General features: G+C 41.0%; 2 protein-coding genes across 2 annotated transcripts in view; both read right to left on the bottom strand.

Moving 5' to 3' along the window:
- Window positions 1-46,808: 46,808 nt before the first annotated feature.
- Window positions 46,809-48,226, bottom strand: ASB12 (ankyrin repeat and SOCS box containing 12). The gene is made up of 2 exons (XM_037817681.1): window positions 47,386-48,226; window positions 46,809-46,942 (listed from the first exon to the last, which is right to left on the bottom strand). The coding sequence occupies exons 1-2, from the start codon at window positions 48,209-48,211 to the stop codon at window positions 46,809-46,811; spliced, it is 960 nt and encodes a 319-aa protein (XP_037673609.1). The 5' UTR covers window positions 48,212-48,226.
- A 14,234-nt stretch (window positions 48,227-62,460) lies between these two features.
- Window positions 62,461-72,089, bottom strand: part of MTMR8 (myotubularin related protein 8) — a 128,128-nt gene continuing 118,499 nt past the window's right edge. The window contains exon 13 of the mRNA XM_037817828.1: window positions 62,461-68,696. Within this exon, the coding sequence (XP_037673756.1) occupies window positions 68,205-68,696 (492 nt within the window). The 3' untranslated portion in view covers window positions 62,461-68,204. The remainder of the gene's footprint in view (window positions 68,697-72,089) is intronic.

A 72,089-nucleotide genomic window follows, 5' to 3' on the forward strand; every position in this document is an offset into this window, starting at 1 on the left:
CCCCCCTTTTGGTCAAGATGCTCTCAATCCCACAATAACTGGTCCAGATTCATCCCCAGGAGACATATCCTGTGTTGCCAGGGGAGATTTAGACCCCTGGGAGTCAGGTCCCACATAGGGGGGAGGGCAGTGAGATCACCTACCAAGATGGCTTGGTTAGAGAGAGAGGGCCACATCTGAGCAACAAAGAGGCACTCAGGGGGAGACCCTTAGGCACAATTATAAGCAGGTTTAGCTTCTCCTTTGCAGTAACAAGCTTCCTAGTGGCAAGCTCCAAGACAGAGGGCTCAGCATGTCAATCCATCAGTCCCCAGTGTTTGTGAGAACATCAGCATGTTTGTTTTAATTTTTTGATAAATAAAGTTAAAAAGTTTTTTAAAAAGTCCTGTAGCCATGTCCGTGGCAGTAAAAGTTCCCTCTGAGAGAGGAAGGGGATCAATGTAGTCCACTTGCCATCCGGGTCACCAGGATTTTTGACTGGCCAATGTGTCCCATCTGATGTGGTAGCCTATTTGGTCAATGCAGGGAACATGAAGGACACTTCAGTGATGTTCACTAGCTGCTGGTATGTGACTGACAGCTGAACTGCTGAGCCAGATGCCACAGGGATAGATACCATTGGTGTCCACTTTTCTGATGAAGCCATTCGGCTGCTTCCTGGTTTCAGCTGTGCTGCTCCAAACCCATACAAGTGCATCTGCTTCCACATTCCCAGGTGATGTGTTGGGAGTGTGGGCAGGGAAATGATAGACAGTTAACTTTAATCATTGGTATGAGTCCCAGATGTCTTTCCACAATTCTTGTCCTCAGAGGGGTTGACCTATGACTGTCCATTGTTTCTCCTTCCAGGTTGCCATCCAGGTCATAAGACCTCTGTAAACAGCCAAGCTGTTGGTACAGGCAGCACATCTCCTGGTTCATGCACTATTACCATCCATAGTGCTCTTAATTCAGCCCATTGACTGCTTTGCAAAGCACCAATCTCCCACCATATAGTGTCAGTACTGGATTGTACTGCCATGGCTGTCCATGTGGGTGGCTACCCACTAGTGTACCATCATTGTACAAAGCACACTTGGGGATGGTACCTGTGCCTTCTGTAGTGGGCTTTTCAACAGCTATTTCAGGCGCAGTGGCTTTGCTGTTGAATCTTCTATATAGGACACTGGTCCAAGAATCTCATGCATTTCATCACTCAGGGAACTAGTATTGAAAATGCTGTGCTGTAGCAGGTAGGCTTTTGTTCTGGTTTGGATATGTTATGTACCCCATAAAGGGCCATGTTCTATTAATCCAATCTTGTGAGGGAAGACCTATTGTGAGTGGGACATTTTGATGGAGGTGTGACCCACCCAATTGTGGGTGGGAATTTTGATTAGATTTTTCTATGGAGAAGTGATCCCCTCCATTCAAGGTGTGTCTTAATTACTTTACTGCAGTCATTAAGAGAGCTCAGGAAGAGAGAGAGAGCCCAGAGCTGACACAGACCCAGATATTTGGCGATGCTAAGAGATGAAGCCCAGAGTTTGCCCCAGACAAGCTAATTGAAAACCCATAGACATTTAAAGTGAAGTCACTGGAATCAGAAGCTGAAAGCAATGCAGTCCAGTAGCAAAGGACCAGCAGATGCCAGCCATGTGCCTTCCCAACTGATAGAAGTGTTCCAGATGCCTCTGGCCTTTCTTCAGTGAAGAAAAATCTTTTGTGGATGCCTTAGTTTGGATACTTTTATGTCTTTAGAACTGTACATCTGTAACATAAATACTCTTTATAAAAGCCAATCCATTTCTGATATTTTGCATTCTGGTGACTTTAGCAAACCAGAACAGATTTTGGTACCAGGAGTGGGGTGCTGCTTAGTTTTGCAAATACCAAACATGTTGGAATAGCTCTTTAAATGTATAAGGGGATGATTCTGGAAGAATTCTGAGGAGCTTGAAAGGAAAAGCCTAGATTGCTTTAAAGAGACTGTTTGTAGAAATATGGACTCTAAAGATACTTCTGATAATGATTTAGACAGAAATGATGCCTGCATTATTGCAAACTGGAAGGAAGGCAATTCTTGTTTTAAAATGGCATAGAATTTTGCAAAATTGAGTTCTGGTGTCAGGTAGAAGGTAGAATTTGAGAGTAATGAGCTGGGTTACTTAGCTGAAGAGATTTGCAAACTAAATGTGGAAAATGCAGCCTGGCTTCTCCTTGCAGCTTATAGTAAAATGCGAGAGGAGACAGGTAAGCTGAGAACTGAACTCTTAGTTACAAAGAAACCAGAATTGATGGTCTGGGAAATTCTGGGCTTCCAGAAAGTGAGACCCCAGAGGCTCATGCCCCACCTGAGGATTTAACTGAACATGGAAACTGTTCTGGTTTGCTAATGCTGCTATTATGCAAAACAGCAGAAATGGATTGGCTTTTATAAAGGGGATTTATTTGGTTACAAAGTTACAGTCTTAAGGCCATAAAGTGTCCAAGGTAAGGCATCAACAACAGGGTGCCTTCACTGGAGAAAGGCCATTGGTATCCAGAAAACCTCTGTTAGCTGGGAAGGCAAGTGGCTGGCATCTGCTTGCTCCCAGGTTGCATTTCAAAATGGCGTTCTCCAAAATGTCAGTGTCAGCTTTCAATGGCCATCTTCAAAATGTGTCCCTCAGCTGCAGCAAGTGTCTGGACATGTGTGGATCTTTTTAAAGGACTCCAGTAACCAATAAAGATCCACACTGTATTTGTGGGGCCACACCTCTATGGAAATAATCCAATCAAAGGTGTTACCGACAGGTGGGTGGGTCACATCTTCATGGAAACAACCTAATCCAAAGGTTGCAACCTAATCAACACTAATATGTCTGCTCCCACAAGTTTGCATTAAAGAACATGGCTTTTTTTGGGGGACATAGTATATCCAAATTGGCACAGAAACCAACAGCCATTTCAGTCCCAACCAAGACTGGAGATGGAGTTATCAAGAAAGGATTTGTGGAAAGTCTTATTGTCTGATGGTTTTGACCCCTATATGCTGCATGCCAAGCCAACAAATTTCTTGTGAGATATGTATAAATGAAACCACTGCCAGTCTATACTAGAAGGAACAGAAAAGGGACAGATTGAAGGAAAAATTCCTTCCAAGGCAGAACCACAGAAGCAGAGGTCTGGAGTCAAGAAACCTCAGGTCAGGAGAGCAGATACACCCATGCATGTGTAGAGGGTGAGTTTGCCCTGGAATTCAGAGGATGGAGCACATTTCTAGGGGATTGGGGAAAGCGTGGCCATCACCCCACTGTTCTAACGAGGTTCAGCATATGCCCCAGAGATGGCAGAGAGTCCAGGTGCCACCGAGATGTCTGAGGAGGATGGAGCCTAGAAAAAGGTGGTCTCCTCAATACTCAGAAATGTTGGAGCAATCACCCCAGAGTTTGGAGAGAGCAGGGCAGCTGCATAAGCCTTTGGAAAGGTTGATACTGCTACTCTCTCAAGTTCTGAGGCTAAAATATCATTCTATAAGTGACTTTGAAACTTAATGGAGTGTGCCTTGCCAGGTTTTTTTTTTATGTGAAATTAATTAAAACAAGACATTTTTATTTTTTAAATTAGAAAAGTTGTAGGTTTACAGGAAAATCATGCAAAAAATACAGCGTTCCCATCTACCCCAATGTTAGCATTTTGCATTAGAGTAGTACTTTTGTTACAATTTATGTAAGAATAATAAAATTGTACTATTAACTATAGTCCATAGTTTACCTTAGGGTGTATTTTTCCCCATATACCCCCCTATTATTAACACCTTGCTTTAATGTAGTATATTTGTTATAAATCATTAAAGAACATTTTTATAATTGTACCATCAACTATATAGTCCATAGTTCACAATAGGGTTCACTGTGTTGTACAGTCCTATGTTTTATCTTTTAATTTGTATTCTAGTAACATATACACAACCTAAAATTTCCCCTTTTAACCACATGCACATATATAATTCAGTGTTGTTAATTATACTCACAATATTGTGGTACCATCACCACCATCCATTTCTGAAACTTTACAATCAACCTAAATAGAAATTCTTTACAAATAGCCTTAACTCCCCATTCCCCAGACCCAACCCAGCCCCTGGTAACATATTCTATATTCTAACTCTATGAGTTTGCCTATTCTAATTATTTCATATCAGGGAGAGAGTACAATATTTGCCCTTTTGTGCCTAGCTTATTTCACTCAGCGTAATGTCTTCAAGTTTCTTCCTTGTTGCCACATGTGTCAGGACTTCATTCCTTTTTATGGCTGAGAGAACACATTTTGTTTATCCACTCTTTGGTTAATGGACAATTGGGCTGCTTCCATCATTCACGATTGCCAAAATATTGCCACTATGAACATCAGTGTGCAAATGTCTTTTTGAGTCCTTGCTTTCAATTCTTTGGAGTATATATCTTGAAGAGGGTTTGCTGGGTCATATGGTAGTTCCATACTTAGCGTTCTGAGGATCTGCCAAACTGTTCTCCACAGCGTCTACACCATTTTACAATCCCACCAGCAATGAATGAGTTCCTATTCTTCCACATCCTTTTCAACACTCAAACTATATATATATATATACATATGTATACTTTTATTGTCTGCTAATTTAATGGTTTTCCTGAATCAAAGTATCGAAAACAGCAGTGTCAGGAAGTTAAACCCGCTTCCATGTTCTTCAAAACCAGCAGCAAAGAGAGGCTTTACAGGAGGAAAGTCTTCACTGAAGGACACATTCAAAGGCTCTCTCAGGCATTTTCTCCCAGAATGCAATCCTGGGATCTGTCAAATTCCATACCTCTCACGGTAGAGACGCAATGATTTGAGGGGGAACTCAAGCAACTGACTTGCTTTGAGACTTGCATTATTTCTCTTCCATCTTCTTAGCATATTTTGGGAAATGGTCTATGCTTGGAAATACTCAGAATAAATCAAAATATAACACAAATATGGAAGGGTAAAAAAGCTTACTTCAACATGATCAATATTATAACTTCAATTCCTCAATTTTCAAGATTTTATCTATTTCTTCTGAACTGAAATCTAGTCATGTAATATTAGTAGAGTAATAACTAAACACAAATGTAAAGGAAACCTAATCACTAAGTTTGCAATAATTTTGTAAATCAGCTATCTTTTTAATATGAAAACATAGAATACACTAATTTTATAAGCAATAGTTTTACCCAATGTGTAAATGATTGCTGCCTCTACCTTTCTTCTCTTTCTTCAGAGAATCAAAACTGCCTTGGGTTTGGTTAAATCATCCAATGGGCAAGTGGATTTTCAATAAGATAGTGTTTTCTTCACATGTCCTTCCCTTTTTTATATATATATTCATTTTATTGAGATATATTCACATACCACGCAGTCATACAAAACAAATCGTACGTTCAGTTGTTCACTGTACCATTACATAGTTGTACATTCATCACCAAAATCAACCCCTGACACCTTCATTAGCACACACACAAAAATAACAAGAATAATAACTAAAGTGAAAAAGAGCAATTAAAGTAAAAAAGAACACTGGATGCCTTTGTTTGTTTCCTTCCCCCAGTTTTCTACTCATCCATCCATAAACTAGACAAAGGGGAGTGTGGTTCTTATGGCTTTCCCAATCCCATTGTCACCCTTCATAAGCTACATTTTTATACAATCATCTTCAAGATTCATGGGTTCTGGGTTGTAGTTTGATAGTTTCAGTTATCTACCACCAGCTACCCCAATTCATTAGAACCTAAAAAGGGTTGTCTATATTGTGCGTAAGAGTGCCCACCAGAGTGACCTCTTGGCTCCCTTTGGAATTTCTCTGCCACTGAAGCTTATTTCATTTCCTTTCATTTCCCCCCTTTTGGTCAAGAAGATGTTCTCCATCCCACGATGCCAGGGAGTCATATTCCATGTTGCCAGGGAGATTCATTCACCTGGATGTCTGATCCCATGTAGGGGGGAGGGCAGTGATTTCACCTGCCAAGTTGGCTTAGCTAGAGAGAGAGGGCCACATCTGAGCAACAAAGAGGCACTCGGGAGGAGGCTCTTAGGCACAGTTATAGGGAGGCCTAGCCTCTCCTTTGCAGCAACAGTCTTCCCAAGGGCAAATCCTGTGGTAGAGGGCTCAACCCATCAAACCACCTGTCTCCTATGTCTGTGAGCACGTCAGCAACCATCAAGGTGGGGCAGGCCAACACCCCTGCATTCTCCACCAGCTCCTCAAGGGGGCTCTGCACATTTTTTTCTTTGTTTTTTTTTAAACTTTTTTTTAAAATCAACTGTATAAAAAATTAAAAAAATTAAAAAAACATACAATAAAAGAACATTTCAAAGAGACCATAACAAGGGAGTAAGAAAAAGACAACAAACCTAAGATAACTACTTTACTTCCAACATGTTCCTACTCTACCCCAAGAAAGCAACCTAATGTAGCAACATTTCCGTGAACTTGTTCCTACTATACCCATCAGAAATTAACAGGCCATAGTCATTCCTGGGCATTCCCAGAATGTTAAATTTACCCACGATAGCTTATCTGTTCTTATTGGATTATCGTTCCCCCTTCCTTAATTGCTCTCTATTGCTAGTTCCCCTACATTCTACATTATAAACCATTTGTTTTGCATTTTTCAAAGTTCACATTAGTGGTAGCATATAATATTTCTCTTTTTGTGCCTGCCTTATTTTGCTCAGCATTATGTCTTCAAGGTTCATCCATGTTGTCATATGTTTCACCACATTGTTCCTTCTTACTGCCGCATAGTATTCCATCATGTGTATATACAACATTTATTTATCCACTCATTTGTTGAAGGACATTTGGGTTGTTTCCATCTCTTGGCAATTGTGAATATTGCTGCTATGAACATTGGTGTGCAGATATCTGTTCGTGTCACTGCTTTCCTATCTTCCAGGTATATACCGAGACGTGCAATCACTGGATCAAAGGGTAACTCTATACCTAGTTTTCTAAGGAACTGCCAGACTGACTTCCAGAGTGGCTGAACCATTAAAAAGTCCCACCAACTATGAATAAGAATTCCAATTTCTCCAAATCCCCTCCAGCATTTGTAGTTTCCTGTTTATTTAATGGCAGCCATTCTAATTGGTGTGAGATGGTATCTCATTGTGGTCTTAATTTGCATCCTCTAATACCTAGTGAAGCTGAACATTTTTTCATGTGTTTCTTGGCCATTTGTATTTCCTCTTCAGAGAACTGTCTCTTCATACTTTTTGCCCAGTTTATAATTGGTTCTGTCTGTACTAGCGTCATTGAGTTGTAGGATTTCTTTATATATGCAAGATATCAGTCTTTTGTCAGATACATGGTTTCCAAAAATTTTTTCCCATTGAGTTGGCTGCCTCTTTACCTTTTTGAGAAATTCCTTTGAGGTACAGAAACTTCTAAGCTTGAGGAGTTCCCATTTATCTATTTTTTCTTTTGTTGCTTGTGCTTTGGGTGTAAAGTCCAGGAAGTGGCCGCCTAATACAAGGTCTTGAAGATGTTTCCCTACATTATCTTCTAGGAGTTTTATGGTACTTTCTTTTATATTGAGATGTTTGGTCCATTTTGAGTTAATTTTTGTGTAGGGGGGTGAGGTAGGGGTCCTCTTTCATTCTTTTGGATATGGATATCCAACTCTCCTAGCCCCATTTGTTGAAAAGACCATTATGACCCAGTTCAGTGACTTTGGGGGCCTTATCAAAGATCAGTCAGCCATAGATTTGGGGGTCTGTCTCTGAATTCTCAATTCAATTTCATTGATCAATATGTCTATCTTTGTGCCAGTACCATGCTGTTTTGACAACTGTGGCTTTATAATAAGCTTCAAAGTCAGGGAGTGGAAGTCCTCCCACTTCATTTTTCTTTTTTAGAGTGTCTTTAGCAATTCGAGGCATCTTCCCTTTCCAAATAAATTTGATTACTAGCTTTTCCAAGTCTGCAAAGTAGGTTGTTGGAATTTTTATTGGGATTGCATTGAATCTGTAGATGAGTTTGGGTAGAATTGACATCTTAATGACATTTAGCCTTCCTATCCATGAACATGGAATATTTTTCCATCTTTTAAGGTCCCCTTCTATTTCTTTTAGTAGAGTTATGTAGTTTTCTTTGTATAGGTCTTTTACATCTTTGGTTAAGTTTATTCCTAGGTACTTGATTTTTTTAGTTGCTGTTGAAAATGTTATCTTTTTCTTGAGTGTCTCTTCAGTTTGTTCATTTCTAGCATATAGAAACATTACTGACTTATGTGCATTAATCTTGTGTCCCGCTACTTTGCTAAATTTGTTTATTAGCTCTAGTAGCTGTATCGTCAATTTCTCAGGGTTTTCCAGATATAAGATCATATCATCTGCAAACAATGACGGTTTTACTTCTTCCTTTCCAATTTGGATGCCTTTTATGTTTTTGTCTTGCGGGATTGCCCTGGCTAGTACTTCCAGCACAATGTTGAATAACAGTGGTGATATCAGCATCCTTGTCTTGTTCCTGATCTTAGAGGTAAGGCTTTCAGTCTCTCTCCATTGAGTACTATGCTGGCTGTGGGCTTTTCATATATGCTCTTTATCATATTGAGGAAGTTTCCTTCAATTCCTACCTTTTGAAGTGTTTTTATCAAAAAGGGATGTTGGATTTTGTCAAATGCTTTTTCAGCATCTATTGAGATGATCATTTGATTTTTAACTTTTGATTTGTTAATGTGTTGTAATACATTGATTGATTTTCTTATGTTGAACCTTCCTTGCATGCCTGGAATGAACCCCACTTGGCCATGGTGTATGATTTTTTTAATGTGTCTTTGGATTCAATTTTCAAGTATTCTGTTGAGGATTTTTGCATCTATATTCATTAGGGAGATTGGCTGGTAGTTTTCCTTTTTTTTTTGTAGCATCTTTGCCTGGTTTTGGTATTAGATTGATGTTAGCTTCATAAAATGGGTTAGGTAGTGTTCCATTTTCTTCAATGTTTTGAAAGAGTTTAAGTAAGATTGGTGTCAGTTCTTTTTGGAAAGTTTGGTAGAATTCCCCTGTGAAGTCATCTGTTCCTGGGCATTTATTTGTGGGAAGCTTTTTGATGACTGATAGGATCTCTTTGCTTGTGATTGATTGGTTGAGGTCTTCTGTTTCTTCTCTGGTCAGTCTAGGTTGTTCATATGTTTCCAGGAAATTGTCCATTTGCTCTATATTATCCAGTTTGTTGCCATACAGTTGTTCATAGTATCAGCTTATAATTTTTTTAATTTCTTTGGGATCCCCAGTAATGTCACCTTTCTCATTCATTATTTTGTTTACATGGGTCTTCTCTCTTTTTGATTTTGTCAGTCTAGCTAGGGGCTTGTTAATCTTGTTGATCTTCTCAAAGAACCAACTTTTGGTGTTATTCATCCTCTCTATTGTTTTTTTTTTTGTTCTCTGTGTCATTTATTTTGGCTTTAATCCTTGTTATTTCTTTTCTTCCACTTGGTTTAGGATTTGTTTGCTGTTCATTTTCTAGCTTCTTCAGTTGATCCATTAGTTCTTTGATTTTGGCTCTTTCTTCCTTTTTAATATATGCATTTTGTGCTATAAATTTCCCCCTCAGTACCACTTTTGCTGCATCCCATAGGTTTTGGTATGTTGTGTTCTCATGTTCATTTGTCTCTATGTATTTCACAATTTCTGTTGCTATTTCTTCTTTAACCCACTGATTATTTAGGAGTGTGTTGTTTAACCTCCAGATATTTGTGAATTTTCTAAGTCTCTGATGGTTATTGACTTCTAATTTTATTCCATTGTGGTCAGAGAATGTGCTTTGAATATTTTCAATCTTTTTAAATTTATTGAGCTTTATTTTATGTCCCAGCATATGATCTATTCTGGAGAAAGTTCCATGGGCACTAGAGAAGAGTGTGTATCCTGGTGATTTGGGATGTAATGTTCTATATATGTCTGTTAAATCCAATTCATTTATCAGATTGTTTAGGTTTTCAATTTCTTTATTGGTCTTCTGTCTGGTTGATCTATAGGAGAGAGTGATGTGTTGAAACCCCCACAATTATTATGGAAACATCAATTGCTTCCTTTAGTTTTGCCAGTGTTTCTCTCATGTATTTTGTGGCACCTTGATTGGGTGCATAAACATTTATAATTGTTATTTCTTCTTGTTGAATTGCCCCTTTTATTAGTATGTAGTGGCCTCCTTTGTCTCTCATAACATCCCTGCATTTAAAGTCTATTTTATCTGAGATTAATATTGCTACATCTGCTTTCTTTTGGCTGTAGCGTGCATGAAATATTTTATTCCATCCTTGCACTTTCAATTTCTTTGTGTCCCTGTGTCTAAGATGAGTCTCTTGTATGCAACATATTGATGGTTCATTTTTTTTCATCCATTCTGTGAATCTGTATCTTTTAATTGGGGAGTTTAATCCATTTGCATTCAACATTATAACCATGAAGGCATTTCTTGAATCAGCCATCTTCTCCTTTGGTTTATGTTTGTCATATATATTTTTTCTCTCTCTCTATTAATATCCTTTAATGTACCCATGCTGAATCTCTTTAGTAGTGAAACTTTCTCCATGTCTCTCTCTCCTTTCTTTGTTTCTCTGTCTGTAGGGCTCCCTTTAGTATCTCCAGTAGGGCAGGTCTCTTGTTAGCAAATTCTCTCAGCATTTGTTTGTGAAAAATTTAAGCTCTCCCTCAAATTTGAAGGACAGCTTTGCTGGATAAAGTAGTCTTGGTTGGAAATTTTTCTCACTCAGAATTTTAAATATGTCATGCCACTGCCTTCTCTCCTCCATGGTGGATGCTGGGTAGTCACTACTTAGTCTGATGCTGTTTCCTTTTTATGTGGTGAATTTTCTCTTGCTGCTTTCAGAACTTGCTCCTTCTCTTCCGTATTTGACAGTGTGATCAGAATATGTCTTGGAGTGGGTTTATTTGAATTTATTCTATTTGGAGTTCACTGGGCATTTATGATTTGTGTATTTATGGTGTTTAGAAGATTTGGGAAATTTTCCCCAACAATTTCTTTGAATACTCTTCCTAGACCTTTATCCTTCTCTTCCCCTTCTGGAACACCAATGAGTCTTATATTTGGACGTTTTATATTATCTATCATATCCCTGAGGTCCATTTTCATTTTTTTGATTTTTTCCCCATTCTGTCTTTTGTGCTATCATTTTCTATTCTGTCATCTTCCAGGTCACTAATTCATTGTTCAACTTCCTCTAATCTTGTACTATGAGTATACAGAATCTTTTTAAGTTGGTCAACAGTTTCTTTAATTTCCATAAGATCATCTATTTTTTTATTTAGCCTTGCAATGTCTTCTTTATGCTCTTCTAGGGTCTTCTTGATGTCCTTTATGTCCTGTGCCATGGTCTCATCATTCATCTTTAGTTCTTTGATTAATTGCTCCAGGTACTGTGTCTCCTCTGATCTTTTGATTTGGGTGCTTGGGCTTGGGTTATCCATATTGTCTGGTTTTTTCATATGCTTTAAAATTTTCTGTTGTTTTTGGCCTCTTGGCATTTGCTTAACTTGATAGGGTTCTTTTAGGATTTGTAGACTGATTGAAATCCTTATCTCTAATTTGTCAGATCTACAGCTTCGTGGAGTACACTTTGTCTAACTAACCGGCAGGTGATGTCCATGAGCCACCTATTCCCCTCAAGCCAGTTCTCTCCCACTTTGTCTTTGTGGCGAGTAGGGGAGTGAGTCTTGTGGGGTCCAATTGGTGTACCGAGCTTGCGTGTGTAGTTGGTGTTGCCCGCCCTGTATATGGGGCATGTGTCTGGGTGGTCAGGGAGGGGGGCAGCTCTAACAATCAAATCTCCCTGGTGTTCCTGGAGTTTTAAAGCTGCTGCAGTAGTCTAATCCTTCAGTTCAGTCCTGCCTCAGTTTGTCTCTGCCACTGACCCACAAGTCCTTGGTATTGGCATATGGTCCCTGAGGCTTGCAAGTGGGTCACTCTTCCAGGCCGTTCACCTCCAGGTCCTCTGTTGGCAGATGACTGTGCTATGTCACAGGTGAATACCATCCCCCCAGGGCAGTTCTGGGCTGCAGGGCTGTGTAGGGAGGCTCCCAGTCTGCTGAAATGATGGCTGAATGGGGCGTGTTAATTCACACTGCTCTGCCTTCCCAACTCTTGGACAGCCAACTGAGGGTGCAGGGAAGGCTAATATCCACACCTGATTTTGTGGTGTGTGTGTGTTATTGGAAGCAGTTCTGTCACACTGGGTTGTCTGGGGCAGCTCTGGGCTATGGGGCCAGTGACAGGCAGGAGTGTTCCCTGTCCACCAGGATGATGGCTGTGAGAGGATGCCCCCCTTTTCTTGGGAAGTTGTGGTGTTTAGTGAATTTTCTCAGCCACTGGATTATTGCCTTTTGTCTCAGAGCTCTCTTAGTTCTGCTCTTGTCTTGACCTGCCGAAATTGCAAGTCTTTGAGGCTTTCTGTATTGGGCTTCTTAGAGTAATTGTTTTAGGAAAAGCAAAAAAGTTAAAAAAAAAAAAAAGGGTCCTCCTTGCAGGTCTAATGGGTTATTGAAATGCTAAGAGACAAAGCAATTAGGGCCTTTAAGGAATGGTCCAGGGGGCAGAGAGATCGGTTTTCCTTCAAGATTTGCATATGAGCCTCAGGGCCTGAGCTCTGGCCTTTCCCTTTCTTTTCTTTTTTTTTTTTTTTTTTAATCTTCATTTTATTGAGATATATTCATATACCATGCAGTCGTACAAAACAAATCGTACTTTCGATTGTTCACAGTAACATTACATAGCTGTACATTCATCACCCAAATCAATCCCTGACACCTTCATTAGCACACACACAAGAATAACAAGAATAATAATTAGAGTGAAAAAGAGCAATTGAAGTAAAAAGAACACTGGGTACCTTTGTCTGTTTGTTTCCTTCCCTTATTTTTCTACTCATCCATCCATAAACTAGACAAAGTGGAGTGTGGTCCTTATGGCTTTCCCAATCCCATTGTCACCCCTCATAAGCTACATTTTTATACAACTGTCTTCGAGATTCATGGGTTCTGGGTTGTAGTTTGATAGTTTCAGGTATCCACCACCAGCTACCCCAATTCTTTAGAACCTAAAAAGGGTTGTCTAAAGTGTGCGTAAGAGTGTCCACCAGAGTGACCTCTCGGCTCCTTTTGGATTCTCTCTGCCACTGAAGCTTATTTCATTTCCTTTCACATGCCCCTTTTGGTCAAGAAGATGTTCTCCGTCCCACGATGCCAGGTCTACATTCCTCCCCGGGAGTCATATTCCACATTGCCAGGGAGATTCACTCCCCTGGGTGTCTGATCCCACGTAGGGGGGAGGGCAGTGATTTCACCTTTCAAGTTGGCTTAGCTAGAGAGACAGGGCCACATCTGAGCAATAAAGAGGCATTCGGGAGGAGGCTCTTAGGCACAACCATAGGGAGGCCTAGCCTCTCCTTTGCAGCAACCGTCTTCCCAAGGGTAAAACCTGTGGTAGAGGTCTCAACCCATCAAACCACCAGTCCCCTATGTCTGTGGTCATGTTAGCAACCATGGAGGTGGGGTACGCGAATACCCCTGCATTCTCCACAGGCTCCTCAAGGGGGCACTACATCTTTTTTTTTTCCTTGTTTTTTTTTTTTTTTTTAACTTTCCCTTCTTTTTTAAATCAACTGTATGAAAAAAAAGTTAAAAAGAAAACAAAGATACAAAAAAAGAACATTTTAAAGAGACCATAACAAGGGAGTAAGAAAAAGACAACTAACCTAAGATAACTGCTTAACTTCCAACATGTTCCTACTTTACCCCAAGAAAGTTACCTAACATAGCAACATTTCTGTGAACTTCCTCCTACTATATCCATAAGAAATTAACAGACCATAGTCATTCCTGGGCATCCCCAGAACGTTAAATAGCTTATCTGTTCTTCTTGGATTATTGTTCCCCCTTCCTTAATTGCTCTCTATTGCTAGTTCCCCTACATTCTACATTATAAGCCATTTGTTTTATATTTTTCAAAGTTCACATTAGTGGTAGCATATAATATTTCTCTTTTTGTGCCTGGCTTATTTCGCTTAGCATTATGTCTTCAAGGTTCATCCATGTTGTCATATGTTTGACGAGATCGTTCCTTCTTACTGCCGCGTAGTATTCCATCGTGTGTATATACCACATTTTATTTATCCACTCATCTGTTGAAGGACATTTGGGTTGTTTCCATCTTTTGGCAATTGTGAATAATGCTGCTATGAACATTGGCGTGCAGATATCTGTTCGTGTCACTGCTTTCCGATCTTCCGGGTATATACCGAGAAGTGCAATCACTGGGTCGAATGGTAACTCTATATCTAGTTTTCTAAGGAACTGCCAGACTGACTTCAAGAGTGGCTGAACCATTATACAGTCCCACCAACAGTGAATAAGAGTTCCAATTTCTCCACATCCCCTCCAGCATTTGTAGTTTCCTGTTTGTTTAATGGCAGCCATTCTAACCGGTGTTAGATGGTATCCCATTGTGGTCTTAATTTGCATCGTTCTAATAGCTAGTGAAGCTGAACATTTTTTCATGTGTTTCTTGGCCTTTTGTATTTCCTCTTCAGAGAACTGTCTTTTCATATCTTTTGTCCATTTTATAATTGGGCCGACTGTACTATTGTCATTGAGTTGTAGGATTTCTTTATATATGCAAGATATCAGTCTTTTGTCAGATACATGGTTTCCAAAATTTTTTTCCCATTGAGTTGGCTGCCTCTTTACCTTTTTGAGAAATTCCTTTGAGGTGCAGAAACTTCTAAGCTTGAGGAGTTCCCATTTATGTATTTTCTCTTTTGTTGCTTGTGCTTTGGGTGTAAAGTCTAGGAAGTGGCCGCCTAATACAAGGTCTTCAAGAAGTTTTCCTACATTATCTTCTAGGAGTTTTATGGTACTTTCTTTTATATTGAGATCTTTGGTCCATTGTGAGTTAATTTTTGTGTAGGGGGTGAGGTAGGGGTCCTCTTTCATTCTTTTGGATATGGATATCCAACTCTCCCAGCCCCATTTGTTGAAAAGAACATTATGACTCAGTTCAGTGACTTTGGGGGGCCTTATCAAAGATCAGTCGGCCATAGATCTGAGGGTCTATCTCCGAATTCTCAATTCGATTCCATTGATCTATATGTCTATCTTTGTGCCAGTACCATGCTGTTTTGGCAACTGTGGCTTTATAATAAGCTTCAAAGTCAGGGAGTGTAAGTCCTCCCACTTCGTTTTTCTTTTTTAGAGTGTCTTTAGCAATTCGAGGCATCTTCCCTTTCCAAATAAATTTGATAACTAGCTTTTCCAAGTCTGCAAAGTATGTTGTTGGAATTTTGATTGGGATTGCATTGAATCTGTAGATGAGTTTGGGTAGAATTGACATCTTAATGACATTTAGTCTTCCTATCCATGAACATGGAATATTTTTCCATCTTTTAAGGTCCCCTTCTATTTCTTTTAGTAGAGTTATGTAGTTTTCTTTGTATAGGTCTTTTACATCTTTGGTTAAGTTTATTCCTAGGTACTTGATTTTTTTAGTTGCTATTGAAAATGGTATCTTTTAACTTGAGTGTCTCTTCAGTTTGTTCATTTCTAGCATATAGAAACATTACTGACTTATGTGCATTAACCTTGTATCCCGCTACTTTGCTAAATTTGTTTATTAGCTCTAGTAGCTGTATCGTCGATTTCTCCGGGTTTTCCAGACATAAGATCATATCATCTGCAAACAATGACAGTTTTACTTCTTCTTTTCCAATTTGTTTGCCTTTTATTTCTTTGTCTTGCCGGATTGCCCTGGCTAGCACTTCCAGTACAATGTTGAATAAAAGTGGTGATAGCGGGCATCCTTGTCTTGTTCCTGATCTTAGAGGTAAGGCTTTCAGTCTCTCTCCATTGAGTACTATGCTGGCTGTGGGTTTTTCATATATGCTCTTTATCATGTTGAGGAAGTTTCCTTCAATTCCTACCTTTTGAAGTGTTTTTATCAAAAAGGGATGTTGGATTTTGTCAAATGCTTTTTCAGCATCTATTGAGATGATCAATTGATTTTTCCCTTTTGACTTGTTAATGTGTTGTAATACATTGATTGATTTTCTTATGTTGAACCATCCTTGCATGCCTGGAATAAACCCCAGTTGGTCATGGTGTATGATTTTTTTAATGTGTCTTTGGATTCGATTTGCAAGTATTTTGTTGAGGATTTTTGCATCTATATTCATTAGGGAGATTGGCCGGTAGTTTTCCTTTTTTGTAGCATCTTTGCCTGGTTTTGGTATTAGATTGATGTTAGCTTCATAAAATGAGTTAGGTAGTGTTCCATTTTCTTCAATGTTTTGAAAGAGTTTGAGTAAGATTGGTGTCAGTTCTTTCTGGAAAGTTTGGTAGAATTCCCCTGTGAAGCCATCTGGCCCTGGGCATTTATTTGTGGGAAGATTTTTGATGACTGATTGGATCTCTTTGCTTGTGATGGGTTGGTTGAGGTCTTCTATTTCTTCTCTGGTCAGTCTAGGTTGTTCATATGTTTCCAGGAAATTGTCCATTTCTTCTACATTATCCAGTTTGTTGCCATACAGTTGTTCATAATATCCTCTTATAATTTTTTTAATTTCTTCAGGATCTGCAGTTATGTCACCTTTTTCATTCATTATTTTGTTTATATGGGTCTTCTCTCTTTTTGATTTTCTCAGTCTAGCTAGGGGCTTGTCAATCTTGTTGATCTTCTCAAAGAACCAACTTTTGGTTGTATTTATCCTCTCTATTGTTTTTTTGTTCTCTATGTCATTTATTTCTGCTTTAATCCTTGTTATTTCTTTTCTTCTACTTGGTTTAGAATTGGTTTGCTGTTCATTTTCTAGCTTCTTCAGTTGATCCATTAGTTCTTTGATTTTGGCTCTTTCTTCCTTTTCAATATATGCGTTTAGTGCTATAAATTTCCCCCTTCCACTGCTTTTGCTGCATCCCATAGGTTTTGGTATGTTGTGTTCTCATTTTCATTCGTCTCTATATATTTAGCAATTTCTCTTGCTATTTCTTCTTTAACCCACTGATTGTTTAGGAGTGTGTTGTTTAACCTCCAGGTATTTGTGAATTTTGTAAGTCTCTGATGGTTGTTGACTTCTAATTGTATTCCATTGTGGTCAGAGAATGTGCTTTGAATAATTTCAATCTTTTTAAATTTATTGAGGCTTGTTTTATGTCCCAGCATATGATCTATTCTGGAGAAAGTTCCATGAGCACTAGAAAAGTATGTGTATCCTGGTGATTTGGGATGTAATGTCCTGTATATGTCTGTTAAATCTAATTCATTTATCCGATTGTTTAGGTTTTCAATTTCCTTATTGGTCTTCTGTCTGGTTGATCTATCTATAGGAGAGAGTGATGTGTTGAAGTCTCCCACAATTATTGTGGAAACATCAATTGCTTCCTTTAGTTTTGCCAGTGTTTCTCTCATGTATTTTGTGGCACCTTGGTTGGGTGCATAGACATGTACGATTGTTATTTCTTCTTGCTGAATTGCCCCTTTTATTAGTATGTAGTGGCCTTCTTTGTCTCTCAAAACATCCCCGCATTTGAAGTCTATTTTATCTGAGATTAATATTGCTACACCTGCTTTCTTTTGGCTGTAGCTTGCATGAAATATTTTTTTCCATCCTTTCACTTTCAGTTTCTTTGTGTCCCTGTGTCTAAGATGAGTCTCTTGTATGCAACATATTGATGGTTCATTATTTTGGATCCATTCTGCGAATCTATATCTTTTAATTGGTGAGTTTAATCCATTTACATTCAATGCTATAACCGTGAAGGCATTTCTTGAATCAGCCATCTTATCCTTTGGTTTATGTTTGTCATATTTTTCCCCTCTCTCTATTAATATCCTTTATTGTACCCATACTGAATCTCTTTAGTACTGAACCTTTCTCCAAGTCTCTCTGTCCTTTCTTTGTTTCTCTGTCTGTAGGGCTCCCTTGAGTATCTCCAGTAGGGCAGGTCTCTTGTTAGCAAATTCTCTCAGCATTTGTTTGTCTGTGAAAAATTTAAGCTCTCCCTCAAATTTGAAGGAGAGCTTTGCTGGATAAAGTATTCTTGGCTGGAAATTTTTCTCACTCAGAATTTTAAATATATCGTGCAACTGCCTTCTCGCCTCCATGGTGGCTGCTGAGTAGTCACTACTTAGTCTTATGCTGTTTCCTTTGTATGTGGTGAATTGCTTTTCTCTTGCTGCTTTCAGAACTTGTTCGTTCTCTTCTGTGTTTGATAGTGTGATCAGTATATGTCTCAGAGTGGGTTTATTTGGATTTATTCTATTTGGAGTTCGCTGAGCATTTATGATTTGTGTATTTATGTTGTTTAGAAGATTTGGGAAGTTTTCCCCAACAATTTCTTTGAATACTCTTCCTAGACCTTTACCCTTTTCTTCCCCTTCTGGGACACCAATGAGTCTTATATTTGGACGTTTCATATTATCTATCATATCCCTGAGGTCCATTTCGATTTTTTCAATTTTTTCCCCATTCTTTCTTTTATGCTTTCATTTTCCATTCTGTCATCTTCGAGGTCACTGATTCGTTGTTCAACTTCCTCTAGTCTTGTACTATGAGTGTCCAGAATCTTTTTAATTTGGTCAACAGTTTCTTTAATTTCCATAAGATCATCCATTTTTTTATTTAGTCTTGCAATGTCTTCTTTATGCTCTTCTAGGGTCTTCTTGATTTCCCTTATCTCCCGTACTATGGTCTCATTGTTCATCTTTAGTTCTTTGAGTAGCTGCTCTAGGTGCTGTGTCTCTTCTGGTCTTTTGATTTGGGTGCTTGGGCTTGGGTTATCCATATCGTCTGGTTTTTTCATATGCTTGATAATTTTCTGTTGTTTTTGGCCTCGTGGCATTTGCTGAACTTGATAAGGTTCTTTTAGGATTTGTAGACCAATTGAAGTCCTTATCTCTAATTTATCAGATCTACAGCTTCATGGAGTACACTTTCTCTAACTAACCAGCAGGTGGCGTCCACGAGCCACCTGTTCTCCACAAGCCAGTTCTCCCCTGCTTAGCCTTTTTGGAGAGTGGGGGAGTGAGTCTTGTGGGGTCCAATTGGTGTACCAAGCTTGCGTGTGTAGTTGTAGTTGCCCTGTATATGGGGCGTGTTTCTGGGCAGTCAGGGAGGGGGGGGGTGGCTCTAACAATCAAATCTCCCTGGTGATCCTCGAGTTTTAAAGCTGCTGCAATAGTCTAATCCTTCAGTTCAGTCCTGCCACAGTTTGTCTCTGCCACTGACCCGCAAGTCCTTGGTATTGGCGTATGGCTCTTGAGACTTGCAAGTGGGCCCCTCTTCCAGGCCGTGCACCCCGGGTCCTCTGTTGAGGGATGACTGTGCTATGTCACAGGTGAGTGCCGTCCCCCCAGGGCAGTTCTGGGCTGCTAGGCTGTGTAGGGAGGCTCCCAGTCTGCTGAAATGATGGCTGAATGGGGCTTTGTTAATTCACACTGCTCTACCTTCCCAACTCTGGGACAATCAGCTGAGGTTGCAGGGAAGGCTAATGTCCACGCCCAATTTTGTGGTGTGTGCCTGTTATTTGAAGCACTTCCGTCACACTGGGTTGTCTGGGGCAGTTCTGGGCTATGGGGCTGGCGATGTGCAGGAGTGTTTCCTGTCCACCAGGATGATGGCTGTGAGTGGACACCCCCCTTTTCTTGGGAAGTTGTGGTGTTTAGTGAATTTTCTCAGCCACTGGATTATTGCGTTTTGTCTCAGAGCTCTCCTAGTTCTGCTCTTGACTTGACCTGCCCAAATAGCAAGTCTTTGAAGCTTTCTGTGTTGGGCTTCTTAGAGTAATTGTTTTAGAAAAAGAAAAAAGGATTAAAAAAAAAAACAAAAAAAAAAAAACAAAACAACAACAACAACAAAAAAAACGGGCCCTCCTCAGAGATCTAATGGGTTATTGAAATGCTAAGAGACAAAGCAACCAGGGCCATTAAGGAAAGGTCCACAGGGCAGAGAGATCAGCTTTTCTTCGGGATTTGCATATGTGCCTCAGGGCCCTTTCCCTTTCTATGTTCACCAGAACTCCAAAAAGCCTCTGCTTTTATTTTTGGGTTTTTCTTGCTGTTTTTTCTATGCCTATCTCCTCTCTGTGGGGCTGGGTGCTCCAAGATTCTCTGGTGTCTGGTCTCAGTCTATCTATGATTGGAGTTTGGATCAGTAGAATGAGTTTTCGATAAGAGCCGCCACTGCAGTTCTCCCTTCTCGTTCCCAGTGCTGATGGCCCCTCCTCCCACGGGACTGAGCCTGGCAAGGAGGTGCACAGGTCCCCTGGCTGCAAAATCTTACAGATTTCGCTGATCTCAGCAGTTCCACATGTTCATGAGTGTTGTATGAAGTACGTCCAAAGTCAAATTTCTCTGCGGTGTCCAGTCCATGTAGTTCCTGGCTTTCTACGTACTTCCCTGGAGGAGTAACTGAAACATACAACTCACCAATCTGCCATCTTGCCCCGCCTCCGCCTTGTCAGTTTTAGGAACTGTTTGTGTCCCATAACCCCTATTTTCCTTTCAATTTCTCTCTATGGCAGTGGGAATGTGTATCCTATGACTGTCCCTTCTTTGTATACCGGAAGCAGATAACTTGTTCTAAGTGTCACAGGTCCACAGTTACAGAGGAATTTTGCCTTAGGACAAACTATGCTTGTAATTGATTTTGATAAGACTTTGTACTAATCTATTGTTACTGAATTGATTTAAGCTTTTGTGATATTGTGATGGAATGAATGTATTTTGCATATGGAAAGAACATGTCTTTATGGGGTCCAGAGTGTGGAATGTGCTTGTTTGGATCTGTTATGCACCACATAAAAGGCCATGTTCTTTTATTCCAATCTTGGGGCAGACCTATTGTGGGTGAAACCTTTTGATTAGGTTGTTTCCATGTAGAAATGACCCATCCTATTTTGAGTGAGACTCTTTGTTTTATTTTCTTCAATGGAGATGTGACCCCTTCCATACAAGGTGGGTCTTAATTAGTTTACTGGAGTCATTAAAAGAGCTCAGGGACAGAGAGAGAGAGAGAGAGAGAGAGAGAGAGAGAGAGAGAGAGAGAGAGAGAGAACTCAGAGTTGACACAGACTCAGATGTTTGGAGATGCTAAGCTAAGAGATGAAGCCCAGAGTTTGCCCTGGAGAAGCTAATTGAAAACCCCCTTCTATAATTGTGACCAAAAGCCAAGAGTCATTCATTTAAAATGTTGCCTCTGCCATAGATCCTACCCAAAGCCAATATCCAGAGAAGCCACTAGAATCAGAAGCTGAAAGAAATGCAACCCAGGAGCAAAGGACAAGCAATCACCAGCCACGTGCCTTCCCAACTTACAGAGGTGTTCCAGACGCCATAAGCCTTTCTTCAGTAAAGACATCCTGTTGTTACTGCCTTAGTTTGAACACTTTTATGGCTTTAGAACTGTAAATTTGTAATCTAATAAATCCCCCTTATAAAAATCAATCATTTTCTGGTATTTTGCATTCTGATGGCTTTAGCAAACTGGGACAACTTTCCATTTCATCAGTGTGCTTGGTTGGGCACTGCCAGAGCATGGCTTAGAAGCTGTGTCAGTTTTCCACCCCTGAATAGAGATAGCCACTTTCAAGGTGACTGGGCATCTTTGCATCAGTCCCTCCACATGCAATAAGGCATTATATGCAGCACACAATTGATTTTCCAGGGGCTGTATATCAGTTCTTCCCCTATGCGTTTGGATATATTATGTCCACCAGAAAAGCCATGTTCTTTAAATGCAATCTTATAGGGGCAGACTTATTAGTATTTAGATTAGGGTGGAATGTTTTGATTGAGTGTTTCCATGGAGATGTGACTCACCCAACTGTGGGTGTGACCTTTGATTAAATTATTTCCATGGAAGTGTGGACCTCACCTATTCAGGGTAGGTTTTGATGCACTGGAGTACTTAAGAGGGCTCAAGTGCTGACACAGACACTGATGCTTGGAGATGCTTAGAAATGCAGAGAGAAGGACATTTGGAGATGCCAAACTAAGATATGAAGCCCAGAGTTTGCCCTGGAGAAGCTAAAAGAGGATCTCCAGATGCTTAGAGAGAAACACCCTGGGAAAAAGAAGCAATAATGCACAGTAGCTGAGAGAGAGGAGCTAAAATGAACGCCCATAGGCATTTTGGAAAAAGCCATTTTGAAAGACAACCCAGGAGCCATAGAGGCATTCCAAATGACATCAGCCATTCTTCAGTGAAGGTAGCTTCTTGTTGATGCCTTAGTTTGAACACTTATATGGCCTTAGGACTATAAATTTGTAAATAAATTTGTAATAACCAGATAGATCCCTTTTATAAAAGCCAATCCATTTCTGGTATTTTGCATAATGGCAGCTCTAGCAACTGGAACAACCCCCTTCTATAATTGTGACCAAAAGCCAAGAGTCATTCATTTAAAATGTTGCCTCTGCCATAGACCCTACCCAAAGCCAATATCAGGCTGGCTACATCCACTTCACAGGGCAAGTCTGGATCTGCACCCCCCAGTACTTGTGCCTGTGCTATTGCCGTTTCTGCCTTTTTCAAAAGCAGCCTGTTGGGAGGTATTCCATTCCCAGGGATGGCCTTTCATAATCAAAACATACAAAGCTTTTAACATTTTGGCTAAGTGAGGAACAAAAGATCTCCAATACCCCAACTCCAAGAAAACCATTAGCTGTTTTAGCATTTGCAGTGTGGGGAAACATTGTACCTTATCAATTATAGCAGAAGATACAGTTTTTGTCTTACCTGACCAATCAATACCCAAGAATTTGACAGAGCAGCCAGGGCCTTGCAGTTTGTTGTGATTGACTGCTCATCCCCAACTCTCAAGGTGAGATAGTAATGAGCCTGACACTTCTTTTAATTCTGGAAGACAGTTACTGGTTAACATGAAATCATCAGTATAGTGAAATAGAGTTACACTTGCAGACTTTTCCACATAGCCAAATCTTTTGCCACGAGACTGTGGCAGATGGTTGGGCTATGTACATAACCTTGAAAAAGTACAGTAAAAGTCCATTGTTGGCCTTCCCAAGAGAAGGCAAATGCAGGCTGGCTTGGTATTTCCACAGAGATACTAAAGAAAACATTAGCAAGATCCAATACAAAAATGATATTGCCACAACTGAATAACTGGGTACTAATCTCTTGTAATATGCCAGTGATCTTCAGTACTGCAGCATACAACAGTGGTGTTACTTTGTTTAGCTCCTGATAATCTACCATCATGTGCCATGTTCCATTAGACTTTTGTACTGGCCATGCAGGACTGTTAAAAAGGCTATGGGTGGGTATTATTATCCCCACTTGCTCCAGCTCTTTGATAGTGGCTGAGATTTCTTGGTGACCTCCCAGAAGTTTATATTGTTTTGTCACCACAACCCTCCGAGGTGGGGATACTTTTACAGGGGACCATTTTGCCTTCCCCTTTAAGACTGCCTTGATCATTCTACACCAGAGGCAGAATTCCCCTATGGTAGTCTGCAACATGGCATTCTGAAGATCAATTACTAAAATGTATTCCAGTATAGGGGAAATACATACCATATAAACTTGGGGGGGGACAATCTCTCAATTTATAAAGTTAGACTGTGACACTTTGCCTGGATTGTTTTCCCCCATAGCTGTCTATAGCCAGTAATGTCCTGTGGCATTGGGTTACATTCCCATAGATTAAGCTACATTCACTTCCCGTATCTACTAGTGCTAACACTTGCTGCTGGCTAGTAGGTGCTCCCATTTGCTAAAGCTGCAGAAATTCAACATACCAGAAATGGATTGGCTTTTATAAAAGTTATTTATTTGATTACACATTTACAGTTACAAGGCCATAAAATTGTCCTTACTAAGGCATCAACAAGAGGCATCAAGAATAAGACAGCTTTTCTGAGGAAAGGCCAATGGCATCTGGGCTTCCTTTGTCACATAGGAAGGCACATGACCAGAGTCTGGTGGGCCTCTCCTGGGGTTAGCTTCTAGTTTCCATTGCTTTTATCCAAAATATCTCTGGGTTTCTGTCTTACTTCACTCTCTCAACTCCTTTGTGTCCTTGCTTATTTCTCCCAGGGCATTTCTAAGTGTCTGGGGGTTCTCTCATAGCTTCTCTAGGGAAAACTCTTGATTTCATCTCTTAGCTTCTCTAAAAAGGTTCTGGTTTCAATGGCTCTCTCCAAAATGTCTCTGGGTGTTTTTTTCAATGCATCTCTCTGCTCTTTTCAAAATTTCTCTGCCTTCTATCCTCTCATAGAGGATGCCAGTAAACTAAGTCCCACCTTGAATGGGCTGGGTCACATCTCTATGGAAAAAATCTAATCAAATGGTCCCACCCACACTTGGGTGGGTCACATCTCCATGGAAACAACCTAGTCAAAAGATCCCACCCACAATAAGTCTGCACCCACAAGACTGGATTAGAAGAACATGGCTTTCTGGGGGTACATAGTACATTCAAATCAGCAAAGTAGGGGACCAGTAAATGGTTAATTCTACATGTGGTCTCTGATCAAAGGGGTCCCCAGCTATTGTTCACACTCAGGGATATTCCTCCCCCATACAGAAGACAGAATGGGGCTTGCCATGCCTTTTTTGGGGAGTGAAGGGTTCCCAGGCTCAGGCTGCAAACGGTGGTTTCTTTCCTGACTTCCTTTCTCCCTCAGATGATTGAGAGTTCACCTTAATAAATATATGGTACTTAGGCATTTTGCTCCATAGTTTTACCAGGACTGCATTAGTTTGCCTATTTATAGCTTCTATCTTTGTGCCTTCAGCAATGAGATCTGCCCGCATCTGCTTGAGAGATACCCCTTTGGGGCCATCATGCTCATGGGAGCCTTTCCCATTGCTCTTACTCCCACACTTTTTTCTGCAGCCTCTCTGATTGTCCAAGGTCAGCTATAGCCTGAGCAGCAAGGAAAATGGGCTTTCCTACTAGCAGACTGAGGATAGATATGAGAAACCCATAGTAATGATTGGGGGCAATATGCAATACTATGTCTTCCATTCTTCTGGTAAAAACTTCAGTGTCAGGACTTATGAAGAGCCACAGCATAAATGGTGTGTTTCATTCCTAGCCCCCTTAAAACATCTTGTGGCTCCTCCATATTCTTCCAATGGGGTGTATTGTGTGGTATATCCCCTTCATTAGGCCATGCAGCCTTACACCCATCAATCAGCCATACCAATAAGGAGGCTGTTTTTGCATTAGCTGAGGTAGCAAACAAGCATTGTCATAGTGAAGGGTGAGTTGTAAGAGATGGCAATCTACTCATGTCCACTCCAGAAATCACTACCCCCTCTGTTGCAGTGTCCTATAACCTCAGAAGCCAATTGAGTAAGGACATCCTAGTTTTTTGTCTATACTGCTGCCCTAAATCATCCAATTTATCAGTGGTATAATCTCTCATAGTAATGTATAATTTCTATTCAGGAGGTTGGAATTTATGAACCCCAGGAGGTTGATCTTATGATGCCTTCCATTTCTGTTGTATTATGGGGCACACCTGTTGGGGCTTCATCCTCCCATACCTCCTATACTTCCTCCCCTTCCTCTTCAAAGGAGGAGTCTATGGGGCCCCACACTTTGGGTTCCCATCCTGGAGTAGCTAAAATCCTCCAGACTCAAGCCTGAGGCAACCTGTGGCCTTTGACTTGGGTATTTCTGCATGCCAGAGTCTCTGACTGATTGTCCACTTGGAGCAGGTTATCTGTCAGAGAGTCCTTCATTTCCACCTGGGCAAGACGCATATCTCTTTCTAGATTTACTTTCTCCTCTAAATGGTGTGTAGTAGCTTTCATCACTTGTTCTGCCTTGGTAGCCATCCACAAGTCTCCTAACAGGGGCCATGCTATGACTGCCACTATTTGGCAATCTCTTTTCTTCTTACCCAAATTTAGTTGTCCTATTTGTTGCAAAACAGTTAGCAACCCCACCAGAGTTTTCATACTCACATGGTGGTCCGCATTCATCCAAGAGGGCAGCTACCCCTCCCCACATGGTTGATATAGGCCAATTTGGGATTTCCCCATGGATTCTCCCTTCCCAGTACTCATGCCCACTATGGCCAATGGTTTTTTGGTGTCCTGGCTGGCTCCCCAATTGTTCAATCCAGCTCTTGGAGGGCTTGAGTCATTGCAGCCCTAAGACCAAAGAACACACCAGGCCCAGAGTGAGACATGGGTTTATTAAGACTTATGAGCATGAGAAGGCCCCCAGTGGCAGCCAACCAAGGAAAATGGAATTAGCACTCCACAAGGGTGGGGATGCAGAGGGACAGCTTATAAGGATTTAGGACAAAGACATTCCCTAGGGTATAAGAACAGGGTTTTATAAGGGTCTCATGACACCAGGGTCTGGAGATTTGTTATCAACAGTGATCAGGGGAGGGGAGTTTTAATGCTTTGTTTATGACACCATCTGTCCATACTTTCTTCTCTGAGGAGGTCTGATGACCTTCAACTTCTGTCCTGTTCACACAGGTCACATTATTCATTATGGAGGGAGAGCCTGGGCACTGGGTTCCCACAGTGTTGTTTCCATTTTTTGACTATTATGAATAGTGCTGCTATGTGCATTGGTGTACAGATACCAGTTAAGTCCTGAATTTCAATTCTTTGGGGTATATACCCAGAAGTAGAATTGAATACATATTAGGGTTCTCCAGGGAAACAGAACTGACAGAATATATATGTAAATATTATGAGATTTATTATAAGAATTGTCTCACATGAGCATGGGGATTGGCAAGACCAAATTCTATAGGGCAGGTTGCAAGTTGGGAAATCCAATGAAGGTTTCAGTGAATTCTCCAGGAGAAGGTAGTCAGATGAAGTAGAGACAGAAATTCCCCTTTCTGACTGCTGAAATCATCAGTTCTCTCTTTGAGACCTTCAGTTGATTGGTTGAGGTTTCTCTCATTGCTGATGGCAATCTCCTTTGTTAATTACAGAAGTAATCAGCCATAGAAGCAATCAACTGACTAATGATATAAATCCACGAAATATCCTCACAGTAGCAATGAAGCCAGTGCTTGCTTGACCAAAAAATGGAGCATAATAACCTAGCCAGGTTGACACATGAGCATAATCATCATAGTCCACCCCTTGTCAACTTAGCACCCATCAACATCTCCTTAATCCACACTTAATCTTTAAATAAAGACAATAACACTGTCATAATTTCACCTAACATAACTCAACAATGCTGCATGCAACTAGAAACACAATAACACCCCAGAAAATGATGGAAGTCCTTGGGTAATATTCACTTTTAAACTTGATATCTTGTAACTTAAATACTGTGACATAAAGTTAATACAATTTATGGTGTATGATAAGGGGATGAGATAGGGAAGAAAAGAAATATATTTACTTTCTGTATATATATATATATAAACATATTCATAACAAAACAAGGAAGTAATGCTCATAACCATTATAGTCCTCATTTCTGCATCTGGACATGTGGATGTAGCTCATATTTATAATTACCTTCTTCCACTACCCATTCCATATTCCCTTTATCCTAAAGAAGCCCCTCAGCTGGGTTTGGTCCTTTGTCTGGTGGAGTGAATGAAACCTTCATTTCTGAATGATCTGAGCTATTAGTAGACCTGCCTTGATTGGGTTGTTACAGTTTTCCATTGACTTTAATCACAGGGCATGGTAGTACTACAAGACACCCTAAGGCATCTCCTGTGTTTGAGGCAAGACCTTCATTGTGTAGTGGTAGTAATATTTCCCCTAAATAATCAGGATGAATCACCCCAGCCAGTACAGTAATCCCCTTCTTTGCCTGTTGATTCAGACATGAGGAGCTAAAACTGGCTGGGTGGAATTATTCTTCTGTCTTCTGGTGGAAGCCTGCCTTCTTTCAGAAATAAGAACTTTGGACTAGCAGAATTTAAGGTTGCAGGGAAAGGAAGCAAACATTTTTCTAGTGGATCACTTGGGGTAAAGTTAGTGATGGCACTTCCATTTATATTCTTGATTCCTGGATTCATGAATATTGGCTATGGGAGTAATAGCACCATACAGTGGATGCTGATTTAGAGTATAGACAGCCTCCTGGAGAACATTGCCCCAGTCTTGCAAGATACTGCCACTCAGTTGGCACCATAATTGAAACTTCAAAAGGCCATTCCACTGTTCTATAAACCTAGCTGCTTCAGATGATGGGAAACACATTATGACCAGTGAATTCCATGAGCACGTGCCCATTCCTGCACTTCATTTGCCATGATCAGAAGCAATACTGTGTGAAATACCATGATGGTAAAAAAGGCTCTGTGAGTCCATAGATGTTAGTTTGGGAAGAATCATTGCATGTAGACAAGGCAAACCCATATCCAGAGTATGTATCTATTCCAGTTAGAACAAAATGCTGTCACTTCCATGATGGAAGTTATTCAATGTAATCAATCTGCCAACAGGTAGCAGGGGAATCTTTCCATATCAGGGACTGAGTTTTGGTCTGCTGCTGGCATATTGGACATTCAGTAGTGGCTGTAGCCAGGTCAACCTTGGAGAGTGGAAGTCCATGGTGCTGAGCTCATGCATGCCCTCCATCCCTGCTACCATGGACACTTTGTTCATGAACCCTTTGGGCAATGACAAGAGTGGCTGGGGAAAGAGACCAACTGATACCCACAGAATGGGTCATCCTATCCACTTGATTATTAAAATCTTCCTCTGCTGAAGGAAACTTCTGGTGAGCATTCACATGGGAAACAAATATCTTCATGTTTATTGCCCACTTATAAAAGTCTATCCACATACATCTTTCCCAGATCTCTTTGTCACCAATTTCCCAACCATGCTCCTTCCAAGTCCCTGACCATCCAGGCATACCATTGGCCACAGCCCATGAATCAGTATATAAATGCACCTCCATCCATTTCCCCTTCCAAGCAAAATGAACAAACACACTGCTCAAAGTTCTGCCCACTGGGCAGATTTCCCCACAACACTGTCCTTCAGGGACATCCCAGAAAGGGGTTGTAGTGCAACAGCTCTCCTCTTTCAGGTGATACCTGTATGTCATGCAGAATTATCTGTAAACCAAGCCTAACTTTTCTCTTCCTCAGTCAACTGAACATAGGGAACTCCCCATGATCCATAGCTGTGGGCTGGAAAAGAGAAGGTAATGTGGCAGGAGTGGGGGTCATGGACATTTGGGTCACTTTCTCATGAACTTACTTGTGCCTTCAGGACCTGTTTGTATATACCACTCTTGTATATACCACTTCCATTTGAAGATGGAACACAGCTGGTGCATGCCCAACTAAATTGCTTGTTGGGTTAGACACCCAATTCATGGTCAGCAACTCAGGTCTCATGGTATCTTGGTGGCCCATAGTTAAGCTTACAGACTCCACTAAGGCCCAGTATCAGGCCATAAGCTATTACTCAAAAGAAGAATAGTTATCTGCAGAGTATGGTAGGGCTTTGTTGTGCACTGTGATTCTCTTATAGGGGCTTTCCAAAGGAGCCAAACAGCACGTCTATTTGCCACTGAAACTTCCAGCACCATTAAATCTTCTGGATCATATGGCCCAAGTGGCAGAGCAGTTTGCAAAGCAGGCTGAACCTATTGAAGAGCCGTCTCTTGTTCTAGTCCTCATTCATAACCAGCAGTTTTTCAGGTCACTCGGTAAATGGGACAGAGTACCACACCCAAATGAGGAAATTGTTGCCACCAAAATCCAATGTGGCCAATTAGGACTGTGCCTGTATTTCAGCTGTAGGGAGGTCCAGATGCAACAGTTTATCCTTCACCTTAGAAGGGATATCTCAACATGCCTCATAACACTGGATGTCTGGAAATTTCACTGACGCAGGAGGAACATGAATTTTTGTTGGATTTATCTCCCACCCTCTGACATGCTAATGCCTCACCAATAAGTCCAGAGTAGTTGATACTTCTTGCTCACTAGATCCAATCAACATGATGTCATCAATATAATGGACAAGTGCAATGTATTGTGGATGAGAAAGGCAATCAAGGTCCCTGGGGACTACATTATGACAGAGGACTGGAGAGTTGGTATATCCCTGAGGTAGGACAATGAAGGTGTATTTTTGGCCTTGCCAGCTGAAAGCAAAGTGTTTCTGGTGGTCCGTACTAACAGCTTTTGAGAAAAAAGCATTTGCCAGATCAATAGCTGCATGCCAGGTACCAGGGGATGTGTTGATTTGCTCAAGCAATGATACCACATCTGGAACAGCAGCTGCAATTGTGGTCACCACCTGGTTTAGTTTATGAAAATCCACCACCATCCTTCAAGATCCATCTGTTTCCTGCACAGGCCAAACAGGAGAGTTGAATGGGGCTGTGGTGGGAATCACCACCCCTGCACCTTTCAAGTCCTTAAGAGTAGCACTAATCTCTGTAATCCCTCAAAGAATATAGTGTTGCTTTTGATTTACTATTTTGCTAGCTAGAGGAAGTGCTAGTGGTTTGCACTTCACCTTTCCTACCATCATAACCCTCATTCCACAAGTCAGGGAAATAATGTGGTATTCTGACAGTTGCTGAGTATGTCTATTCCTATTATGCATTCCAGAACTGGGTAAATAACCACAGAATTGGTTCAGGGACTCACCAGACCCACTGTGAGATGGACCTAGGAATTGACTCATGCAACTGTGCAGCAAGGCTGAGTTCCATAGGACAGGTCACAACCTGGAAACTCCAATGAAGATTTTTGATGAATTGCCCAGGAGATTCTGGCTGACTGAAGTACAGATGGAAATTCTTCCTTCTGACTGCATAAAGTTTTCATTTTAAGGCCTAAAACTGACTGGATAAGATTTCTCTCATTGTTGAAGGCCATCTCCTTAGTTTATTGCACATGTAATCAACCATAGATGCAATCAACTTATTGATGATTTAAATCTATGAATATCTTCACAGTAATAATCAGGAAAGTGCTTGCTTGATCAAATAACTAGACACAATAACCTAGCCAAGTTGCACATGAGTTAACCACAATAGCCAGGTCATAAGTAATTCTATACTTAACTTTTTGAGGAACAACCAAACTGTTTTCCATAGTGGCTATACCATTTTACATTCCAAACAGCAACACATGAGTGTTTCTTCAGATACTTGCCAACATTTGCTATTTTCCATTTAAAAAATATATAATGGCCATCCTAGTGAGTATGAAATGGTATCTCTTTATGGTTTTGATATGCATTTTGCTAATGGCTAATGATGTTTTGCTGGTTTGAATCTATCATGTACCCCCAGAAAAGGCATGTTCTTTTAATCCAATCTTGAGAGGGCAGACCTATTGTGAGTGGGACCTTTTGATTACATTGTTTCCATGGAGATGTGACCCCACCATTCAAGGTGGGTCTTAATCCTTTACTGGAGTCCTTTAAGAGAGCTCATGGAGAGAGAGAACTCAGAAAAGCTAAGACATATAATCTAGAGTTTACCTCAGGAGAAGCTAAGAGACAAACTAAGACAGAAGCCCAGAGACATTTTGGAGAAAGCCATGGAAACCAGAAGCTAAATCCAGGAGAGGGCCAACAGACTCTGGCCATGTGCCTTCCCATGTGACAGAGGAACCCCAGATGCCTTGGCCTTTCCTCATAGAAGCTGTCATATTCTTGATGCCTTAACTGAGACATTTTCATGGCCTTAGAACTGTAAATTTGTAAACTAATAAGCCCCCATTGTAAAAGCCAATCCATTTCTGGTATATTGCATTTTGGAAGCTTTAGCAAAACAGAACAGATTTTGGTACCAGAGAAGTGGGGTACTGCAATTTGCAAATACCAAAGATGCTGGAATGGCTTTATAAATGGGTAAGGGGAAGATTCTGGAAGAATTGTGGGGAGCTTGATAAGAAAGGCCTAGACTGCTTTGAAGAGACTGCTGTTAGAAATATGGATACTAAAAGTTACTTCTGATGAGGTCTTAGACAGAAAGGATGAATGTGTCATTGTCAACTGGAAGAAAGGTGATCCTTGTGTTAGAGTGGCAGAGAATTTGGCAAAATTGACTCCTGGTGTCGGATGAAAATGATGAGCTGGGCTACTTAGCTGAAGAGATTTCCAAATTAAATGTGGAAAGGGTGGCCTGGCTTCTCCTTGCAGCTTATAGTAAAATGCAACTATAAGCTGAGCACTGAACTCTTGGGCATAAAAAAAACAGAAATTGATGGTCTGGAAAGTTCTGGGCTTCCAGAAAGTGAGAACCCAGAGGCTAGTGCCCCACATGAGGATTTGACTGAACATGGAAGAACCAGTCAGCCATTTCAGTCCAAGCCAGGATTGGAGATGAAGTTATCCAGAAAGGATTTGTGGCAAGTCCTATTGTCTGATTATATGAAGCCAACAAGCTTTTTGTGGGATCTGTATAAATGGAACCATGGCCAGTCTGCACTGAAAGGGAGAGAAAAGGGACAGATTGAAGGAAAATTTACTTCAAAGGCAGAACCATGGAAGCCAAGGTCTGGAGCTAAGAAACACATCAGGCCAGGAGAGCAAAGTCACCCAGGCATGTGGAGAGGGTGAGTTTGCCCGGTAGTTCAAAGAAGGTGGAGTGTATTCCCCAGGGAATGGGGAGCTCCTGGCCAGCATCCACTGTTCTGAAGGTGTTAGGCATGTGCCCCACAGATTGCAGAGAGTCCAGGTGCTGCCCTGATGCTTGAGGAGGGTAGGGTCAAGAACAAGGTGGTCTCCCCAGTACTTGGATATGTTGGAGCAATCATCCCAGTGTTTGGGGGCCACTGCAAAATCCCTTGGAGAGGGCAGGACTTCCCCTGTCTCAAGCCCTGAGGATTAAACATCCTTCTATAAATGACTCTGAAACTTCAAAATTTAATGGAGTTTGCCCAGAAGATTTTAGGAACTATTTGGTTCCCATGACCCCTGTTTTCCTTAACTTCTCCTTATGGTAATGGGAATGTTTATCCTATGACTGTCCCTCCTTTGTACATTGGAAGCAGATAACTTGTTCTATGTTTTATAGGTTCACAGCCAGAGGGGAGTTTTGCCTTAGGGCAAACCACACTTGTAACTGTTTTTGATAAGACTTTTACTTAATAATGTTACTGAAATGATTTAAGGTTTTTGTGATATTTTGATAGAATAAGTGCAGTTTGCATATGGAAAGAACATGTCTTTTGGGGGTCTAGAGTGTGGAGTGTGCTGATATGAATCTATTTTGTACCCAGAAAAGCCATTTTCTTTTAATCCAATCTTGTGGGGGCAGACCTATAATGGGTGGGACCTTTTGATTACATTGTTTTCATGGAGATATGACCCTCTCCCTTCAGGTTTTGTCTTAATTCTTTACTGGAGTCTTTTAAGAGAGCTCACAGAGAGAGAGCGAGCTCAGAGAAGCTAAGCTATGTAATCCAGAGTTTGTCCCTGGGAGATGAAGGGAGGACCCACAGAAATTAAGAGAAGTTAAGATATATAATCCAGTGTTTTTCCCCAGAAGAAGCTAAGAGATAAGCTAAGACAGAATCCCATAGACCTTTTGGAGGAAGCCACAGAAACCAGAAATTAAACCCAGGAGAGTACCAGCAGACTCTGTCCATGTGCCTTCCCATGTGGCAGAGGAAACCCAGATGCCATTGGCCTTTCCTCAAGAGAAAGTATCTTACTTTCAATGCTTTAATTGGGACATGTTCCTGGCCTTGGAACTGTAAATTTGTGAACTAATAAACCCCCATTATAAAAGCCAATCCATTTCTGGTATATTGTATTTTGGCAGCTTTAGCCAAATGAAACAGATTTTGATCATTTTTTCATGTGCTTATTGACCCTTTGTATATCTTCTTTGGAAAAATGTCTACTCAGGTCTTTTGCTAATTTTAAAAATTGGATTGTTTGGCTTTTTGTTGTTGAGTTATGTATTCTGAATATTGCACCATTACCATGTACATTGTTTCCAAATATTTTCTCCCATCTGTAGGTTATCTTTTCACTTTCTTGATTATGTCCTTTGATGCACAAAAGATGTTTACTTTGATGAAGGCCCATTTATCTGTTTTGTTTTATTGCTCATGCTTTTGGTCTAAAGTCCAAGAATCCTGTGCTTAATGTTAGATCCTGAAGATGTTCCCCTATGTTTTCTTTTTTTTTTAAATTTTTTTTAAATTTTTTTAAATCTTCATTTTACTGAGGTATAGTCACATACCACGCAGTCATACAAAACAAATCGTACATTCGATTGTTCACAGTACCATTACACAGTTATACATTCATCACCAAAATCAATCCCTGACACCTTCATTAGCACACACACAAAAATAAAAAGAATAATAATTAAAGTGAAAAAAGAGCAATTAAAGTAAAAAAGAACACTGGATACCTTTGTCTGTTTGTTTGTTTGTTTCCTTCCCCTATTTTTCTACTCATCCATCCATAAACTAGACAAAGGGGAGTGTGGTCCTTATGGCTTTCCTAATCCCATTGTCACCCCTCATAAGCTACATTTTTATACAATTGTCTTTGAGATTCATGGGTTCTGGGTTGTGGTTTGATAGTTTCAGGTATCTACCACCAGCTACCCCAATTCTTTAGAACCTAAAAAGGGTTGTCTAAAGTGTGCGTAAGAGTGCCCACCAGAGTGACCTCTCGGCTCCTTTTGGAATCTCTCAGCCACTGAAGCTTATTTCATTTCCTTTCACATCCCCCTTTTGGTCAAGAAGATGTTCTCCATCCCACGATGCTGGGTCTACTTTCCTCCCCGGGAGTCATATTCCACGTTGCCAGGGAGATTCACTCCCTTGGGTGTCTGATCCCACGTAGTGGGGAGGGCAGTGATTTTACCTTTCAAGTTGGCTTAGGCAGAGAGAGAGGGCCACATCTGAGCAACAAAGAGGCATTCGGGAGGAGGCTCTTAGGCACAATTATAGGGAGGCTTAGCCTCTCCTTTGCAGCAACAGTCTTCCCAAGGGTAAATCCTGTGGTAGACGGCTCAACCCATCAAACCACCAGTCCCCTATGTCTGTGGTCATGTTAGCAACCATCGAGGTGGGGTAGGCCAATACCCCTGCATTCTCCACAGGCTCCTCAAGGGGGCTCTATATTTATTTTTCCTTATTTTTTTTTTTAACTTTTTTTTTAAATCAACTATATGAAAAATAAAAAAGTTAAAAAAAATACTTAAAAAAATACAATAAAAGAACATTTCAAAGAGACCACAACAAGGGAGTAAGAAAAGACAACTAACCTAAGATAACTACTTTACTTCCAACAAGTTCCTACTCTACCCCAATATACCTAATATAGCAACATTTCTGTGAATTTGTTCCTACTATATCCATCAGAAATTAACAGATCATAGTCATTCCTGGGCATTCCTGGAATGTTAAATTTACTCACGATAGCTTATCTGTTCTTCTTGGATTATTGTTCCCCCTTCCTTAATTGCTCTCTATTGCTAGTTCTCCTACATTCCACATCATAAACCATTTGTTTTACATTTTTCAAAGTTCACATTAGTGGTAGCATATAGCATTTCTCTTTTTGTGCCTGGCTTATTTCACTCAGCATTATGTCTTCAAGGTTCATCCATGTTGTCATATGTTTCACGACATCATTCCATCTTACTGCCGTGTAGTATTCCATCATGTGTATATACCACATTTTATTTATCCACTCATCTGTTGAAGGACATTTGGGTTGTTTCCATCTCTTGGCAATTGTGAATAATGCTGCTATTGGCATGCAGATATCTGTTTGTGACACTGCTTTCCGATCTTCCAGGTATAAACTGAGAAGTGCAATCACTGGGTCGAACGGTAGCTCTATATCTAGTTTTCTAAGGAACTGCCAGACTGACTTCCAGAGTGGCTGAACCATTAAACAGTCCCACCAACAATGAATAAGAATTCCAATTTCTCCAAATTCCCTCCAGCATTTGTAGTTTCCTGTTTGTTTAATGGCAGCCATTCTAATTGGTGTGAGATGGTATCTCATTGTGGTCTTAATTTGCATCCTCTAATAGCTAGTGAAGCTGAACATTTTTTCATGTGTTTCTTGGCCATTTGTATTTCCTCTTCAGAGAACTGTCTTTTCATATCTTTTGCCCATTTTATAATTGGGCTGTCTGTACTATTGTCATTGAGTTGTAGGATTTCTTTACATATGCAAGATATCAGTCTTTTGTCAGATACATGGTTTCCAAAATTTTTTTCCCATTGAGTTGGCTGACTCTTTACCTTTTTGAGAAATTCCTTTGAGGTACAGAAACTTCTAAGCTTGAGGAATTCCCATTTATCTATTTTTTGTTTTGTTGCTTGTGCTTTGGGTATAAAGTCTAGGAAGTGGCCACCTAACACAAGGTCTTGAAGATGTTTTCCTACATTATCTTCTAGGAGTTTTATGGTACTTTCTCTTGTATTGAGATCTTTGGTCCATTTTGAGCTAATTTTTGTGTAGGGTGTGAGGTACGGGTCCTCTTTCATTTTTTTGATATGGATATCCAACTCTCCCTGCCCCATTTGTTGAAAAGACCATTATGACCCAGTTCAGTGACTTTGGGGGCCTTATCAAAGATCAGTCAACCATAGATCTGGGGGTCTATCTCTGAATTCTCAATTTGATTCCATTGATCTATATGTCTATCTTTGTGCCAGTACCATGCTGTTTTGACAACTGTGGCTATACAATAAGCTTCAAAGTGAGGGAGTGTAAGTCCTCTGACTTTGTTTTTCTCTTTTAGAGTGTCTTTAGCAATTTGAGGCATCTTCCCTTTCCAAATAAATTTGATAACTAGGTTTTCCAAGTCTACAAAGTAATGGAATTTTGATTGGGATTGCATTGAATCTGTAGATGAGCTTGGGTAGAATTGACATCTTAATGACATTTAGCCTTCCTATCCATGAACATGGAATATTTTTCCATCTTTTAAGGTCCCCTTCTATTTCTTTTAGTAGTGTTATGTAGTTTTCTTTGTATAGGTCTTTTACATCTTTGGTTAAGTTTATTCCTAGGTACTTGATTTTTTTAGTTGCTATTGAAAATGGTATCTTTCTCTTGAGTGTCTCTTCAGTTTGTTCATTTCTAGCATATAGAAACATTACTGACTTATGTGCATTAATCTTGTATCCTGCTACTTTGCTAAATTTGTTTATTAGCTCTAGTAGCTTTATATTCAATTTCTCAGGGTTTTCCAGATATAAGATCATATCATCTGCAAACAATGACAGTTTTACTTCTTCTTTTCCAATTTGGATGCCTTTATTTCTTTGTCTTGCTAGATTGCCCTGGCTAGCACTTCCAGCACAATTTTAAATAACAGTGGTGATAGCGGGCATCCTTTTCTTGTTCCTGATCTTAGAGGGAAGGCTTTCAGTCTCTCACCATTGAGTACTATGCTGGCTGTGGGTTTTTCATATATGCTCTTTATCATATTGAGGAAGTTTCCTTTAATTCCTACCTTTTGAAGTGTTTTTATCAAAAATGGATGTTGGATTTTGTAAAATGCTTTTTCAGCATCTATTGAGAAGATCAATTGATTTTTCCCTTTTGATTTGTTAATGTGTTGTAATACACTGGTTGATTTTCTTATGTTGAACCATCCTTGCATGCCTGGAATGAACCCCACTTGGTCATGGTGTATGATTTTTTTAATGTGTCTTTGGATTAGATTTGCAAGTATTTTGTTGAGGATTTTTGCATCCATATTCATTAGGGAGATTGGCCGGTAATTTTCCTTTTTTATAGCATCTTTGCCTGGTTTTGGTATTAGATTGATGTTAGCTTCATAAAATGAGTTAGGTAGTGTTCCATTTTCTTCAATGTTCTGAAAGAGTTTAAGTAAGATTGGTGTCAGTTCTTTCTGGAAAGTATGGTCGAATTCCCCTGTGAAGCCATCTGACCCTAGGCATTTATTTGTGGGAAGCTTTTTGATGACTGATTGGATCTCTTTGCTTGTGATGGGTTGGTTGAGGTCTTCTATTTCTTCTCTTGTCAGTGTGGTTTGTTCATATGTTTCCAGGAAATTGTCCATGTCCTCTACATTATCCAGTTTGTTGCCATACAGTTGTTCATAGTATCCTCATAATTTTTTAAATTTCTTCGTGATCTGCAGTTATGTCACATTTTTCATTCATTATTTTGTTTATATGGGTCTTCTCTCTTTTTGATTTTGTCAGTCTAGCTAGGGGCTTGTCAATCTTGTTGATCTTCTCAAAGAACCAACTTTTGGTGACATTTATCCTCTCTATTGTTTTTTTTGTTCTCTGTGTCATTTATTTCTGCTTTAATCCTTGTTATTTCTTTTCTTCTACTTGGTTTAGAATTGGTTTGCTGTTCATTTTCTAACTTCTTCAGTTGATCCATTAGTTCTTTGATTTTGGCTTTTTCTTCCTTTTTAAAATATGCATTTAATGCTATAAATTTCCCCCTCAGTGATGCTTTTGCTGCATCACATAGGTTTTGGTATGTTGTGTTCTCATTTTCATTCATCTCTGCATATTTCATAATTTCTCTTGCTATTTCTTCTTTAACCCACTGATTGTTTAGGAGTGTGTTGTTTAACCTCCAGGTATCTGTGAATTTTCTAAGTCTCTTAGGGTTATGGATTCCTAATTGTATTCCATTGTGGTCGGAGAATGTGCTTTGAATAATTTCAATCTTTTTAAATTTATTGAGCCTTATTTTATGTCCCAGTGTATGATCTATTTTGGAGAAATTTCTGTGAGCACTAGAAAACAATGTGTATCCTAGTGATTTGGGATGTAATGTTCTATATATGTCTGTTAAATCCAATTCATTTATCAGATTGTTTAGGTTTTCAATTTCCTTGTTGGTCTTCTGTCTGGTCGATCTATCTATAGAATAGAGTGATGTGCTGAAATCTCCCACAATTATTGTGGAAACATCAATTGCTTCCTTTAGTTTTGCCAGTGTTCTCTCATGCATTATGTGACACCTTGATTGGGTGCATAGACATTTACAATTGTTATTTATTCTTGTTGAATTGCCCCTTTTATTTGTATGTAGTGGCCTTCTTTATCTTTCAAAACATCCCTGCATTTAAAGTCTATTTTATCTGAGATTAATATTGCTACACCTGCTTTCTTTTGGCTGTAGCGTGCATGAAATATTTTTTTCCATCCTTTCACTTTCCATTTCTTTGCATCCCTGTGTCTAAGATGAGTCTCTCGTATGCAACATGTTGATGGTTCATTTTTTAAATCCATTCTGTGAATCTATATCTTTTAATTGGGGAGTTTAATCCATTTACATTCAATGGTATAACCATGAAGGCATTTCTTGAATCAGCCATCTTATGCTTTTGTTTATGTTTGTCATATATATTTTCCCCCTCTATTAATATCCTTTAATGTAACCATACCAAATCTCTTTAGTACTGAACCTTTCTCCAAGTCTCTCTCTCCTTTCTTTGTTTTTCTGTCTGTAGGGCTCCCTTTAGTATCTCCAGTAGGGTAGGTCTCTTGTTAGCAAATTCTCTCAGCATTTGTTTGTCTGTGAAAAATTTAAGCTCTCCCTCAATTTTGAAGGAGAGCTTTGCTGGATAAAGTAGTCTTGGTTGGAAATTTTTCTCACTCAGAATTTTAAATACATCATGCCACTGCCTTCTCGCCTCCATGGTAGCTGCTGAGTATTCACTACTTAGTCTTATGCTGTTTCCTTTGTATGTGGTGAATTGCTTTTCTCTTGCTGCTTTCAGAACTTGTTCCTTCTCTTCTGTGTTTGACAGTGTGATCAGAATATGTCTCAGAATGGGTTTATTTGGATTTATTCTATTTGGAGTTCACTGGGCATTTATGATTTGTGTATTTATGATGTTTTGAAGATTTTGGAAGTTTTCCCAAACAATTTCTTTGAATACTCCTCCTATACCTTTACCCTTTTCTTCCTCTTCTGGAACACCAATGAGTCTTATATTTGGACATTTTATATTATCTATCATATCCCTGAGGACCAGTTTTATTTTTTTGATTTTTTCCCCATTCTTTCTTTTGTGCTTTCATTTTCCATTCTGTCATCTTCCAGGTCACTGATTGATTGTTCAACTTCCTCTAGTCTTGTACTATGATTATCTAGAATCTTTTTAATTTGGTCAACAGTTTCTTTAATTTCCATAAGATCATCTGTTTTTTTATTTAGTCCTGCAATGTCTTCTTTATGCTCTTCTAGGGTCGTCTTGATATCCTTTGTATCCTGTACTATGGTCTCATTGTTCATCTTTAGTTCTTTGATTAGTTGCTCTAGGTGCTGTGTCTCTTCTGATCTTTTGATTTGGGTGCTTGAGCTTAGGTTATCCATATCGTCTGGTGTTTTCATATGCTTTATAATTTTCTGTTGTTTTTGCCCTCTTTGCATTTGCTGAACTTGATAGAGTTCTTTTAGGATTTGTAGACTGATTGAAATCCTTGTCTCTAATTTCTCAGATCTACAGCTTTGTGGAGTACACTTTCTCTAACTAACCAGCAGGTGGGTGTCCACGAGTCACCTGTTCTCCACAAGCCAGTTCTCCCCTGCTTAGCCTTTTTGGTGAGTGGGGGAGTAAGTCTTGTGGGGTCCAATTGGTGTACCAAGCTTGCGTGTGTAGTTGGTGTTGCCCGCCCTGTATATGGGGCGTGTGTCTGGGCGGTCAGGGAGGGAGGGTGGCTCTAACAATCAAATCTCCCTGGTGTTCCTGGAGTTTTAAAGCTGCTGCAATAGTCTAATCCTTCAGTCCAGTCCTGCCACAGTTTGTCTCTGCCACTGACCCACAAGTCCCTGGTTTTGGTGTATCGCTCCTGAGACTTGCTTGTGGGTCCCTCTACCAGGTCATGCACTCCCTGGTCCTCTGTTGAGGGATGACTATGCTATGTCACAGGTGAGTGCTGTCTCCCCAGGGCAGTGTAGGGAGGCTCCAAGTCTGCTGAAATGATGTCTTTATGGGGCTTTGTTAATTCACACTGCTCCACCTTCCCAACTCTGGGACAACCAGCTGAGGGTGCAGGCAAGGCTAATGTTCACGCCCAGTTTTGTGGTGTGTGTGTGTGTTATTAGAAGCACTTCCATCACACTGGGTTGTCTGGGGCAGCTCTGGGCTATGGGGCTGGCGATGGACAGGAGTGTTTCCTGTCCACCAGGATGATGGCTGTGAGCGGATACCCCCCTTTTCTTGGGAAGTTTTGGTGTTTAGTGAATTTTCTCAGCCACTGAATTATTGCCTTTTGTGTCAGAGCTCTCTTAGTTCTGCTCTTGTCTTGACCTGCCCAAATGGCAAGTCTTTGAAGCTTTCTGTATTGGGCTTCTTAGAGTAATTGTTTTAGAAAAAGAAAAAAAGGATTAAAAAAAAGGGGGGGCCCTCCTCACAGATCTAATAGGTTATTGAAATGCTAAGACACAAAGCAATTAAGGCCATTAAGGAAAGGTCCACAGGGCAGAGAGATCAGCTTTTCTTCGGGATTTGCATATGAGCCTCAGGGCCTGAGCTCTGCCCTTCCCCCTTCTATGTTCACCAGAACTCCAAAAATCCTCCTCTTTTATTTTGGAGTTTTTCCTACTGCTTTTTCTATGCCTGTCTCCTCTCTGCTGGGCTGGCTGCTCTCAGATTCTCTGGTGTCTAGTCTCAGTCTATCTATGGTTGGAGTTTGGATCAGTAGAATGAGTTTCCGATAAGGGCTGCCACTGCAGTTCTCCCTTCTCCTTCCCGGAACTGACAGCCCCTCCTCCCATGGGATTGAGCCTGGCAGGGAAGGGTGCGGTTCCCATGGCCGCAAAAACTTAGAGATTTCGCTGATCTCAACAGTTCAACATGTTCATGAGTGTTGTATGAAGTATGTCCAAAGTCATATTGCTCTGTGGTGTCCAGTCCACGCAGTTCCTGGCTTTCTACCTACTTTCCTGGAGGAGTAACTAAAACATACAGCTCACCAATCCGCCATCTTGCCCTGCCTCCAATGGGCTGGTTTTAACAATGGGAATTTATTAGTTTACAAGCTTACAGTTCTGAGGCCATGAAAATATCCAAATCAAGGCATCATCAAGACGATACCTGGTCTCCTCTGTCGTATGGCAAGGCACATGGTGATGTCTCCCCCTATGTTTTCTTCTACGAGTTTTATCCTTTTAATTTTTATATTTAGGTCTTTGATCCAGTTTGAGTTAATTTTTATGTATGGTATGAGTTAGGGGTCCATTTTCCTTCGTGTATGGTTATCCAGTTTTCCCAGCACCAATTGTTAAAAAGACTTATTTCCCCACTGAGTGGATCTGCCACTCGTGAAATATCAATTGGCCATATATGTGAGGGCTTATTTCTGATCTCTCAATTCTATTCCATTTTAGTTTTTTTTTCTTTTCTTTTTTTAACAAGATGGAGGTATTTGAACATGTTTATATGCTGAGGGGAAAAATTAGTCAGTAAATAGGGCAAAGTTGAAGATCCAGGAAACAGGATAATTGATGGGTTAGGGACCCTGGATGGGGTGGTGGGGTTCGGAACTCCCAGGGAAGGATTGGCCTTAGCTGGGAGGACGGACCGAAACAAGAGGGAAGGACAATTTGTTGGTATGAGAGATTAAAGATGTCATACCTAAGGTCTCTGCCTGCTTTGGGAAGTGGGAGGAAAAGTCCCCAGTTGATAGTTAGATGGAAAGTGGGTGGAGATTCAAGGAAGCTTGTTAATATTGTAGAAGGTTTGAAAAAACTACTTCAGAGAATGGACGAGTTGATAAGGGCCTGGCTGGGCTGTTACCCAGGAAAGTACAGCAACCCCATTCGTTCTGCAGTTATGTGAGTTTCTACTTCATAGCTATGTGACATTGAACAAGATACTTAACTTCTCTGCACCCTTCTTTCCTTATCTGTATAATGGGTGTGAGTAAAACAGTGCTGTTCAATTACATAAGTTAATCCATGTAAAGTGATTAGTGAGCACATTGCTTAGCATGTGGTAAGTGGCTGATGACTATTAATTCTCTTGACTTTCATGATGATTATTTTGATTTCTTCTATGGCATTAATCAGCCCAGGCTTAGGAGAGGACAGTGGTGTCATCTAAAGTTAGTGTGTTACTGAGCGAGTGGTTGAAGTGGTGGAACACAGGGTCAAAGATGGACAGGGAAGGAAGTGAAGCTAGGGTTGGGGGTGTGGCGAATGGAGAGAAAGTAGGGGTCACATGATATCTGAAACTTGGGGTTTTCCTGAGGCTAGGGGAGGAACGCAGACCCTCTAGAGTTTGGAAATAACCCGCGAAAGCAGAGAGAGGGAAAGCTCTGTTTCTCCCATATGCCCAACCCTTCACTCTGGGCTTACCCCAACCACTTTAGCCTATCCTTAGCGCCTGGGGCTGCCACTTTTCCCTTCTTTGCCCCATAACTTCTTAATGCCAGCTCTGTTATGGGGGGCTGTGACCCCTGACAACTAATGGTCTGCTGTCCCTCTCAGCAAGAGACACTCACACACACTGCGCAGACCTTTAAAATGAGGTCAGGCCTTGCCATCCTCTCCAGTGCTGCCACTGGCACATTAGTTAGAGTATAGCATCCTGGGAAAAGCCCTGGCCTGAAAGACAGGAGCTCCCTGGGTCTTGGCTCTGGTTCTGAAATTGTCTCACTGTGTGACCTTGGGCAAGTTCCCTCCATTTTCTGGGCCTTAGTTTCTGTATCTAGACAAAAACTCTTCTGCCTACCTCACAGATTTGTTCTAAGAAGCAAATGAAATGATAGGTGTGCAAATAATTTGAAATTAGTAAAATACTCTTGCATACAAGATAGTGATTAAATTAATGCTGCCAGATTTGTCCTGGGAAGTCAGGGAACATGTTGTCCATACACTTAGCAAGTCATTCCTGTGACTGTTCATGTCCTATTCTCCGTAAGGCCAAAAAGTGGGGTAGTCAGTGTCTTCTCCAGTCTAGTCCCAAGCCTGTTCAAGTATACTGGACTAGAACAAGCTGAGCTGTTTTCTCAAGCTCTCTTGTGCTTCTATGTCTTTGATTGGTGAGTTCCCTTCACTCACACTTTTCCTTTCTCTCTTCTGATAAAAATTCTCCCCACCTTTCAAGGTCAAGATAAAATACCACCTCCTCCATCAGGCCTTCCTGCAAGTTGGCACTGAAAGGGATCTGTCTTGTTTCTGCACTTTGGATTTTGTCTTTTGAGTCCATGTTTCCAAATAAAGAAAAAAAAAACTCCCACTGCAGGAGAGAAAGAAAACTTATCAGTGACATGTGCAGAGCAGAGCTGAGCCCCTGGCTCATGACAATGCCAAGAAGGAAGGAATGGAGGGTAGGGGCCTGGCTCACTCATAGGGATTAAGACCTGGCCTCCCTGGAAGCTGGAGGGTGGGTTTGGGGCGGTGGCTCACCTGGGGCCAGTGGTCAGCACAGGGCTTTGGGAAGCTTAAAGGCCAAGGAGGAGATTTTCCTCCAGGAGCAGTGATATCTCTGCCTCTTCCTCATGTCTCCTAGGTAAACGCACCTTGGAAGACTCATCAACAGAAGTGGAAGGACTCTTTAAGATGATCTGTTCTAACTTCCGGCCCATTATTTTGGATGGGAATGGTGAAGACGGGGGAGCTTTGGACTAAAGCACCATGATTTGAAGTTGGATCTGTCCACCAGCAGCACAGGTACCTGGAAAAGAACACCTGGGAATAGTCTGGAGAGCTGGTCTGCCAATAACGTGGACACTTAACGTTGTTGGTTTCTCAGTCCCCTCACCTGGAAAATAGGGCTAAGAGTTTCTGCCCTTCCTTTCTGCCAAGAATTTGGTGCACTTCTACAACCTCTTCAAGTGCAAGTCCTTTAAAATTCTCAATGTCCACATGCTTTCATGGAGCAACCAGAGAATCTGTGCCCCAGAAGCCACAAGGAAGGCCACCTTGGCATATGCCATGGGAAAGGTGTACTTTCCCAGGGGCCTAGGGCAGATGGCACTGCTGAAATTGACTCTGAATCTTCAAGGGCCCTGACTAAGGAGATGGGTGGGAGTAGCACTGGGGGTGGGGTGGAAGGTCCTGGACCAATCCACCCCTCAGGAGCCCAGATTAGAAGAAAGGTGGAAGGAAGTCAGATCGGCCTACCCTAAAGCACCCTGTCTGTGCTTACAGCTCAGTTATCATGCTCCTTGGAGATGAACAGTTTGCACTATTCTCTAAAGTACCTAAGAATGAAAGTCTGGAAACTGAGCATGCAGACAGATGCCCAGTTTTCTATCCCTGCTTCTTAAAGTCTCTCAGGTACTAGGAACTAGGGACAGTAGGGCAGATGAGAGTGGGAGAGGAAAGTCAGTCCACGAACCCATTTCCTGCTGCCCTTTCCCCATGATAGGGGATCATGATGCAGGGTGCTGTCTAGGCAATTCCCAGGAAGGACTTTAAACATCTAAAGTGCTTTGTAGGTACAGGTTATCTGGATTCTCCTCCTCTACATTTCAGTCTTGTGTTTTTTCACTGCTTATCCACAACCCTACCTCTGGTTGTGCAGGGGAAATACAACAAGGCACAGTAGGAACATGAAAATTTGGAAAACTGAAGGTGCTTAGATTTAGGGATCTGTGCCTGTCCAGGACCTATTTTCCTGCAGATCTATTCCTCACCCTTCCCCTGCTCTCCGTATCATAGGGGATTGACTCTTTCAGGCTGCATTTCCTAGGCTCCCTAGCCAACTACCTTCTGGTTGCATTCAGCTAATAGGAAGCACTGGTAGGAGGGCAGGAATAATGGAGAAGTCAGAGTATGTATCCTCCTTCTCTGTTTCCAGTAGTGTCTTTGCTGTATCTCCTCTATGTCTCCACTTTCAACATAGTACCAATTTCTGTTGTGTGATCCCAGCCCCTGGCTCAGGTCATATAATCTCCTCCCTCTATCCCTCCATTCCTCACTTTGCTCTGCTCTGGACCTTTATTGCATGGGGGTTGATTCTGTAGGTTATGTTTCCTAGGCTCTGGTATTGGTTGACTTCTGGTTTCCCCTAAAGGGAGATACCACAGGCAGACCGGAAGGCAGAAATGAGGGAAAGGATAAAGTACTGATTTCAGCAACTTCTCCAGCAGCAGCATGTCTCTTGTATGGTTCTAGCTCTCATGGACAGGCCTGTGATTCCAGTGTCCATCAGGTGACCCCTGTCCCTGGTTTCTGGAAATATCTCCTCCCTTACCCCTCCATGGTGTTAGCTTCCTACTTTTGCAAATCTCTGGACTACCTTCCTGTCCTGTTTGGCTTCTCAATCTATGTAACCTATTCCTTTTCTGCATTAGATTCCCTAATATTTGTAAATATTTGGTAGTTTGTTTTCACAATTAAATTGGACTAGTGGGAATACATCTTATAATTCCAGTGAGTGAATGAGAGTTCCTGGGCCACTTGATTCAAGGTAATAGGGGGCTGGGGGACAAACCCCTGAAAATATGCCTTGTAGCAGCCAGAGAAAGTGAGAGAAAGTACAGAGCTGGGCAAGCTGATGCTGCTTTCTACCCACTTGGGCTTCTTCACAACCTTGTTTCCAGAGCAACTCAGCTCCAAACTCTAGAAGATCTTAGCTGGGGAGGTGTTGACTACTGGGTTAGCTTTCTTTTCTGTCTTTTCAGTGGTCAGGACTCCTGTGTCTGTCAGATGACAGACCATCACCATCCTTCTTCCTGGCCAACCGGATCCCTTCTACTAATGAACTGCCCCCATCCCCACTCTCTACCTCCCACCCCCACCAACACAGCAGCCACCAGGATTTATTTTGTCAAGGATTTTACTGTGGAGGATAATACAGAAGAGCAGCTCCAGTGGGAGCTCCAGTGGGTCTTCAGGTGGGTTTTAGAAGCATTGTGAATTCCTGGACAGACTGCAAGATTACGTTTGGTGTTTAAGGTAGCTGATCAACATGGGGGGAATATCCAGCTGATCGATGGCTTGTGGCTGGCTGGCCTGGCGTAGGGCTCTGCGGATAACTAAACGGGCCTGTGATAGTAGCGACTGTGGGATGGCTATTGCAAGGAGAAACAGGTCATGAGGAGCAATTCTTAGGATAGGTCCTAACCCAAGCCTACTTCCACCTTGCCCTGACTACTACAGTCCTGATTGCCCTCTCCCTTCTAAAAAATGTTCCCCCAATCTGCCCACAATGCATGGTACCAATGGGAATGAGGCCTAGAGAGATGGCTTGTTCAAAGTCACACAAAAGTCATTGGCAGTGACAGGACCAGAAATTGGGCTAGTGCTATCCCCACTTTATCTTAGTAACCTCTTCATAGTGCTGTGAAAGCTTCCCTAACATGGAATCTGTAACCTCTTCTCCACTGGGGCCCCAGGAGAGGGAGAAAGACTGTGTTTTCTCCAAGTTATCCCAGAAGGATTGACTTGGGGTTTTGGGGGGCCTCTAAGATCTCCAAGCCAGGAGGCCTTTAAGGCTGGCCTGCCTGCCACTCACCTCGGGCGTGTAGCAGCACTGCAACACCTTTATCATCTTGTGAGGTTAGCTCCAAGGAGAGAGTTGGAAGGTAGATGTTTGCACCAAAATCAATTAACAGCTGGATGTACTCTGTCTCACAATTATGGTAGAGACAGATTTCAAGGAGTGTGCGGGGCCGTGGGACACGAGCCAATAGGCACTGGTCAGTGCAGTTGTAGTCAGGATCTGCTCCATGGAGCAAAAGCAGGCGGAAACAGTCAAGGTGCCCATAGACTGCAGCCAAATAGAGGGGGCCAGAACATGAAGCTATGTTTGATGCCCAGACTGGTAGTTTGGCCTTGACATTAGCCTCTGCACCATGGCCTAGGAGCTCCTGCAGGATGGCAACTGCACCATCACGGGTGGCTGTGAGCACAGGAGAACAGTTGTTGTAGATGCTACCACCAGGACAGGCACCAGCTTCCAAAAGCTCACGCACACAGTCCAGATGGCCATGACTGATGGCGGTGAAAAGCGGTGTCTGTGCCTTGACGTCCGAGCTGTCAACGTCAGTGCCATGTGCCAGGAGGATCTGCAAACAGCTCAGGTGGCCATAAGAAGCAGCCAAGTGCAAGGGCGTCCCAGGAACACCCCAGCCACTCCTGCTGTTGATGAAATGTTTGTAACGCTCTTGGCGCAAAAGCTGGTCCAGGGTATAGGATTCGTTGTCATATACAGCTTGATTGAGAGCCTGCTTCTCCCCCATGTCGGTGTCCTCCTCCTCCTTGTCAGGCTGCAGGAGGGAGAAAATCTTGGTGATGTCCATGAGGTTCATCTTGGCTGACTGGAGCAGGACTATTTTCATTATGAGCAGGAGGATATGCCAGATCTATAGGTGACAAAAACAAAGGAGAGAGGCTGAGGGTCCCCACTGAAAGTCTGGATGCCAGCATTTACTCAAGCTCTTTTCCCCTGCCCTTCACCATCAAGCTGCTCACCCATAGGTTCCCTGCTTCTCACTCCTACTGCCTTATTTTAGGCTCCAGACATGGATGCCAAAACAGGTTTGTCTGTTTCACACCTTGGTGCCTTTGCCTATGCTGTTTTGCCCATCCCTCAAACTCCTACTTCTGGGAAGCCTTCCCTAATCTCCCCCTCCTCCAGGTCAGCAATTCCAAAGGCTTGAATGCAGACTTCAGCTATGAACTTTCACAACACATTTTCACTTATCTGTGCTCCATTCCTGTGTGAACTCCAGAGAAAGAACCTGCATCCATCTTGTGTTCCTCTACCTCCAGTAGAGCCTAAATCATAGCTGGGAATTTGATAGATGCATCTTCCTTGGTTCAGAAAGTGTGGACTAATGAGGTGGCTCTGGCCTGTCAGTTACCAAGCCAATAGGACAGTTCTTTGTGGTTTCAAGCTGTTATCCCTGAACATTCTGAGATCAGTGTAACGGGGCAGGTCCTCAACTCCACCTCTCAGCCTTTTAGATAGAGTTCAACCCCTTCACTGATCTTTATGATATGACCAAATATCCATCTCCCAAACCTTCTGTGACCTCCTCTCATACTGAGACCCTATGCTTCAGGCAACAGAGATGCTCAGGAAATGGGGGTTGAATGACATTTACTGATTAGATACAGAGGTGGCATTACAGAGTACACATTTCAAGTAAAATGAAGGCTAAGAGTTGGTAGCAAACAGTTGAGGTTTCTAGGGCAAGTCCTCCTCTGGTGACAGTTTCTCCTCCAGGACCACCTCAACCCAGGAAACGCTTTGATTGGCAACACCTCCTCAGAACCATTGCTTCCTCACCCCTCTTCCTTTTCCCATCCTCTCTGCCCTGTGCAGCCTGGAGCCTTGCCTCAACCCTCAACTCTTCTCTCCCCATTATATCCAGGCCCTACAAAATCACCCTGGGGCCTAATGACTGACTCAAACTAACCCCCAACTTTACCAGTCCTGTTCCCACTGCTCCAAAGTCAAAGTAACCCACCTCAATTTGTAGTGTCATTAGGGTAAGCAGATTGTTTTCAGAGTGTGAGTCTCCTTACTCTCCCATATCCTGCAGCCATGGTCCCAGGGCCACACACCTTCTTTTATTCACTCTCCATCCACACCCCTCTTTGTTAGCTGAGGACCTCAGGTGCCCACCTCACAGAAAGAAAACTGTGAGGTGAGTGGGTGGGGTCACCCTCAACTTTGGGCCACTCCTCACCCCCAGCATCAACTCCATATTTGTCCTTATTATTTGTTCATTCTTGAGGTGCACTGGGAAGAAAGGATTTTAGGAATCAGGTAGACCTAGGTTTGCAACTCACCACCCCCAGTTCCCAGTTGAGTGACGTTGGACAAGTCTCTTCTCTTCTTTGGGACTCAGTTTCCTCATCTATAAACAGAAATGATAATCCCTGCCTCATGGGGACGTTAGAAGGAAGATAGCTACCAAATATATTAGATCTTCAATGGTGAGCTTCCTCCCTCTGCACTGTCAGTCTCCTCACTGGCTCCTTCCCCTCAACTATCCTAGAAAACAAAACAAAACACTTCTATGGTCCTTTATCCTACTCTAGCTACCTTTTTCTCCATCTCTCCCTTCTTCACCAAGTTTACCCAAAGGGTTGTCTACCTTCTACTTCTCCACTTCTCCACTTGCAGTCTGGATCCTCCCACTCTCAATTACATAACAAGAAAGCTCTTGAAAATGTCATAATTGTGGCTAAATCCAGTGGATGTTCCTCAATTCTGGCCTTCCTTTACTTTGGGGACATATCTTCTCTCTGACTACTCCTTCCTAGAAACTCCTCTCTCAGCTTCCTGGACGGCACACTCCTGATTTCTCTCCCTTCTGTTCTCCCTTGAAATGGTGTTCTCTTTGTTTTCTCCTCTATACTCTTCTCTTCAGTCCCTGAACTTCAGCTTTCAACTTTATTATGATAAGTTCAAGCCTATTACTCAAGTCCCCGGCTCTCTCTTCAACTCCTGGTATATATCCACTGAGTTTCTTCAGGCACTTCAAAGTCAGCAGCATCACTACACCACCACCACCTCCACCAAATTTTGTCCATACCCATTCCTCAGCATCTACCTGACCAACCAAACCAAAAATCCAAAACTCACTAAGTCCTCTTACCTCTTCCTCCCACTAACATACAATTGGTCAATTCCTGTGGACCTCCTAGAGACCCCTTTAGCATTCTCCTTAGGCCCATCCCCACTGCCGTGCTTTATTGAGGCTCCCATCATTTTTTCACCTCAACTGTTACAGTAGTCTCCTTGTTGATTTCCTTTTTCAATCTTTTCTCCAAGTTGTGGCTAAAGTGATTGTTTAAAAATACAAATCTGGTCCCTGCCAATCCCTTAATGGCTCCCCTTTCTTTTAGGGTTGAGCCCAAATGCCATGGCCAAGGTCACAGGTCTTTCAAGACCAGATCTTTGCCAACCTCTCCAGCTTCACTTCCTACTTCTCCTCTACTTATACCCTAAGATCCACCCATAAGTGAAGGGAAATGATGGTTCTCTGTATGCATTGTTTTCCTCTGCAACATGCAGTTCCTTCTGCTGGGTTAGTGCCTTCAGAGTCTGTGCTTTCCTAGCACTATAGCAGTCATCACACTGTATTATATATAATGCCTTCTGTATGCGTCTGTTTTGTCCCCACTGCAGATGGAGAGGCCCTATGGGATAGTGGTAAAAACAAGAGTCTGAAATTCTGTTTCAATCCTAACTCCACCACTTACTACCTGTGTGACATAGAGAAGTCACTTAATTTCTCTGTGCCCATTACTTTATCTGTAAAGACAGGATAATAATAGTACCTGCCTCAGAGGTTTTTGGTTAGGATTAAGAGTTAATACATATAAAGAGCCTGAATACAGTACTCAGTAACTATTTTTACAATGATGATGATTATGATTTAGGTCTTTAGTTTCTACTATTTCTTTCTACCTAGAGAAAGTCCTAGAACCTCAGGTCTGAAAAGGACCTTGTAGATCATTTAATTTAGTTTCCTCATTTTAGAGATGGGAAAGTCAAGGTTCATAGGAGAGAAGGGAATTTTCTAAGGTCACACAGCTACTATTGGTAGAGAAGACCCAGGGAAGTTAGGTCATCCCAGTAACTCAGTCAGTTGTTCAATTAACAAGAACCCCAAATACACCTATAATTTTGTGCTTTTCAAAACTATTTCACATAGTGGGATAGGTAATATTATCCCAATTTTGTGGATGGAGGAAACTAAGGGCTTAGAAAGGGCAAGAGAATTGCCAGGTGTCTTACAGCGAGGCAAAAGATGAGTGGGAAATAGAATCCAGGCTTTCCTACTCCCCACTTTGTTTCTTCTATTGCACCTGGAACACTACAACTCCCAGAATCTTTAGCCTTGAGTGGCATGTTGAACTCCATGGGTTTCAATCATGGAAGGTTCCTTTACAAATCATTCCTTCACAAATCATTCCTTCTGACAGCCAGTAGGGATCCCTTCTTACTATTTTATTTTGGGTGGTAGGGTGCAAGGAGATGAAGGGGCAGGAAAAGGGTGTGGAGGCAAAGGCTGAAGCTTTCACCAAGGTTATACCATATGCCCACAGCAGGGCCCACATAATGAGCCTTCAGAAGAAGATCAAACTATGACCTACAGGTGGTTAAGGCACTTGAGTGAATTGAGCCTCCATTAGATATAAGGTCCCTGGATGAGAAAATGCAGCTAGTCTATTGTCTAACCTTACCTTGCCATGGTTTATTAAAGAGTTATTACATGCCCAGGAGAGCAAGGATCCCCTCCCTTGATCCCCAAAGTGCAAGGGTTTTAACCTTTTCTTTGTGCCATGGACCCCTGCTGATGAACATGAATGATATTTCAAGTTCTCTGCCACAACTGTAATATGATATGAAATGTCTGTGATTTCTTCTGGTGATCAAGTTTCAAGAACTGGTAATACAACTGCCATTTGAGCCTGCATTCATCCTTGAAGGATATGGTAAATTTCAGTTAGAGATTTGTGGGAAAAAAAGGTAATTGTTTGCCCAATCCAAATTACCTGACCCCTTGAATTCTTTGCATTTAAGGCCCTTTTGGAGATCTGTGGATCCAGGTTAAGAATTCCTACGGGAGAGTGACTTGTTTCTCTGGGCTCTAGAACACTCTTCCAGGCATTAGTAGGCTATTTTTAACCCTCGCCTTCCCCACCCACCCCCCACTCCCACCCCATCCCCAGCTCCACTCCTACCGGTAATATGCATGCCCTACTGCAAAACATCCTCCTCCCACCCCCGCAGCGCGCAGACTCATGAACATCACACAGGGACACAGCGAAATCTTTGCCTCCCCCTTTATTGTATAATCATAATTACTCTTAAGAAGTAGGATGGTTTAGACCAGTGGGCCTAGGCACACACACCGTCTTGTGACAAATACCCTGGGAAGTTCGCACCATGTTTCTCCTCCGCTCTGCTAGAGGGTTTACCCACCGACCTCCCCAACTCCCCCCCAGATCCCAGACCCAGCGAGAACAACCTGCAAAGGGTGGTGGACACAGATCCACTAGTCCGCAGCCCGGAGGTTGGGGCACGGCCTGTTCACTCCTCTTACACAGCTCACCCTCTGGCCCTAGGCTCCAGGTACTCGCAGGGCTTCAGCCCAAGGCCGCGCTGCTCGGGGGCACAGCTCCTTCCCCTCTGCTAAGCACTCAGGCCCCGGATGGTCCCTCAACGTGTTGTCCCCACTACCCCGGGCCTGAGCTGGCAGGACCCTGGGTTTTCACAGTTAACAACGCCTCTCTAGATTGCCTTTCTCCTTTCTTGAGAACCCAGTTTCGCGCCATCCCCACCCTCCTCCCCAGAGCGAGGGGGAAGGTGGGAAGAAGAGGCTTCCATACTGGAAGTTGTATGAGTTTGGTTTTCTAAAGGCAAAGAAGGTCCTGATTATTATAAATGCTTCCCCAATCTACTAACCACTAGGCTCTGCTTGAAGAAAATGCTCACAACCTCTCCGCATCACAACTCACCTCTCCCCTAAGGCATCAGTACCAGATTAATTTGTCCAGCACTGAGAACTTTATCAAAAGCTCAGCGCTGAAGAGTATCATTTTATCTCCCTGGTTATCTCTAAATGAGGGAAATAGTCAGAGTGTATACGTTAGGTGTCACCCAAAAAGACACCTGGCCTCCTTTTGGAAGGGCAAGCTAGTCCAGCTTTAGGTATCCAAACCACACCAGAAATGATCTGATCATGTCTGAGAAACTCTTTATTAAGAAACTCAAGCAGCCATTTATGTCTAAAGTTCTAGAGGCAGGAAGAACACAGAGAAAAATAGACATAATATGTTTCAGTGAGCTCATTGTTTATTAGGAAAACCAGACCTGAAAACAATTATATTTCACATAATGTATTGCAAAAATTCCAGAACTAAAAGCTGCTCTAGATACCAATGGTTTATTCTGTGTCTATGTCTATCTCCCAAATTAGTCCAGTGGGCTACTGCTGGGTTCTGTCACCCTACATCCCACCCCAAGCAATTATCACTTGAATTTTCCTGCAAAGATATTCCAGTGTATACACAACACATCCCAAGAGCTCAGAGTCCTTTTCTTTCCCCTCCAGCCACCAGGGGAGAGAAGATTTTAATCCAGAAAAATGAAAAGCCAGTGAAGGGATCAGAGATGTGGCAGGATAAGGCACTAGGAATCCTGTTTCACAAGATCAATTTAGAAGTGTTAGAATCTGCACATTGTAAGGGAATTCCCACATTTCTGAGAGAGGTTCAGTGACTTTGCTTAAATTCTTCCAGTAATGGGGTATTCTCTACGTCCAGAGACAGCTTATTTCATTGTTGGGCTCCTCCGTTAGTCCTAAGCCCATAGCTGCACCTATAAAGTACCTCCTGAGGTTACCCTCTTATCCTATCTCACTCTTAGGGCTCAAGGAACATGGTCATTCTCCCCCCAAAACAGTCCTTTATGGGTCTAAACCTAAGTATCCTATCCTCCATGTCACCTTGTCTCAGGAAAAACACCCCCAGCTCCCTCAACTATTTCTTTCAATCTTAGGGGGTGACCTCAGGGGATGCCTTATAAATGTAGATATGTGTTTAGCAAAAAGGACTAACTAAGTTACCCAACAGTGATATGAGCTGCCGTTGGGTGTAAAGTGCCCCATTATTAGAAGCTCTCAAGCCAATGTCCCTTCTCCAGTCTTGTCTACTATACTCATGAAGTGGTTATGCAGCCTGCTTGCATACTGATGAAACCAAGGAACTCACTAGAGGCTAGATGTCATCTTAGGAAAGTGTCAGAGTGATTCAGTGTGATAAATGACTGTAAATCAGAAAGATCAAAAAGCAGATCAGCTTCAGGTTAGTTTGAGCCAAGTGGCCTGTAGCTGTTCATTGTTTGAGGCCTCATGCAAATCTGTTTAATAGCCGATAAATAAGCTATTGTGATACTAAAGGTGATAAAGTAGGGTATTATTCTGAAAAAAAAATTGGGAATTTTATTTAAAACTTTTTCAGATAATTGTAGATTCATATAGAGTTATGCAAGTAATTACAGAGAGGTTCAATGTGCCCATTTCCCAGTTTCCCCCAATCTAGCAAAATTATAGTACCATATGAAAAATAGGATATTGACATTGATAAAATCCAACAATCTTATTCATATTTCCCCAGGTTTACTTATACTCATTTGTTGGGTATGTATTTATTTCTATACACTTTTATCACATGTGTAGATTCATATGTATAGACCATAGATAATATACAGAGTAGTTCCATCACCATGAGGATTCCTCAGGTTGCCTTTTTGTAGTCATATCCACTTCCCTACCACTCCTGCCACCTCTGTCCCTCACCCCTGTTAACTTCTACTCTGTTCTCTGTTTTTATAATTTTGTCATTCTGAAATTATATAAACGTTATATGAATGAAATCATACAGTATGTAACCTTGGGATTTCCTTTTTTCACTCAGCATGCCCTATGTGTTGGCTATTTGTACGTATTTTAGGATTCCATCTTAACTTTATAATGTTTTGGGGTGTATCTCTTTGGTTAGTTTTGTAGTGGTTGCTTTCGGTGTTAACATATACCTATGTGACTTATCCAGTCATGTTAAAATATTAACATTTTACCACTTCTATGAAGTGTGGAAACCTTACTTCTATTTAGGTCCTTTTACCCTCCCCACTTTTTAACTACCATTATCTTGAGTATTAGATAATGTCAAAATATTTGTTTCAATCATCCAATACGATTTATAAAACTCATGTCAAAGATAGTCTATTGTATGCCCCTATATTTTTGCACTTTAAATTGTTCTTTCTTCTTTCCTGATGCCCGCAGATTCCTTTTTTATCACTTCCTTTCTGTCTGAAGAACTTCATTTAGCCAATCTTCAAGGGTAAGTCTGCAAGCAATACTTGTTTTTTTCTTTTTTTAGCTTTCTTTCATCTGAGGGTCTTTATTTTCTATTCATTCCTGAAGGATAGTTTTACGGATTATAGAACTTGTGTTTTCTTTTAGCACGTGAAAAATGTTGTCCCACTTTATTCTGGCCTCCAAGGATTCAGAAGAGAAATCCACTCTCATTTGAATTGGTGTTTCCCCTGCAGGTAAGGCATCATTTCTTCCTGGATGTTTTCAATATTTTTTTTTGACTTTAATTTTCAAGTTTAATTATTGTATGTCTTAACATGGATTTCTCTGGGTTTACCTCTTTGTGGTTTACTTAGCTTCTTGAATCTAAGGTTTGTGTCTCTCACCTAATTTGGGAAGTTTTGTGTCTCTCACCTAATTTGGGAAGTTTTCAGCTCTTATTTCTTCAAATACTCTTTCAACCCTAGTCTCTCCTTTCTGTCTAGGATTCCAATGATATGAATGTTGTTTTTTAATTTTTATTGTCCCACAGGTCCCTGAGGCTCTGACAATATTTTTTTCAGTCAGTTTTCTCTCTGTTGTTCCAAACTGGGTAATTCTATTGTCTGCCCTCAAGTTCACTGATTTTATCCTCTGTTTTCTCCATTTTACTCAAGGCCCATGCAGCAATATTTTTATTTCTGTATTTTTCAGTTCTGTAATTTTCATTTTTAAAAAATCTTTTATTTCTTTGCTGAGATTTTATATTTTTTCCTTTGTTTCATGAAGCTTTTTAATTGCTTAAATTTTTTCTATTAGAGAATTTGTAAGTTTACAGAAAAATCATGCATAAAATACAGAGTTCCCATATACACCCTATCATTAACACCTTTCATTAGTGTGGTACATTTGTAACATTTCATGAAAGAACATTTTTATAATTGTATTATTAGCTATAGTCCATCATTTACAGTAAGTTCATTGTTTTTGTTGTACAGTCCTATGTGTTTTTTTCATTCAGTTTTACTGAGATATATTCATGAACCATACAGTCAACCATGGTATACAATCATTTTGTTCACAGTACCATTATATAGTTGTGCATTCATCACCACAATTTTTTAACATTCTTCATTATCACAAAAAAAGAAGAATAAAAATAAAAGTAAGAAATAGCACAAAAAACATCCCATACCCCACATCATACCCTAGAATTCATTTAATTTGTATCCTCATTTTTCTACTCATCTGTCTATACACTGGATAAAGGGGGTGGGAGCCACAGGGTTTTCACAAGCACACAGTCACACAGTGTAAGCTATATAGTTATACAATAATCTTCAAGAATCAAAGCTACTGGGTTGCAGCTCATCAGTTTCAGGTATTTCCTTCTAGCTATACCAATACAACAAAAACTAAAAATGGACATCTATGTAATACATAAGATTAACCTCCAGAATGACCTCTTGACTCCATTTGAAATCTCTCAGTCACTGAAACTTTATTTTGTTTCATTTCTCTTCCTCCTATTGGTCCAAGAAGGCTTTCTTGATCCCATAATACCAGGGCCAAGTTCATCCCCCTGAGCCATATCCCACATTGCCAGGGAGATTTACACCCCTGGGAGTCATATCCCATGTAGGGGGGAGGGCAGTGAGTTTACCTGCCAAGTGGGCTTAGAGAGAGAGAGAGGCCACATCTGAGAAACAAAAGAGGATCTCTGGGGGTGACTCTCAGGTGCAGTTTTAAGTTGGCTTGGCCTCTCCTTTGCAGTAAAAAACTTCATAAGGGCAAGCCCCAAGATTGAGGGCTCGGCTTTCTAAATTGATAGTCCTCAATGTTTGTGAGAGTATCAATAATATCCCAGGTGGGGAAGTTTAATATTTCCACATTTTCCCCCAGTCTCTCGAAGGGCCTTTGCAAATACATTTTTATTCTCTGTCCAAATTACTCTGGGATGTATTGGGGCATCACACTAACTTGTACAAACCAACCAGATTTTACTTCCTATTGAAGTTCCATGTAATTATGGTGTTTGAATAAACTGATCATACAAGTTAGATTATATAATGTGTTAAAACAGTATAGATTTTACACCTAATAAACATCTCTTCATTTGGTCTCACACAGAGGTTGAGGTTTTAAAACCTTAGTCTGATTATCTTAGCCTGAACCAAGTCCATTAACCTTAGTCCGAACCAAGTTCATTTCATTTATATCACTGAATGACCCAATAACTGGGTTGAAGGACCATATGGAAACCCCACGCTTAGCTTCCTGTGGAACCACCACACTGCCCTCCACATGGGCTGCACCATTCCACCTCGCCTCCAATGGTGACTAGGTACATCCCTTTCTCCCCATTTTCTCCAGTAGTTGTATCCCTCTGTTTATTTTTAAACAGCTTTACTAACACACCATAAACATTCCCTCTTAAGTGAATAATCAAATGTTCCCAGTTTAATCACATAGTTATGCATTCACTACCACTATCTATATGAGGACATTTCCATTTCTTCCACAAAGAAGAGGGAGAGGAGAAAAAAGAAAAAGAAAAAGGGAAAGGAAAGAAAGAAAGAAAGAAAGAAAGATGACAACCAAAAAGCAAGAAAAGAAAAAATAAAATTAAAATAAAATACAATAAAAATGTCAGACAGCAACACCAATGCCAAGAATCCCATATATATATGGGAATCCCTTATATTCCCCTTATAGACATTTAGCTTTGGTATATTGCCTTTGTTAGAATTAATGGAAACATATTACAATGTTACTCTTAACTATAGACTATAGTTTGCATTGATTGTATTTTTCCCCAATACTATCCAATTTTCAACACCTCTCAAAGTTGACATTCATTTGTTCTCCCTTATGTAAAAGTATTCTTATATTTGTACACTTAATCACAATCTGACCACTCTAGGTTTCACTAAGTTATCCCATCCCAGTCTTTAACTTCTATCTTTCCTTCTGCTGTCCTACATGTCTCTAATCTTCCTCTTTCAACCATACTCACAGTCATCTTTGTTCAGCATACTTGCAATATTGTGCTACCATCATCCAGTATCACGCCATCCGTTTCTGGCTCTATGCAATCAATACTGTTGAACATTCTGTACTCCTTCAGCATCAAATACCTGATCTTTACCCTGTTTCTATCTCCTGGTGTCTTCATTTCTACACTCTTCTCCAAACCCTACGTGTTTTTAAAAATTTTATTCTAATGACAAATATACAACCAGAAATTTCCCCTTTTAACCACATTCACATATATAATTCAGTGCTGTTAATTACATTCACACTGTGCTACCATCATCACCATTCATTACCAAAAGTGTATGATCAACCCAGATGGAAACACTGGACAATCATTTTTATAATGGCAGCTTTAAGATCCTTGTCAGATATTTCCAACATCTGATCCATCTTGGTTCTTATACTGGTTTAAATAAAATGTTAACATAAAAGGAAACATAACTATTGTCAGTTGATTGTTTTTTTCTCATTCAAATTTTGATTTTCCTGGTTCTTGCTAAGATGGGTGACTTTCAATTGTATCCTGGACATTTTATCTACTATATTAGGAGACTCTGGGTCCAGTTTAAATCTTCTGTTTTTACCTACTGTTGTTAGCTGTGGTTTCAATGAAAGCTTAATTTTCAGAGCCTTTGTGGCACATTTCAGTCTGCTTGGTTTATCTGGTGCCATTCAGGCTCCCACTTGTCTGTGCTGGTGCTGCCTGTGAGAGTGGAAGGGGTCTCCCTAGGCCTGGCTGCCCAATATCTCTCAGTGTGAAGGTGAGTCCCAGGCCTGCAGAGACAAAGAGGTTTCCATGGCTGGTACTTTATTGTGAAAGCATCCTCCTGTCTATGGGGATGGAGAGCACTTTCTGGGCTGGGTACTTGTGTCAGGGCACCTCTTGCTGATGTTTACAGGATACCCCAGTGTCTCCTGGTGGGGAGGGCAGGGATGGGGAGTGCTTTGCCAGTCTGCTTACTGTTAACAATAAGCATCAATCCTCCTTGATGCTGCTTCTGTGCTTGCCTTTTTTTTTGGTGGTGGTGGTGTTGGGGGACTCCTGTTTGATCCAGTGAAGTACTGAGCCCACCTGGGCTGCCTTTCTGTTGTTAGACTGGGGGACGGAAATACGCAGCCTGGGTTGTTTTCTTCTGTAGGATGGAAGGACATAAGATGCCCTCCTCCTAGATTTTATTCCAATATTGTGGATCTCAAACAATTTATTTCTCCTTCCTTTTTACCATATTTTAGAGTCCTCGTTTGGTTGCCTCTTGCACTATTTCTAGGTTTTATAGCTGTACTTAGCAGGAGAGTACATTTTCCTGACTGGACCAAAAGTCCAATCAGTAGGATTTACAGTATCATGAAATTCTGATGAGAGACAGTATGTTAGGGTCAGTCCTCGGTTTTAATAGCCTACATTCTAGCTTGCTGACTTTGACACAGGGCTTCAACCATTTCAGCTACATGAATTATATTTAAAGCTCCCAGCTCAAGGCCTGGCACAGAAGAAATCACTCAATAGGCATTCAATTTCTTTTCTTAGAATCATCTCTTTCAAACCACCTGTTTCAAAGGTAAGGCCTATAGAAGAGAGGGAGCCTTTCAAATGTGTTGTGACTCACACATGTTCAAATAACATCTTTTTTCCAAAGCCCCAAATCACACTCTGTCAATTTTTGATTATTTGGTTCCTTTGCTTTATATTGCAGTTCTGGTTCAGTTTGACAGGATTTGAAAATTGAAACTAACACCACCAATTTATATTTAATATTTCCTCCAAATTTACAAAGTGCATTTCCCTTGTGAGGCTACCAAGGTAGAGACTATTTCTATTTTGCAAATAAGGAGACACAATCAGGGAGCTGAGACTCGTCTAGAAGTGATTCCTCATTCAGGGCCTCCTCTTGACATCCTTGCCTCTCTGAAGACCTTTACTGAAGGACAGGAGGCTGTGGAAATTGTTGTAGATTTCAGGGCAGCTGACTTGTCATGTCCTTGGCTACAGCTAACACAGCGGGTTGCTTTAGGTCTAGGGTGGAAGGATTCCAAATTCAGGCTTATTTTCCATATATAGTAAAGTACCCCAAGAAACTGTACCTCAAATTGCCCATAGAGAGTTTGCTGGTGAAAAATCCTCCCAGAATAGATGAGATTATTCATCTGCATAAGTCACCTTATGAAAAGGCATGTCTCAAATGAGAAAAATTTCTGAAATACAATCAAGGGAATTAAGGTATAGTATATGAAAGCCAAGACTGGAATTTGATTGATGTAGAAGAAAGCTATAACTTGGCCAACATTAGGGTGTTGATTGAATAAATTATGGCTGATATAGTGAGCCATTAAAATGGCCATTTAATGTGGCCATTAAAAATGATGCGCTTAGCCTATATTTATTGAAATGGAAAGATGTTCAAAATCAAGTGAGAAAATTACATAGGCGAGTATGTAGTATCATCTTATTTTTGCTCTCTCTCTATATATATGTATGAGGGTATATATATGTATATTGTCTTATGGATAAACAGTAAGATGTTAAAAGGTAGAGGAACTAAAATGCCTTCATTTTGGCTCTCTATATTTTAAAACTGTTCTGCAATGAACAAAGATTTCTTGGTTAATTGTAAGAGAATAGTAATCTAACCCACTGTATTGTAACCTTATCATATAGCAACTTGAATGTCTAAAGATAATGTGTCAAAAATAGGAAGAGGGCTGAATGGAGTTGAGGATAAAGGAAACCTATGAGTAAGAATTTGTCAGTTTAGCCAGTATCATCAAGGCTGGAGGTAGGAGAGGCAGACAAATGCTGGATGATTGCTTTTACAATGTGCCAGACACTGTATAAGGAAGTACTGTACTTGTTAGCTCAGTTAATCTTTGCAACTATCCTGTGTGGTATGATTACTATTCCCATATTACAGATGAGGCCTCTGAGGCTCAAAGACAGAAAATGACTTGCCCAAGGTCATATAGCTAATAAATGGCAGAGCCAGGACAAGAAACCAGCTCTTTCTGTGTTCTATCCACTGGAGGCCCTGGGCATGTAGTCCCCAGAGATGGAGGCTATGCTGTGGTGCACAGACAGGTTACTGGCCTCTTCAGCAGCCTATAGGAAATTACCTTTCAGACCATGAGGCTCTAGGTCTAAGGATTCTTGCCGGGGGACAGGAGAGGGGAACCTGGAGATGGGGGTGAAGAGTCTGGACCCTAAACAAGTCTGTCTGCTAGTGTGAGTGAGCAAACTGGCATTCAGCCAGACAGCAGGCTTTTGTGCTCAAGTTGGTGTGAGTCTTGTTTTCACAGCTGGTCACTGACAGCCAAGCCCTGTACTCCAATAATGCTGCCCAGAACAAGGCAGCCTCTCTGTAAAGTGCTTCATTTGTGAAGGCTAGGTCAAGGCATCTTTTCTGATGGTTTGTCACCCTTTCTTTTACTTGTAGCTAATCTTTTCAAGGCTGCTATCCAGGATTTAGCTTATATCACCAATGCAAAACCTTGTCACCCATCCGAGTCTTAAGAGACTTGGTCACCAATAAAAACAACACACTACACACTGCACACAATAATGAAGGCTTTTAATTTTAGAAAAGCAAGATAAATTGTATCAACCAAACATCCTCAAACTGGAACACAACTGCAGGAGGGGGCCAGTGAGCTGAAGCACAGGACTAAACAATTGGCACTGAATATCCTGACAGCGTCATACATCCATATCCCAGTGGTGTGACAGGCTTGTTTAAAGTCAGTCATTCACACCTGCCAATTCTTGGCAAGTTAAGATTGAGCTGCTGTGACAGTCCTGTTCTGGAAACTTGGGGCTAATGAAAAGTCAGGTTCTCAAAGAATGTACACAGCTTGAATCCTGAATTACATATATCAGCTGCAAGATGTCCATGAAGGTAGGTGCCTAACATTAAAACACTACAGAAAACACTGGTCTTATATTTGAGTTCTACTTCTATACCAGCCTGATATACATTCTAGGGAAAAGGCCAATTACTTCCCCATCACTTAGGTTTGTACATCTGGCTTAATGTGTCCCAAAGTCCCCCATGGCACTTAGTTGGACAATATCAGAGTTAGAGGCCTAGCACTACAAGTCTTTTTTTAAAATTTTAGATAAATTCTCTTCATCTGAATTCCCAGATAACCTATGAGTCCAGATGCTACTAAAATTATAGTACACACACATACATATATACAAATAGCCTTACTATGGGTTACATTCCACAAAGACTGGATTTGTTAGTTGTTCCTAAGCCTGAGGCACTGTTACATAGAATACAGAACATATTCTGTTTCAGAGCTAAGACATGTGCCCTGCATTCCCATTGGCATCCACAAAATACAGAAACAACCCTGTCTGCAAATGTGAGTGAGATGAGGGCAGACGGACATGGTGATAATTTAGGTGAACTGGTGTGGCCAATTGGATGTGAGGTGGGATTAAAGACATGGGCTTCTGAACAGTGATTACCCACTAGTGACTTTGGTGTACATATTCTCATCTGACTGGTGAAAGTTCTAGTGTTACTTCAGCTACAAAGAGGTGAAGATACATCTGCTGTAGGGATATTTTAAGGGGAGGGAATACCACACACCATATTTGACCTTATAAAGGAAAAGAAAACCCAGGACCACATATCCCAGTGGAGAAAAGTATTGACAAAGAAAGTACACCACTCATAGCATTCTTAAGGAAAGAGTTTCTACCAGTGTAAAAAATACCCTTAAAAGAAAATATGTTGGTCACAGTATTATCTGGAAAAGACAGCCTTATTTGGACCTTACTGTGAACAATTTAATCTCAAGTGACACATTAAATCTTGAATAACTGGAGTGGTAATTATCCTGGACTGGTATACACTCCTTTTGCTTAACTGGGCAGGTGTATTTCTGTATTATCCTCTCTTCCTTCCTGCCCCCATCCCCAGGTACCTCCTCCAGAACTGGCACTTTGTGAGGGTTAGCGTAGTGTCCTCTATAGGGTCAGAGTACGAAGTCATGAAAATGGTTAAAAGATAACAAAGCTTTGGAAGATAAAGAGGCTTTTAAGTTACCCTCAAAACTTTTAGAAAACACTAAGGGACAGGACACTGGATTTAACACAGAAGTCAGTGTTTTCACACATACCAACTTCTGAACATGTTTTTGTTTAGCCCCTGCAATACACATGGGCGTAAATTAGACAGCTGCTTTCAAAGTGCACTTGCCTTTTGTGAAGACAAGGCACAAACCACAGAGCATGTGACATGCTTTTGCTTGCACTGACATCAAAAAGAGATGTGAGCTGCCATGACTGGTGACAATACCAGAGGAAGGCACACACTGTCAGTCCCAGAGCCAAGAAATCAGAGAAGACATGCTCTGTAGGGCCTGAAAAGTTTTATATATATATATATATATATATATATATATGTTTATTTATTTACCTTGGAAAAGCTCTTATGCTGCCATCAAATGCCTCAAAAACAGAACTGCCTTTTAAAAATACAACAGACCAAGAGTCCCTTACAGCCCTAAATCTTTTTCCTTGTCCTTTGGTGCCAACTGACAAGCCAGTCATCCATTTCTTCACATTTATATACACATATGAGTCTACAAGAAGAAAATTTAAGGCTTAAGTCATGTCTACTTTTTGATTGTTTTTTTTTAAATGTCTGCATCCAACTCAGGTATATGTTTGGCCCTTAGAAGACAGAAACCAGATTTGATTGGAATTATATCTGTCTGTGTCATAGAGTCCTTGGGAGGGAGAGGCCTGAGGGTGGGGGAAAGATTTGGTAAAACAGATACATATCATTAAATCATATACATTAGGAATTAAGACAGAGAGTGAGAAAAATCTTTCTAGGTATAAACCGATCTGGAGCATACATCATATACCCCTTTTAAAAGAAGTATTTTTCTTAAAGGTAATTTGCATTTCCTTACACAACTGTTTGAAAAAATGCCACTTTATAAAATGCTTTCATAGAAAGATTTATCAATGATATGTCAAAGTCTAATAGCATCAAGAAAAGGTGTCATATATTTAATAAAAGATAGCCTGTCACAAAGATCTGACATGAGTATATTTAGTTATTAAATTTATCTTTCTGCTATATCAAGGCCAAGCCAATATTTACCAATCTGGTTTGAAAAGCACTTCTTAAAAAGATTTGGATTCTTTCTGGTTTAAGTGCTCTGGGCAAGGTCTCACTCCCCATGAAATGGGAGGTATGTCTCAGATAAAAGGTGTCCATGCATGCTGACAGCAATGACAACTAACTTGGTGGTAATTGATCACAATTTTTAGGTTGACTTTCCAAAGACACATACATCCAATAGATGCACCATGAATTTACATTCTTGCTCTGTTAGTTCTAGATAAAGTTTCAGGTTCTCTTTCATACAGCAAACCTTACTCCTAAGTTTCTTCAAACAGATAACAAATTTACTTAAGTTTGTTATCTGAGATTGTTTTATTTATTATGAGAAGAAATCTGTCATTCCATCAACTAATTAAATAATTAATGAATTTTAGAAAAAAGTGTCCATGCAGAATCTGAACAAGGACACAAGCACAGGGACAGAAACTGCATCACTCTTAGGAAAGATAAGCAGTGACCTCAGGTTTATGAAACTTGCATAGGAAACAGGCAGAGGTCAAGTTAGTGGATGAGACAGTGACAGGTGGTTGAAGGCCTTCCTATTAAGTGGAGCAGTCACATGAGAATGGAATTTCTGCTCCTGGAACTGGAAGGATATGGCAGTGGGGAAGGGGTGGTCACATTTCTTTCACAGTGTAGGTTCTTTATGAGGGCATGAAATTAAAGCCAGGAAGAGATAATCTTTTCTAGTCTCTAGCAGTCATGATAGACAGGGAAGCTTTCCTTCAGGAGTCTTCTATCTATAGTTAGGCTTTTGACTACAGATAGCTATTGGGCTTTTACCCAATAAAAGTGCATACGAATTTGGATACCATTGAACCATTTTCCTCTCTCAGATTTTCAAATCCAACTGTAAAACAGGAGATGTTTGGTGTCACAAGTAAATGGGATTTTCACAAGGTTTTGCTTAGTTCTATGTATGTTGTACATGATGATGGGACATATTGGGGAATAAAAAAACAAAAGAGTAAACAAACTGACCTAACTGATTTTTAGGCTGAAATTGATTCGATGGCCTTAGATACTCAATAAAACTAGAGTATTTTTCTAAATTTGTTTTTACTTTTGGAAAAACTAGTGTTGCTGTTTACTTCCAAGTTTGAAATTGTATTGAAAAGATCTTGTCACTATTATGTTTTGGATCTAAGAAGAAATAAGATTGGGTACGTATGTCCTTGTATAGGTCTTCAAAAGGAAATATGACATTCTTAAACTAGTTTTTTATAGGATTTGCAAAATCTAAGTTTTGTCATTTGGCTTTTTCCTTTCCCCAAAGAAAACTCAACATCTTTATCTGGAATGTCATGCTAGTTAATAGACTGTAAAATTAAGACTGAGATATGGGAGAAAGTTCTGGGTATAAAGCAAGACCCAGAATAGGCTCACTTGTGGCAGATGATTGGTACTGTCATCCTTTTTGACAACTTCCTTCAGACAGCCAGGGTTAGATGGAGCCTCCAGATAAAAATGATTTGTACAAATCCCAATTTCTTCCAGAAGGAAGAAGTCAAATGACAACTGGCAATACCTGATGATTTAGGCTACATAAACCGAGGACCAAACTTTAGAGGTAGGGGGATCAGAGAAGATACAATAGGAAATCATCGTGATGTTTTAAAACTATAGGATCAGGGAAACTATCAAAAAGAGGTAAATAGAAAAATGCCTCTTATATACGAATGGGGGAAAATAGAGTTCTTTAAAAACAGAATTAAATTATCTACCAAGTGGAGGTAAGTAGAAAAGTGGGTCCTATTTACATATGAAAAAGACAATGAAGTGATTTAGAGTTCCTCTGTGAAAAGGGGAAGGTCATTTTGGGTCCATAGTTTAGCTAAGGTTAAGATATCAAAGAGCTATCCTTGCTCTCTTCTGAGCTATCCTTGCTCTCTTCTGCTAGTAGAACTTAAATTAAAAGGCACCTTCTTTATACAGAGAAAAGTACCTGATAAAGTGGTCCTTCAGAGATGTCTGTGTTCACAACTGGATGTGGTAGACAACAGAGATGGCTCCTTCACTGAGACATCTCAGTTTTTTAAACTTAAACCAGACATGGAGTGTTCAGAAGAGACATCGTGGGTGAGAACCTGGATTCTTTTAGCAATGGGAATTCTGGAAAGCCTGGCAATATATAGAGCATGAACCAAACTGCCTGAGGCCTATCCTACCCCAGCATGTGAAAGTGGGAAGACCGAGACCGAATACTCAATAGGAAAGATGAAAAACCAGCAAGTGTATCAACCTCAAGTGGAAATTCTGGTGTTTAAACTACAAGGAACCCATCCCTCCCCCAGGAGTGTCTGGGCCTGCTGTAAAAACAGATTGTTTCCCAAAATTGCACAAGGTGACAAACTTTTAAAAGTAGTGCCTATTGTATATAAAAATCCGCAAAGTTGATGTAATGTCTAGACAAGCAAAACCACTAGTCTTCATAAAAAGACCTAAGAAGGAGCCTCCTGTAGAAAAACTCAGATGGGCACATAAGCTATGTCTGAAGCACTGAGATTTTCAGTTGTATCCTCAACTAATGTTGAGGATGATATTAATTAATGTTATTAATTTAGGGCCCACTAATTTGTAATTGATCATTTTAGACTGTAGTGGATTCAAGTTTACCCATGGGCTATGAAAAGGGCAGTTGGCTACGTGAGTATTGTATAAAAAGACCTAGCTGGGGTATGTGTTGGGGTGGGCAAGTGCTTAACTTAAGAAAACTATTTCCTTATATGTTCTAAACCACTAAGCACCCATGCATTCATGCTAACAATTAAAGGATATTTTAACTTATTTCTCTGGCAAATGTTGGGACCTCTATTGACAATACTGTTAGCTTTCATCCGATGACTAAGCATACCTGAAAGCAAAATTTTCTTTTAAAATATTTTGCAACTCATGTTCACCTGCTGCACTCCATTTCTCGATCCCCTCAAGAAGGTCTTACTTCTTCAGTGTGACATAACATTTTCACTGGGTTCTCATGACGCAGCAGTGAGGAGTGAGGATGGAAAGTAGGGGAGGTTGATCATAAAGGAAAATGGAACAATAAAACCAGCCTAATATCATCTGACCTGAAAAGCAACATTTTTAAAGTTAAATCCCATTTTAGAACAATAACATGTTCTTTCCCTTGTCTACATTCTGAACTGTCTGTCATGCATATATTGGTTGCTTAATCAGTAAACACCCTAAATCCCCCTTCCAGACTCTTAACTGGAGGAAGGCAGTATCCTGGCCTCACCTATTAGAACCAATTGGAAAAGTAGCATAGCCCTCTTGGGATGAGAATCTCTGTGGCTGCTGCAGGTGAACCGGCGTGGACACAGATGAGTAGCTTACTGTTGCTTGAAGCAGCCTGCCTCCTTGATGCTGGCCTTGGAGATGCCAGTGGCCCCAGAAATGCCCATGTCTCTGGAGCTGCCCATGTCTCCAGAGATGCCCATGGCTCTAGAGATGTCTGTGGCCTCAGTCATACCTGTAGCCCTAGAGATGCCAGTGTCCCCAGAGATGCCTGTGTCTTCAGAGATACCAGTGGCCCTAGAGAGGCCCACAACCCCAGAGATGTCCATGGCTCTGAGGTTGCTCATGATGATCCCGCAACACTCATGGTGGAGGTCTGCACCCTGGCTTTTCACTTGATCCATCTGAGCTTGGAGACCTCCTTCCTTGGACAGGGTGCCATTCTCCATCAAGGTATTCAGGTCTCCATCGATACCCATAAAGCCGAGAGGATTGGTCAAAGGACTTCCCAGATGCTGGGATAATAAATTCCCTAATTGAGAGCAGGTACAGACCTCATCTGGTGGCTCATCATGGTCTTTCAGTTTCTGTCCGGGAACAAGGAATGGTTTCAAAGAATTAGAAACAGGAGAAAAATTAGGCAAATATCACATTGCCCTGCAGGGATTATCTTATTCTTGAGGAGTAAGTCTGTCACTTAAGTGATAGCAAATGACTCTGCCCCCCAACATCTTTTCCTCATCATTTGACATAGTGCTTCAAAATCCCTACTATTAAAGAGCCTCAAAGGCCTTGTTTCTATAAAAGTCCTCTTTTCAGATAAGTGAAATTTTATTACTGGAAGGAGGGAGAGCAAGTAAGAGGATGACTGTCATTTATTGAAGAACATGTGCAAGGCACTTTATATACAGTACTTCTTTTATCCTCCTAAGAAGCCTGTGACTGAAGTATTAGCTGTATATTACAGATGAGGAAACAGGTTCGGAGAGATTAAGTCACCCAAATTCATACATTTAGGACATGGAAGAGCTGGAATCTGAACCTGTATGTTGCCAAAGTCTACGAACTGTCTACTATCATACGCTACTGTCAATGGACATTTTCACTTTCATGGATAACACAATAATTTACTGAAACTTTACAACAGCAAGTCTTAACTATTTTTGGGTCACTGACTCATTTGAAAAACTGAAGAAAATGATGGACCTTCTCCTAACAAAAATGCATGCTTGCACATGTATGTACATGAGACAGCACATAATTTCAGGGGGTTCACAGATCTGCTGAACCCATCTGTAGACAATATGGGTTCATGTACTCCAGTTAAGAGCTCATGCCTTAGGGTATAAGCACATAATATTTATTTTCCTGGAAGGAATCACAAGAAATGGTGATAACACTTTAGGGAGAGGTACTGGATGGATCAATGGTTGGAGGAGTCTTCTAAACTTCTCATTTTCTACCTTTTTGTAGTCTGCATTTTCTAATTTTACACTTGTATTGACTTCTTAAAAACATCAACAGGGTTATCTGGGTGATGATATTATGGGCCAATATTATTTTTCTTCTCTGTATTAAAAATGTTAATAATTTATATATATATATATATTTAAAGGAAGCCTTACAGAGAGTGATCTGATTCTCTCTAGAATGAATATGATTCTCTATCAGATATCAGACAGGGATAAGTGAGGGTACCTGCTCTGGGGGCCTTGTAGAAAAGGCTGCTAATAACTGAAAGAAAAGACAGGAAGCCCTAGGAAGAACTCTCTCTATGTCTCAATTCTGCCTAGGGCTGGAGCCTTCTTGGGGCCAAAGCTTATTTCCTATTATTTCAAGTCATGTTTTACTCTTCCTTTTTTTTTTTTTTTTTTTTTGATGGAACCAAGTATCTGGCTATTGGCTAAGAGGACACTCCACTCAAAAGTTTTGGGTTTGATGAATCACAACACATTTTCACAATAAAGGATACTTGTTTACTTACAAGGAGCAGAAAAACTGTCTTATCTGACCTAAACTGGATTCTCACCCATATCCTAGGCACTAGGCACACCCTTCCCAAGAATACTTTTCTAAGATGTACCCTCCTCTCTTCTTCAGACAAACCCTTAGGGATCCCCAGATTCCGTAGAAAGTTCAGGTTTTCCACATTTTGAAAAGAAACCCTCTTGATTTGTTTAACTTGCAATTGAGAACAAGTACTCAACTTTGGTTTTGTTGGTACTGTAAAGCAAAATCAACACATAAAGCACAGCCACCCAGTAAGCAGAGTTTGCAATCTATATATGAACAAAATGAGAATCTTCTTTTATAAGATTCCTAACTAGAAATATAGCAATTTCATTGATCTTATCAGTACATCCAAGATCTTATACTTATTCTCTGGATGGATAACAAATGCCAGTGTGATTTCTGTGTAGTTCCCTATTGCTCTTCCTAAGCTGATCCAAAAAGGGAATAATTCACTTGTTTAACTAGCTGGGTGTGATGTTTACCACTTTTCATGGGGATTAAGAAAAGGATTGTGCTCCAGAGTTTTGCAGACATAGTGAGGTAGATTAGAGCAGGGACTTGAGAGAGGAGAGAAGATACCCTGAAGAGGCCCTTGAGCAAGGACAGTTAATCAAGATCAGGAGAGCCTGTCCTGCACAGACAATTTGCCTGGAGCTACCCACCTCTGCAACACAGTGGGCAGCAGGTGACCCACACATATTCACCATCTACCACCAGGCACCACCCTGGAGAGAAGGGAGGGTAGGAGGAAGAGCCCTGAACAAGGAGGGGTAAGAAGGAGTGTGCCAGTTTGTATATATTAAGTGCCCCAGAAAAAGCTACATTTGCTGCAATCTTGTGGGGGCAGACTGATTAATCTTTTTGATTAGGGTGTGACTTTTTGATTGGAAGTTTCCATGGAGAAGTGACCCACCCAACTGTAGGTGATAACTGATTAGATCATTTCCATAGAGGTGTGGCCCTCCCCATTCAATGTGGGCCTCAATTAGTTCACTGGAACCCTATAAAACTCAGACAGAAGGAACTCAGAGCTAGCTGCAGCTGAGAGACACATTTTGAAGACAGCTATTGGAGGCTGAAACTGATATTTAGGCATTCACCATTGTGAAATGCAACCTGGGAGCAAGCAACCAGCCACGTGCCTTCCCAGCTAACAGAGGTTTTCTGGATGCCACTGGCCATCCTTCAGCAAAGGTACCCTATTGCTGATGACTTAGCTTGGACCTATTATGGCCTTAAGACTTTAACTTTGTAACCAGATAAACCCCATTTATAAAAAACAGTCCATTTCTGGTGTTTTGCAAAATGGCAGCATTAGCTAACCGGAACAGATTTTGGTACCAGGAGTGGGGTGCTGGTGCTGCTCAGTTTGCAAATACCAAACATGTTGGAAAGGCTTTTTAAATGAATAAGGGGAAGGTTCTGGAAGAATTGTGAGGAGCTTGATAGAAAAGACTGAGACTTAGAAGAGACTGAGACTGTGTACTCTAAAGATACTTCTGATGAAGACTTGAGCAGAAATGATGAATGTGTCATTGTCAATTGGAAGAAAGGTGATTCTTGTTTTAAAGTTGGAAAGAATTTGGCAAAATTGAGTCCTGGCATTGGATGGGAGGCAGAATTTGAAAATGACAAGCTGAGATACTTAGGTGAAGACATTTCAACCCTAAATATTGAGAATGTGGCCTGGCTTCTCCTTGCAGCTTATGGTAAAATGCAAGCAGAGAGAGATAAGCTAAGGACTGAATGCTTGGGTAAAAAGAAACCAGAAACTGATCGCTTGGAAGAGTCTGGGCTTCCAGAAAGTGAGACCCCAGAGGCTACAGCCCCACATGAGGATTTAACCAAACATGAAACCCGACTGACATATCGGTACAAGCCAGAATTGGAGATGGAGTTATCCAGAAAGGATTTGTGGAAACTCCTGTTGTCTGATGGTTTCAATCCCTGTGTACTTCATGCCAAGC

The sequence above is a fragment of the Choloepus didactylus genome, chromosome 24 (assembly GCF_015220235.1).
Source record: "Choloepus didactylus isolate mChoDid1 chromosome 24, mChoDid1.pri, whole genome shotgun sequence".
Classification (NCBI taxonomy): Eukaryota; Metazoa; Chordata; class Mammalia; order Pilosa; family Megalonychidae; genus Choloepus; species Choloepus didactylus.

Coding starts and splice junctions, on each gene's coding strand:
- ASB12 (XM_037817681.1), bottom strand. CDS start 48,211: ATGAAAATAGTCCTGCTCCAGTCAGCCAAGATGAACCTCATGGACATC. Junction 46,943..47,385: donor AGTGCTGCTACACGCCCGAG/GTGAGTGGCAGG, acceptor TCCTTGCAATAG/CCATCCCACAGTCGCTACTA.